This window comes from Papaver somniferum, chromosome 3 (assembly GCF_003573695.1).
Source record: "Papaver somniferum cultivar HN1 chromosome 3, ASM357369v1, whole genome shotgun sequence".
NCBI lineage: Eukaryota > Viridiplantae > Streptophyta > Magnoliopsida > Ranunculales > Papaveraceae > Papaver > Papaver somniferum.
The window spans coordinates 63,906,755-63,969,169 of NC_039360.1; the positions used below are offsets into that span (position 1 = coordinate 63,906,755).

General features: G+C 36.7%; 2 protein-coding genes and 1 long non-coding RNA gene across 3 annotated transcripts; 2 read left to right on the top strand and 1 right to left on the bottom strand.

Moving 5' to 3' along the window:
• The first annotated feature begins 40,496 nt into the window (after window positions 1-40,496).
• LOC113356336 (glutathione S-transferase F12-like) lies at window positions 40,497-41,618 on the top strand. Its single transcript, XM_026599444.1, has 3 exons — window positions 40,497-40,745; window positions 40,865-40,913; window positions 41,020-41,618. Exons 1-3 carry the CDS (start codon window positions 40,599-40,601, stop codon window positions 41,469-41,471), a joined length of 648 nt encoding a protein of 215 aa, XP_026455229.1. The 5' UTR covers window positions 40,497-40,598; the 3' UTR covers window positions 41,472-41,618.
• Window positions 41,619-41,743: 125 nt separating this feature from the next.
• On the bottom strand, window positions 41,744-56,151 carry LOC113359519 (cellulose synthase A catalytic subunit 8 [UDP-forming]-like). The gene is made up of 24 exons (XM_026603135.1): window positions 55,967-56,151; window positions 55,472-55,568; window positions 55,180-55,241; window positions 54,257-54,313; window positions 53,591-53,650; window positions 52,735-52,791; window positions 52,398-52,440; window positions 51,815-51,892; window positions 51,087-51,420; window positions 50,856-51,015; window positions 50,135-50,215; window positions 46,698-46,899; window positions 46,381-46,463; window positions 46,229-46,280; window positions 45,995-46,133; window positions 45,631-45,897; window positions 45,102-45,447; window positions 44,817-44,954; window positions 44,267-44,392; window positions 43,963-44,175; window positions 43,617-43,875; window positions 43,333-43,532; window positions 42,877-43,230; window positions 41,744-42,643 (listed from the first exon to the last, which is right to left on the bottom strand). The coding sequence occupies exons 1-24, from the start codon at window positions 56,105-56,107 to the stop codon at window positions 42,062-42,064; spliced, it is 4,131 nt and encodes a 1,376-aa protein (XP_026458920.1). The 5' UTR covers window positions 56,108-56,151; the 3' UTR covers window positions 41,744-42,061.
• Window positions 56,152-58,386: 2,235 nt separating this feature from the next.
• LOC113361310 lies at window positions 58,387-60,654 on the top strand. The gene is made up of 4 exons (XR_003365062.1): window positions 58,387-58,449; window positions 59,053-59,158; window positions 59,255-59,365; window positions 60,615-60,654. It is a non-coding gene; the product is annotated as an uncharacterized LOC113361310 (long non-coding RNA).
• The last annotated feature ends 1,761 nt before the right edge of the window (window positions 60,655-62,415 follow it).

Consider the following 62,415-nt stretch of genomic DNA (forward strand, 5'->3'; position numbering starts at 1 on the left):
TCTATACGCACCAAGAGCTAGCTACACTTTGTTAAGTTTCAAGGATATCCGTGCAAATGGTTATCACTTGGAAACTCATTGTGAAAATGGAATTAAGTACATACACGTGATCTCTAGTGACTGCGGAAGGAAGCACATCTTAGAGAAACTAATGAGTCACTCTAGTGGATTGTACACCACTACTATTAGGAATATCGAATCCTATGTTATTACCAATGATGAACTGTTGGCCAGTGACTTATACAAGCTTTGGCACGATCGACTAGGGCACCCAGGCCGTGATATGATGATTTGTGCTCTAACGTGAAAAAGCGGGGGTCTAACAACACCACCCAATAATTCGATTAGCAATCTGTATGGACAAACTCCGAAATACTTTGCTAGAGAATCAACTAGACAGTCAAACTCAATCTTGATTAAAGTATCTCAAGGAGTCAATATCTCTCACTTGTTTTGATTTACTCAAGCTAAAACAATAGCGAGTCTTTAATCAAACACAAGGAATAACTTGGACGGTACCAAAGACCAATATCCAAGGATCAATCAATATCAATCAACAACCAAAGGTTGGATTTCCAATTGATGATCTTAACGCACAACCTGTATTATTTCAATTATATAAAATATAATGCGGAAAAGAAATAACACAAACACCAGAAGTTTTGTTAAAGAGGAAACCGCAAATACAGAAAAACCCCGGGACCTAGTACAGATTGAATACACACTGTATTAAGCCGCTACAGACACTAACCTACTACAAGCTAACTTCGGACTGGATTATAGTTGAACCCCAATCAGTCTCCCACTAATTCAAGGTACAGTTGTACTCCTACGCCTCTGATCCCAGCAGGATACTTCGCACTTTATTCCCTTATCTGATCTCACCCACAACTAAGAGTTGTTGCAACCCAAAATTGCAGACTTGATAATAAACAAATCTGTCTCACATAGAAAAGTCTATCAAAGGATAAATCTGTCTCCCACAGAAAAACCCTAGGTTTTGTTCCGTCTTAAGATATAAAATCAAGGTGAACAGGAACCAATTGATAATCCGGTCTTATATTCTCGAAAAACAGCCTAGATCAATCAATCTCCTCTCAACAATCCTTCTTGACTACACAAGCGGTTTGTCGAGGAATCACAAACAGTGAGACGAAGATGTTTGTGATTTCTTTATCTTACCTATCGGAGAACTCTCACGATCTCAAGCCAATCAAAGATTGTACTCGTACGATAGAAGATGCAAGATCAGATCACACAACTACGAAAAAAGTAGAATCGGTCTGGCTTCACAATCTCAGTGAAGTCTTTAAGTCGTTAACCTGGTTTTAGAGAAGAAAACCAAAGGTTAAAGGAGAATCGACTCTAGCGAGCGCACTAGTATCACACAGACGTTTGGGGATTAGTTTTTCCCAATCCTAGATGTCTCTTTTATATAGCCTTCAAATCAGGGTTTTGCCTTAGTTACAAAGCAATCCATATTCACCGTTAGATGAAAACCTGATTTAGATTCAAGTTAATATTTCTCAACCGTTAGATCGAAAACTTAGCTTGTCACACACACTTGGGTAGACATTTACTGGGTTTGTGAATACCATGCCCAAACGTGTACGTGTATGTTGGTTCAACATAGCAACCCAAAAGGTTAACCATATGAGCGATTCATGTTAACCTAGTTCTTATTCACCATAACTAGTTCAATTGACTCAAATGAACTAGTTAGAGATTTGTTCAATTGCTATGAGATATTATGTAACTACACAAGACACAATTGAAACAAAGATGATTCGATTTGATGAATCGGCTCATGAACTTTATAGCCACGGTTTGCATAAAACATTCCTTAGTAATTTAAGTTTCATGTTCATAGCACATCTTTAGATCATAACCACTTAAGCTCACAAACAAGTTCGCGGACGTAAGGCAACCGGCAGAGTTTTCCAAACTCAGCAGAAAATCTCGGCAAAGAGACTTCCGCCAGTTCGCGGACTAAACACGTAAACGAGTTTTTGGAAAATCCCAGCAGAAATTTTCGGCAAGAGAACTTCCGTCAGTTTGCGGATTGAGTTCGCAAACTGAGTTCGCGGACTTGGCAAAGCCAATTCCTCCGGTTTCTCTCAATCAAAAAAGTTCGAAAACTTCGGATTAAGGAATACATGGTTATGTAATCTAAACTCTCATTCCAATCATTGAGAAATTCTCAGAGGACGTTATACAGCCGTTATTCACAGACTGTTTCATGTCAGAGCAATTCTCAAAGTAATTGAAACTTTTCATGACTTTCGTCACTAGGTGAAGATAAACTTGATCAAAGAGAAACGCTTTACCAATACACGATTTCGAGAAAAAAGAAAAGTAGTGAATACTCAGCTCGAAATGCCAAATGTGTATGATCAGTCTATATAGCATACGACTTTTTGTCTCATAAGAAGTAGGAGATAGAATAGATAGACTTATGAGTGATAGATAAGTTCAAGTCTCCACATACCTTTTTGTTGATGAAGTTCCACGGTTCCTTGAGTAGATCTTCGTCGTTGTATGATAAATCGCCATGAAGTCCTTGAGCTCAACTACACTTTTCTATCGTAGTCCCAGACTTAGCTATGTAGACTAGAAATCAAGACTCATAGTTTTGATCACTAACATTGACAAACATGCTTGATATAGCAACGCATGCGAGATCGAACGAGCTATGCTCTAACAATCTCCCCCTTTGTCAATTTTAGTGACAAAACTATTAATACATATGGAATACAAAAAAGATAAACTTTAGTGGCTCCTATTCTATAGTCTAATCTTCAACGTTCCTTGAAATATTCGTCATTCGAAGTACTCCAATGATCTCAAAGGTTGTAAGTTTAGCACCACCGTTGTTGAAGATCCGTATCTATAACAATGAGAGAAATCGAGATTCTCGGTCATTATTATACAGTGTCATAGTATCATTATGTAACATCAAAGTCCTATACTATGGTCATATGTATCACTCCCCCTTAGTCAATACTCCATTTCCATCATGGAAACCATTCCCCCTTACACAATGATCCGAAAACCATATGTATTTGTAGTGTGAACTACATTATTTCTCCCCCTTTTTGTCAATAAAATTAGCAAAGGTAAAAGAACGGGATCATAATAAAATTTCCACAAGAGACATTTCATAGACTAAAATAAAAAATACATACCAACTTAATTTAGATGCAATCATAAAGCCAAAGCTAAATGCATTCATCAAGGAGTTTTAAGATACAAGATAACCCCTATAAAATTGCACAGACGCACACCCCGCAAGATATTAGCATTAAGCACAAGTTCAAAAGAATTCTCCCCCATTTGATGCCATTCCCGAAAGAACAAAAAGAGCGACCTTAATTTCGAAAGAAAATAAGGATTTTTAATTGGACACCAAAAACCATGGAAATGATTTTCTATATCCAAAACTCAACCAAATTAATCACAAGTAAACCCATGATTAATTTAATCGGAATACGCAACTAAATCAAACCACAAAAGTGATCAATTTAATTGATTGTTCTCAACATAATAAAACTCACCGAGCTACGACTAAGATAACCACACGGAGATGACTACCTTAATCGTTCAAATACTCAACATAAGGAAAACCTTACGGAATATACGACTACATCAACCAATAGAACATGATTAGTGTAGCCGTTCATATACTCAACACAAGAACTTGTGGAATATATGAAAAACTCAACTAGATTAGTTACAAGAGAACCTATAATTAATCTAATTGGAATACACAACCAAACTAATCACCGAAGCAATCAATTTAATTGTCAAAAGATTTTGCTCGACAAAAGAAGACTTTCGGAGCAAATAACTAAATAACCAATCAAGATGATTAATTTAGTTCAAGAATGCTCAACATATAACATCTCATGGAACAACCAACAAGGCCAGTATTAATCGACATAGTTTTAAGGTGCTCAACATAAGATACACAATGGAGCCTTCACGGTAAAACATAACAAAATGGATCAATGAAGATCAATACCGTGGATAACATACAAGGATCTATCTATTTTCCATCACTATTTGCATAACGATATAATAGACTTTATCCTTGTCAACAAAAGATCTTATCCTATTTTCCATCAAATAAATGACTGCATAGACATAACATTTGTAGTTGTCAAAAGTCCATTCGTCCTTTCGTCAATACGAATATCAATTTATGAACGACTTTACTTTTGACACAATACAGGACCTTCAAGTTCATGGACGCAAACAATACATATCCTATAAAAATATTGCAATACTTCAAGACAGATTAATACTGCAATAATATCATCCTCCAAATATTTTTAGAATTTAAAAACCAATAAACCTAAAAATAACATAAGAAGATGAAAACAAAAATAGCTATGTGTAGTCACAATCTTCGCTATTCAAAGCACTAGTTATTCTTCCAACTAATCCAAAAAGAATACATACTAGGCAACAATTCCTTTGAGAAATTCTTTATCATTCCCGAACTCCTTGTTATCGACAACCATCGGGACATAAGTTTCACGGAGATAAGTGTCAATACCCACGAACTGTCTTGGCTGAAGAGGTCGAATTAGGGTCCTCTAAATTTCCAAAGATTTAGACACGAACGTCTTTATATCTTAAATCTCCCTTCTTATTTCCTTTAAATCATCAAGAACATCGGAAAACTTCTGAGAGTTAGAAGCAACAACCCTGGGTTTTCTTGTATTCCTTCTTTTTCTTTTCAGGGACTTAGAAACAGGAGATTTCTCTTTTTCCTTGATTTGAAGACTTAACAATCATGTTGACATCCTTTCCATATGACGACATAGTGCTTTGAGAACAATTATGAACAACTGGATTTGTGTGATGGAATCACTTAACTCAACAAGCAGTCTTATAAAGGATGTCAAAAGGAAACAGGAATGTAGGGTTATAAACCTATTGACAGGTTCATATACGCCCAACTACAAAACCCTATAAAGAGTAGAGTTGTCGGTAATAAACCTTTCTTTTATTTGATATACCAAAAAATAACAAATCTAAGAAAAGAAGGAAAAACTTTTCTGAAGCCTGGATCAGCACTCAATCTTGTCTCTTTTCGAACAGGCACATGAGACAAGATTTTCCCAACAACACAATCAAGTTGTGTTGCAATGAACAATGATTTTTCCATCTTTTTCCTCATGGGAGGAATCCTCTTATCTCTGTCTATCAAAACGATTTGACCATATTTTGTTTTGAAATGGTCTTATTCTATCCTTGGAAACCAACTTCTTAGACGAAGATAAGATCCTACATACCTCGGCGGTCTTCTGAGCAAGTTTCAACTTCCTTGCTAATCGATCTGCTCTTCGTTGAAGTTTGTTGGCGTTCCTTATTTGGTGCTTGTATTTGTAACACCTTGATAGTCCGTGTCCCTTCATCGAACAAAACGAGCACGTCAATCTTGGATAGTATTCAGGCATCTGAGATGTGCAAGCAGTTGGACATACAGTTGATCCTGAAACATCACTGATAGGGTTTCCAGTTATCGGATTCAGTGAATCTTCCATCTTGATTGGGTTTCCCTCTTCTCCGAACCCATTGAGGTTGATATATGTATTTCTACAAGTATCAAAATCGATATTTTCACAAAGAAGCCCTACACTTGATTTCCTATCTTCACCGGAATCATAGGTTTCAGACATTTCATCAAGCGTTACATCTAGACCTTTGTTCCTGGTGTATTTTCTACGATTTGGGCATTCGTTAGCAAAATGGCCAAAACCCTTACACTTAAAGCACTGAGGCATGTCCTCGTCATCAGCCTCGTCAGCATCCCTGTTTTTAGGAGGTACGCGACCGTGAGGTTTGTCTCTTGAAAACCGTTTACTTCTCTTCAACAGAAAATCTCTAAACTGTCTTGTGATCAAGGAGACTTATTTGTCAAGATCTTCATCCGAAAAATCAACCTCAGAGACATGAACATTCTTACCTTTGACAAGTAATTTAGTGTTCTTTTGTGCTTTAAAGGCAACATCCTTACTGACTTTAGATGTATGCTCATGGTCAAAGATCTTAAGCTTTCCAACCAAGGTATTTCTGAAAAGATTATCGAGGTTATTCCCCTCAACGATGGCATGCTTCTTAGACTCGTATCTAGATGGCAGCGATTTGAGAATTTTCATCACAATGTCCTTTTCAGGAATAGTCTTACCCAAAGCAAAAGATGCATTAACAATTTCAGACACTTTGTGATTAAAATCATCAAATGTTTCTTCATCTTCCATATTAAGGTTCTCCCAATCGGAATTAAGGTTTTGAAGCCTAGCATCCTTTTCACTGGAGTTGCCTTCAAATACGATTTCTAAGATATCCATAGCATCTTTAGATCTAGTGCAGTTTGTCACATGATGCTGAAGATTTGGGGTAATGGCATGTATGATAGCATTCAAACCGTCGGAATTTTGCTTTACAGCAGTTATCTCAACATCGGTGTATTCACCAATAGGTTTGGGAACGTTTACATCACCAACTGCCACAACGGGAGCATCATAGCCATTAACCACATATAGCCATGATTGAAAATCACACGATTGAAGAAAAGCTCTCATAACAATTTTCCACCATAAGTAATTGGAGCCATCGAAGACTGGTGGTACGTTAATAGAGATAACACCTCTGTCCATAGAGTCAGATCCATACAAACACGGACTTGTTAGGTCTTAAACGTGTTTTCCTGCTCTGATACCAATTGAAAAAGCGGGGGTCTAACAACACCACCCAATAATTCGATTAGCAATCTGTATGGACAAACTCCGAAATACTTTGCTAGAGAATCAACTAGACAGTCAAACTCAATCTAGATTAAAGTATCTCAAGGAGTCAATATCTCTCACTTGTTTTGATTTACTCAAGCTAAAACAATAGCGAGTCTTTAATCAAACACAAGGAATAACTTAGACGGTACCAAAGACGAATATCCAAGGATCAATCAATATCAATCAACAACCAAAGGTTGGGTTTCCAATTGATGATCTTAACTCACAACCTGTATTATTTCAATTATATAAAATATAATGCGGAAAAGAAATAACACAGACACCAGAAATTTTGTTAACGAGGAAACCGCAAATGCAGAAAAACCACAGGACCTAGTCCAGATTGAATACACACTGTATTAAGCCGCTACAGACACTAGCATACTACAAGCTAACTTCGGAATGGACTATAGTTGAACCCCAATCAGTCTCCCACTAATTCAAGGTACAGTTGTACTCCTACGCCTCTGATCCCAACATGATACTGCACACTTGATTCCCTTAGCTGATCTCACCCACAACTAAAATTTGCTGCAACCCAAAATCGCAGACTTGATAATAAACAAATTCGTCTCACACAGAAAAATCTATCAAAAATCTGTCTCCCACAGAAAAACCCTCGGTTTTGTTCCGTCTTAAGATATAAAATCAAGGTGAACAGGAACCAATTGATAATCCGGTCTTATATTCCCGAAGAACAGCCTAGATTAATCAATCACCTCTCAACAATCCTTCTTGACTACACAAGCGGTTTGTCGAGGAATCACAAACAGTGAGACGAAGATGTTTGTGATTTCTTTATCTTACCTATCGGAGAACTCTCACGATCTCAAGCCAATCAAAGATTGTACTCGTACGATAGAAGATGCAAGATCAGATCACACAACTACGAAAAAAGTAGAATCGGTCTGGCTTCACAATCTCAGTGAAGTCTTTAAGTCGTTAACCTGGTTTTAGAGAAGAAAACCAAAGGTTAAAGAAGAATCGACTCTAGCGAGCGCACTAATATCACACAGACGTGTGGGGATTAGTTTTTCCCAATGATAGATGTCTCCTATATATAGCCTTCAAATCAGGGTTTTGCCTTAGTTACAAAGCAATCCATACTCACCGTTTGATAAAAGCCTGATTTAGATTCAAGTTAATATTTCTCAACCGTTAGATCGAAAACTTAGCTTGTCACACACACTTGGGTAGACGTTTACTGGGTTTGTGAAAACCATGCCCAAACGTGTACGTGTATGTTGGTTCAACATAGTATCCCAAAAGGTTAACCATATGAGAAATTCATATTAACCTAGTTCTTCTTCACCATAACTAGTTCAACTTACTCAAATGAACTAGTTAGAGAGTTGTTCAATTGCTATGAGATCTTATGTAACTACACAAGACATAACTGAAACAAAGATGATTCGATTCGATGAATCGGCTCATGAACTTTATAGCCACGGTTTGCATAAAGCATTCCTTAGTAATTTAAGTTTCATGTTCATAGCACATCTTTAGATCATAACCACTTAAGATCACAAACAAGTTCGCGGACTTAAGGCAACCGGCAGAGTTTTCCAAACTCAGCAGAAAATCTCGGCAAAGAGACTTTCGCCAGTTCGCGGACTAGGTTCACGGGCTAAACACGCAAACAAGTTTTTCGAAAATCCCAGAAGAAATTCTCGGCAAGAGAACTTCCGTCAGTTCGCGGACTTGGCAAAGCCAATTCCTACGGTTTCTCTCAATCAACAAAGTTCAAAAACTTCGGATTAAGGAATATATGGTTATGTAATCTAAACTGTCATTCCAATCATTGAGACATTCTCAGAGGACGTTATATAGCCGTTATTCACAGACCGTTTCACGTCAGAGCAATTCTCAAAGTATTTGAAACTTTTCATGACTTTCGTCACTAGGTGAAGATAAACTTGATCAAAGCGAAACGCTTTACCAACACACGATTTCGAGAAAAAGATAAGTAGTGAGTACTCAACTCGAAATGTCAAATGTGTATGATCCAGTCAATATAGCATATGACTTTTTGTCTCATAAGAAGTAGGAGGTAGAATAGATAGACTTTTGAGTGATAGATAAGTTCAAGTCTCCACATACCTTTTTGTTGATGAAGTTCCATGGTTCCTTGAGTAGATCTTCGTCGTTGTATGATGAATCTCCATGAAGTCCTTGAGCTCAACTACACTTTTCTATCCTAGTCCGAGACTTAGCTATATAGACTAGAAATCAAGACTCATAGTTTTGATCACTAACATTGACAAACATGCTTGATATAGCAACGCATGCGAGGTCGGCCGAGCTATGCTCTAACATAAAGAACTAACATGGACATCCATTTTTTGGAAAGAAAAAGAAAATGCGACAACAAATTGTTATTACAAAGAGTAACAATGAGTTTTCTGAAGTAATTGATACACAGATATCTATGCCTTCTAAATCAAGAGAAGTGCAACCTTAGTCTTCCAAAGTAATTGAAACACACCCTTTATCCAATTCTTCTTCATTGTCTTTATCGAAGGAATGCCATTCATTTTGCAAGGCTTGTTCTTTAGCAAAAAAGGATCGACACCATCCTATGCTAAAGATACCAAACTAAATATTTAGTTTTTACAAAGAATACAAGGTGATATTTGTGGACCTATACATACAGAATGCGGCCATTCAGGGATTTTATGGCTGTGGTTGATGCTTTGACCCGTTGGTCACACGCTGCACTGGTGTCCACAAGAAATGTTGAATTTCCAATGCTCCGACACAAATTATACGATTAAGGGCTCACCACCCTGATTATCCAATCAAATCTATCAAACTTGATAATGTTGGAAAATTTACATCTAAAGGATTTGATGATTTATGTATGTCTAACAGAATTGATGTAGAGCATCTCGTACCCCATATACACACTCAAAATGGTCTCGCAGAAGCTACCATCAAAATATTACAGATGATATCTAGGGCATTGGTTAAACGTTCCAACCTTACTATTACTGCCTGGGGGTATGCCATATAGCATGCAACTTTATTTGTTCGCTTTAGACCCTCAGTTAGCCAACCATTTTCTGTGTACCGGTTGGTAACTAGATATGAGCCAGATATTTCACTTTTACGCATATTTGGTTGTGCCGTATATGTACCTATACGCCCCCACAACGTACTAAGATGAGTCTACAAAGACGAGTAGGTATTTATGTTGGATATGAGTCTCCAGTAATTATCCGCTACTTAGAACCTTTGGCAGACGATCTCTTTACCGCTAGATTTGTGGATTGCCACTTTGATGAGACAACCTTCCCATCATTAGGGGGAGATATGGAAAAGGATTTCCTAAGGGTATGGCGGGAATTATCATGATGTGTTCCCACGTTGTCTAATTTTGATCCTCGCACTCCATAACGTGAAAGTGGAGTGAAAAGAATTATCGATCTTCAGAACGTGGACGATTCAATATGCATGATGCATTTAACGATACTGCTAAAGTGACGAGAGCACACATACCAACTGCAAATGTGTCTGCAAGGTTGGAAATCCCTGATAAGAGAAAATGCACCTTAGATATAGGTGTCAAGGCTACACTTTGTGGAAGACTTAGCTGAGGTCGTGGCCCCCAAAAGTAAGAGGGGTAAACCACTTGGTTCGAGATACTCAGCCAAGGAAGAAAAGGGTGAGTAAGGCATAAACTGATCCATATATCACTAGTGCAGATAATCCATCTCATAATATTGTATTTGATTACAGTTATGTACATAAATCATTACTGGGGGATGCCCTGAAGTTTTAATTGATTTCAGAGAACAAAGAAATCCCCATGGATTGTGAAAGTGCATATGTGTTGATGGAAAGATCATCCACGCACATTGATGATATATTTGCATATATTTTTTCTTCGAGAAATTATAGAGCACGATGATATCGAACCACAATCTATTGAAGAATTCCAAAAGAGAGATGATTTGCCTTAATAGAGAGATGCAGTTCAGGCCGAACTAGATTCACTGGCAAAAAGACAAGTATTTGGTGTGATAGTGCTAACCCCACCAAGTGTAAAGCTTATATGATATAAATGGGTATTTGTCAGAAAACATAATGATAAGAACGAAGTCTTAAGGTACAAAGCTCTCCTTGTGGCGCAAGGTTTCTCACAACGTACTGGGATTGATTACGAATAAACATACTCTCCTGTAATGGACATCGTAACGTTCCACTACTCAGTTAGCTTAGTAGTTTCAGAAAGAATTGAAATGCAGCTTATGGATGTGGTTATCGCATATCTCTATGGGGATCTTGATACAAAGATATTCATGAAAGTGCCAGATGGCCTTACATTGCCAAAATAAAGTAACTCTAAATTATGGAGTGCGTTTGCAGTTCAGTTGAAATGTTCACTTTATGGATTAAAGCAATCCAGGGGGATGTGGTATACCCATCTAAGTGATTATTTGTGAAAACGCGGGGGAATAGCAACCACACCCAATAATTTGTTCGGCAATCTGTATGAACTAACTCCAATATAATTCCGAGAGGACAAGCTCAACCAAGAAAGATATCAAAGAGTTATATCTCAATTTCTCAATACAATCTGCAATCGAACATATAGAAACCCGTGAGCTCGATTGATATGAGAAATAACTTGGAAGGTACCAAAGACCAATGCCTAAGTGTCAATCAATTTATATCCAACAAACAAAGGTCGGACTTACCAATTGATTGAACTACGCACAACCTGTGATATTTCAATTATATAAAAAATATAATGCGGAAAACAAATAACGCGGGCAACAGAAGTTTTGTTAACGAGGAACCCACAAATACAGTAAACCCCGGACCTAGTCCAGATTTGAACACCATACTGTATTTAGCCGCTACAGACACTATCCTACTATAAGTTAACTTCGGACTGGAATGTAGTTGAGCCCTAATCAAGTCTCACACCGATTAAGGTACAGTCGCGTTCCTTACGCCTCTAGAACCACGCCGGATTCTCTCACTTGATTCCCTTAGCTGATCTCACTCATAACTAACAGTTTCTACGACCCAAAGTCGAAGACTTAAAAACAGATCTGTCTCCCATAGAAAAGTTTATTCTAATAGATAAATTTGTCTCCCACCGAAGTACCTATGAAGTTTTGTACCGTCTTTTGATAAACTAAGGTGAACACAAACCAATCGATAATCCAGTCTTATACTCCCGAAGAGCAACCTAGAAATATCAATCACCTCACAATAACTTAACTATATGGTAGTAGAAGAAGTTATTGTGGAATCACAAAGAATGAGCTTTCTGATTACTTTAGATATCTTACCTGAAAAAAGCTGGGGTCTAACAACACCACCCAATAATTCGATTAGCAATCTGTATGGAAAAACTCCGAAATACTTTGATAGAGAATAAACTAGACATTCAGACTCAATCTAGATTAAAGTATCTCAATGAGTCAATATCTCTCACTTGTTTTGATTTACTCAAGCTAAAACAATAGCGAGTCTTTAATCAAACACAAGGAATAACTTGGACGGTACCAAATACCAATATCCAAGGATCAATCAATATTAATCAACAACCAAAGGTTGGATTTCCAATTGATGATCTTAACGCACAACCTGTATTATTTCAATATATAAAATATAATGCGGAAAGAAATAACATAGACACCAGAATTTTTGTTAACGAGGAAACCGCAAATGCAGAAAAACCCCGGGACCTAGTCCAGATTTAATACACACTGTATTAAGCCGCTACAAACACTAGCCTACTCCAAGCTAACTTCGGACTGGACTATAGTTGAACCCCAATCAGTCTCCCGCCGATTCAAGGTACAGTTGTACTCCTACGCCTCCGATCCCAGCAGGATACTGCGCACTTGATTCCCTTAGATGATCTCACCCATAACTAAGAGTTGCTGCAACCCAAAATCGCAGACTTGATAATAAACAAATCTGTCTCACACAGAAAAGTCTATCAAAGGATAAATCTGTCTCCCACAGAAAACCCTAGGTTTTGTTCCGTCTTAAGATATAAAATCAAGGTGAACATGAACCAATTGATAATCCGGTCATATATTCCCGAAGAACAGCCTAGATTAATCAATCACCTCTCAACAATCCTTCTTGACTACACAAGAGGTTTGTCGAGGAATCACAAACAGTGAGACGAAGATGTTTGTGACTTCTTTATCTTGCCTATCGGAGAAATCTCACGATCTCAAGCCAATCAATAGATTGTACTCGTACGATAGAAGATGAAAGATCACATCACACAACTACGATAAAAGTAGTATCGGTCTGCCTTCACAATCCCAATGAAGTCTTTAAGTCGTGAACCTGGTTTTAGAGAAGAAAACCAAAGGTTAAAGGAGAATCGACTCTACCGAGCGCACTAGTATCACACAGACGTGTGGGGATTAGTTTTGCACAATGCTAGATGTCTCATTTATATAGCCTTCAAATCAGGATTTTTCCTTAGTTACAAAGCAATCCATATTCACCGTTAGATGAAAACCTGATTTAGATTCAAGTTAATATTTCTCAACCGTTAGATCGAAAACTTAGCTTGTCACACATACTTGGGTAGACATTTACTGGATTTGTGAAAACCATGCCCAAACGTGTACGTGTATGTTGGTTCATCATAGTAACCCAAAAGGTTAACCATATGAGCAATTCATATTAACCTAGTTCTTCTTCAACATAACTAGTTCAATTGACTCAAATGAACTAGTTAGAGAGTTGTTCAATTGCTATGAGATCTTATGTAACCACACAAGACACAATTGAAACAAAGATTATTCGATTCGATGAATCAGCTCATGAACTTTATATCCACGGTTTGCATAAAGCATTCCTTAGTAATTTAAGTTTCATGTTCGGAGAATATCTTTAGATCATAACCACTTAAGCTCACAAACAAGTTCGCGGACTTAAGACAACCGGCAGAGTTTTCCAAAGTCAGCAGAAAATCTCGGCAAAGAGACTTCCGCCAGTTCGCATACTTAGTTCGCGGACTAAACACGCAAACGAGTTTTTGGAAAACCCAACAGAAATTCTCGGCAAGAGAACTTCCGTCAGTTCGCGGACTTGGCAAAGCCAATTCCTCAGGTTTCTCTCAATAAACAAAGTTCGAAAACTTCGGATTAAGGAATACATGGTTATGTAATCTAAACTCTCATTCCAATCATTGAGACATTATCAGAGGACGTTATATAGCCTTTATTCACAGACCGTTTCACGTCAGAGCAATTCTCAAAGTAATTGAAACTTTTCATGACTTTCGTCACTAGGTGAAGATAAACTTGATCAAAGAGAAACGCTTTACCAACACACGATTTCGTGAAAAAGATAAGTAGTGAATACTCAGCTCGAAATGTCAAATGTGTATGATCCAGTCTATATAGCATACGACTTTTTGTCTCATATTCAATAGGAGATAGAATAGATAGACTTTTGTGTGATAGATAAGTTCAAGTATCCACATACATTTTTGTTGATGAAGTTCCACGGTTCCTCGAGTAGATATTTTTTATTGTACGATGAATCGCCATGAAGTCCTTGAGCTCAACTACACTTTTCTATCCTAGTCCGAGACTTAGCTATAATAGACTCAAAATCAAGACTCATAGTTTTGATCACTAACATTGACAAACATGCTTGATATAGCAACGCATGCGAGGTTGACCGAGCTATGCTCTAACATTACCTATCAGAGATAAATCTTGAGCAAATCTTAGAAAAGATAATACTCAATACGGTAGAACAAGTAAGATCATCTACAAAGGAAATAGTTGGATCTGGCTTCACGAATCCCAAATGAAGTCTTCAAGTCGTTAACCTATAATGGTTTTGGAAAAACCTAGGTTAAAGGAGAATCGAATCTAGTCACAACTAGGACATAGGAAAGTGACGAGATTAGGTTTTCCAGATGTTAGAGTTCTCCCTTATATAGTCTTTCAAATCAGGGTTTGATTTCAATCAAATCTAAGATAGTTTAGTAACAAAGCATTCAATATTCACCGTTAGATGAAATCCTGATTTAAGATTCAAGCTAAGTTTGCTTAAAACCAAACAAATATCTCTCCACCGTTAGATGGTCTTAGCTTGTTACACACAAATGAAATATACCTTTTTTTAGATATGGGAACCGTACCTGAACATGTATATTGGTTTGGCTCAGTAACTGTAAAGAACCCGTCCCTCCACCGATATTGTCCCCACTTACCCACTACGGTCATCCGACAGTGTGGGGTTTTTAATGGGCATCGCTGCGGTCATCTAGCAGCAACTTCCCGGGAGGTCACCCATCCCAGGATTGCTCCCGCCCGAGCACGCTTAACCGCAGAGTTTTCTGCTAACTTTGGAGTCAATTGTGGTGAAAATGCCCCGGTGTTAGGAAAGGACAAATTATTACTTATATTTCATTCGGCCAACCACTGCCGAATATCGGGGTATTACAATACCACCACCTTAAATTGGAACCGTCCTCGGCTCCAGAATATATTCGCAAGCCCAGATCTCCGATGTTCCCCGACCCTCATGAGAAGCACCTGTACCACCCCCGTCCAGCGTACCTTCCCACCCTCGGCAGGTGACCCATCGTCGGCTCTGATACCATTTGTAATGACATGTCCATTGTGACAACCCGGATTTTCAGATTTCCAGCGGACACGGATTTGACCTTGTGGGTCGGGTCCAATCCAGCTAGCAAGTCCAAATTTCCGGGCCGCCACTCGTATAGTACTAGATTTTTCGTTCCAAAAGATTTTAATAAAATACAAAAATCAACTCAAATGAAATTTATAAAATGAAATATAATATTACGTTTAAAATTACAAAGCTGTAAAATAATAATCACAAAATCAAAGTATATTAAAACAAACCAACACTCTGGTTTAATTCAAAATGCGCAAAGCCCAAATCCCCATGATAAACAGTAATTTCTTTTACGGCTAGTCTTTCTTCATTCTCTGTGGAAAGGGAGGAAAAAGTATGAGCAAACCACAGCCCAGTAGGAAGTATCAAAAAATAATAGGGTGCAAAAAAATCAAACAAATGCAGCAGTTACGATAATTAAAATCATGCATAAAAAATTGCAATAATACTTAAGCTATTCTCAGCCACAAATAATCAACACTTTCTTACTCAAAGTCTTCTATCTTAAATTCTAGATTCTTAATGTAATTGTCAGTGTTATTCCGGTAACAAACCATTATTGTTCCCCGAACAGACTATCTTTTTCTTTCTTCAAATGATTCTTAATCTAGTTGTCAGAGTTATTCCGGTAAACAAACCATATTGTTCCTCTCACAGTCTTCCCAGGATATCCACCAGTGGTGGGATGCCATAAAGGCCTGAAATTTCATCAGCAAAAAGATATATATGTTTATTCCATTTCTAATTGGTACAGTTTATCTGCATACAAACACCAAACTCATTTTCAGAATCAGAAATACTCAACCAAATGCATTTATATAGCGCAATATATTATTTTAGAGTAATAATTAAAATCCGTTCATTTTCAACACCATAAATCCTCAATGTCCAAAAAACATTTACCGCATCTCCAAACCCAAGGCTCAATAATAATGCATTAACAAAATTAATAATAACAATACCCTCCCTAAACGAAATCCCTTGAAATTATACGGTTTAAATAAGAACTCAAAAATGCTCTTTTATGCATCAAAATCCAAAACTAATTTATTCAGTTTATAAATCCAAATGGGTATCTATAAAACTTGGTCAGAAGTTTAAGATGTTTGGCCGAATGTAGTGTATGTTCAAACAATGGCTATCTAAAAATAATACATGGCAAAGAGTATATAAACTAATTAAAATCATTATGACTGCTGGACTTCTTTTATTTATTTTTATTATAAACTTGGCTAAATGTCACCGGACGGATAACTAAATCTACAATTAGTTAAGCGTAAAAATCAAAGGGATTGTAGACACAAAATTTCGTTTAGAAAACATGGAACCCAAAGGCCCAAAGATCAAACAATGTACTGCCCTTATTTAGTTTCTTTCTAAGTTAAACCTTGGGACAAATGTGCAACGAATTATTAAAACAGGACCCGTAATTCTTCTACAAATGCATCAGCACAATGGGTAGTTTTGATTTTAATTTCAAGGAAATGAAGGTCAGTCAAACCCCATTTGTCTCTTACCATAAATGATCAGAGAAATATTAAAATAAATATAAAAAGAAAAACATATGAATGATTGGAGAATTAATGTATAGGCAGGATAAGACGAAAAATGTAAGGAATTAGAGGTGAGAAAAGTCTTCATACAGTTTTTTGTTTTTTTTAGATGAATAGTAAAATTAGATAAGGTCAAAACAAGGTTCTTCAATTGTTATGGTTAAAGAATTCTTTTTTCACAGTTTGCACGAAAATCGAGACACAATATGAATAACTATTTTAAATGGACATGATAGGTGAGAAATTAAACAAATCCTATGAAACATATAGTAAGTTTGGAACAGTGAGAAAGAAGGACACCAATTTGTTAGTACATGTGAAACCCAGCCGCTAAATCACATTGTAAACACCGATCGGGTAAAAACTAAATAAAATAAGATCTTGATAAATATAAAACATTAACGGATTGAAAATCAAATACGGATATAATGATAAAATAGGTTTTAGTTTGTATAATGCGGAAACCCCCTACCTCAAAATAACAAATCCAAAACTTTGATGCAATCAACACGCCTCTCGATAAACCAATGGAGTAGTATTAATTTTTTGTTGTTGTTTTGTAGAAACTTGGAGAAAATCAAAGAGAAAGAGAGAGGTGGAGAAGAAAAGGACGGCTAGGTTTTTCATTTAGGGTTTTTAGAAAATATATTAAATATATAATTATCCTAGCAATAAATGCAAAGAAGAGAGAGGAAGAATTTTGACCAAAGACTTCTTGTTTTCTAATACGTATCATTTGAAAATTTAAGGCATTTTTTAATTACTAACTTAAATATTAATAAGGGACAATTTAAAAAGAAAATTTTTATTTCCAACCACCACAGAGATAAGAGCTAACATTTTTATCTATTGACTTAAGATTTAGTTATGGACGCCCAATCAAAAATAGTTATCCAATATTACATGCGTTGGGTTATACCGGTTTAGGTCGAGAACCACGATCCGAAAACACGAGATCTCACACTATTAATTTCTTTTAAAAGAAATTTGTCCCAAATTCCAAAAATCAGTTGGGTTTTACCAATTTTAGGTTTGAAAACCACGATCCGAAAACACGAGGACTTACACTATTAACTCCTTAAAACGGAATTTGTCCCAAATTCCAAAAATCGATACAGTCAAAATAGTTTAAAATAGAAATCTCATTAGCACAAAAAATTACCCCATTTCCGAAAATAAATAAGACAAAATTAAACATTCGTAAACACGAAAACTAAAACTCTAAAAATTATTTTGGTTTCTTAAAACTTCAAAAATGAAATCATGCTATACCATAATAAATAAAAATAAAAACATAATAATTTTATTTCTTTGGAAATAAAATTTTCGAAAACTGGTAAGTCCATACGCACAGCCCGAGTAAATCGGAACCATGCTCTGATACCAACTGTGACAACCCGGATTTTCGGATTTCCAGCAGACACGGATTTAACCTTGTGGGTCGGGTCCGATCCAGCTAGCAAGTCCAAATTTCCGGACCGCCACTCGTATAGTACTAGATTTTTCGTTCCAAAAGATTTTAATAAAATACAAAACTCAACTCAAATGAAATTTATAAAATGAAATATAATATTACTTTTAAAATTACAAAACTGTAAAATAATAATCACAAAATCAAAGTATATTAAAACAAACCAACACTCTGGTTTAATTCAAAATGCGCAAAGTCCAAATCCCCATGATAAACAGTAATTTCTTTTACGGCTAGTCTTTCTTCATTCTCTGTGGAAAGGAGGAAAAGGGGTGAGCAAACCATGGCCCAGTAGGAAGTTTCAAAAAATAATAGAGTGCAACAAAATCAAACAAATGCAGCAGTAACGATAAAATAAATTCATGCATAAAAATTCGCAATAATACCTACGGTATTCTCAGCCATAAATAATCAACACTTTCTTACTCAAAGTCTTCAATCTAAAATTCTAGATTCTTAATGTAATTGTTAGAGTTATTCCGGTAACAAACCATTATTGTTCCCCGAACAGTCTATCTTTTTCTTTCTTCAAATGATTCTTAATCTAGTTGTCAGAGTTATTCCGGTAAACAAACCATATTGTTCCCCGAACAGTCTTCTCAGGGTAACCACCAGTAGTGGGATTCCATAAAGGCCTGAAATTTCAGCAGCAGAAAGATATATATGTTTATTCCATTTCTAATAAGTACAGTTTATCCGCGTACAAACACCACACTCATTTTCAGAATCAGAGATACTCAACCAAATGCATTTATATAGCGCAATATATTATTTTAGAGTAATAATTAAAGTACGTTCATTTTCAACACCATAAATCATCAATGTCCAAAAAACATTTACTGCATCTCCAAACCCAAGTCTCAATAATAATGCATTAACAAAATTAATAGTAACAGTACCCTCCCTAAACGAAATCCCTTTAAATTATACGGTTCAAATAACAACTCAAAAATGCTCTTTTATGCATCAAAATCCAAAACTAATTTATTCAGTTTATAAATCCAAATGGGTATCTATAAAACTTGGTCAGAAGTTTAAGATGTTTGGCCGAGTGTAGTGTATGTTCAGACAATGGCTACCTAAAAATAATACATGGCAAAGAGTACATAAACTAGTTAAAATCGTTATGACTGGTGGACTTCTTTTATTTTATTTTATTTTTATTATAAACTTGGCTAAATGTCACCGGACGGATGACTAAAGCTACAATTAGTTAAGCGTAAAAATCAAAAGGATTGTAGACACAAAATTTCGTTTAGAAAACATGGAAGCCAAAGGCCCAAAAATCAAACAATGTACTGCCCTTATTTAGTTTCTATCTAAGTTAAACCTTGGGACAAATGTGCAATGAATTATTAAAACAAGACCCATGATTCTTCTACAAATGCATCAGCACAATGGGTAGTTTTGTTTTTAATTTCAAGAAAATGAAGGTCAGTCAAACCGCATTTGTCTCGTACCATAAAAGATCAGGGAAATATTAAAATAAATATAAAAAGAAAAACATATGAATGATTGGAGAATTAATGTATAGGAAGGATATGACGAAAAATGTAAGGAATTAATGGTGAGAAAAGTCTGCATACAGGTCTTTTTTAGATGAATAGTAAAATTAGATAAGGTCAAAACAAGGTTCCTCAAATGTTATGGTTAAAGAAATCTTTTTTTACAGTTTGCACGAAAATCGAGACACAATATGAATAACCATGTTAATGGACATGATAGGTGAGAAATTAAACAAATCCTATGAAACAGATAGAGTATGTTTGGAACAGGGAGAAAGAAGGACACCAATTTGTTAGTACATGTGAAACCCAGCCGCTAAATCACATTGTAAACACCGATCGGGTAAAAACTAAATAAAATAAGATCTTGATAAATATAAAACATTAACGGATTGAAAATCAAATACGGATATAATGATAAAATAGGTTTTAGTTTGTATAATGCGGAAACCCCCTACCTCAAAATAACAAATCCAAAACTTTGATGCAATCAACACGCCTCTCGATAAACCAATGGAGTAGTATTAATTTTTTGTTGTTGTTTTGTAGAAACTTGGAGAAAATCAAAGAGAAAGAGAGAGGTGGAGAAGAAAAGGACGGCTAGGTTTTTCTTTTAGGATTTTTAGAAAATATATTAAATATATAATTATCCTAGCAATAAATGCAAAGAAGAGAGGAAGAATTTTGACCAAACACTTCTTGTTTTCTAATACGTATCATTTGAAAATTTAATGCATTTTTTAATTACTAACTCAAATATTGATAAGGGAAATTTATAAAGAGAATCTTTATTTCCAACCACCACAGAGATAAGAGCTAACCTTTTTATCTATTGACTTAAGATTTAGTTATGGACGCCCAATAAAATATAGTTACCCAACACTACATGGGTTGGGTTTTACCGGTTTGGGTCGAGAACCACGATCCAAAAACACGAGGTCTCACAGTAACAGTTAACTGAAGTTATCCATATGAACAATTTTGTCTTAACCACATTCATCTAAAACTTCTAGATCAAATATGACGATCAATTAATCATGAAAAATAATCAAATGAATCTAATTGTGTTTCACATAGAGTTGTTTAATTGTTCACTATCTCATATATATGAACAAATTGAAACAAAATCGGATTGATTCATAATTGTACAGAGTACTTATATAAGAATCAATTCATGAACATTAAGCCACGGTTTGCAAAGATTGCATTCCTTAATTCATAAATGTATTTGTTCATGAGTATGAAAAATACTTAACCGATTTTAGAAATTTAACCACTAAGTTTGCAAACAGGTATGCAAACTATAGGTTCCAGACTTTGGTCTTGTCCATCCGTTTGCAAACGGGTATGCAAACAGTCGTCTCGGACCTAACTCAGGTAGAATCGTTCGCATACTGGTATGCAAATATGGTTCCCGGAGTTTAACAGTTAAAACTGTTCGCATACTAGGTATGCGAACAAGGTTCCCGGACCTGAATCATACCAAAACAGTTTGCATAGTAGGTACGCATACTGTGTTGTATACAGACAAAGATTTTTATTCTAAACTCCCATTTCAATCATTGAAACATCCTTAGAACACGACAATAGATGTTTCACACAAACTATTAGCTTCAAGTAAATTTCAAGTGACCGAATGATCAATACGAAACGTTACAAGTCGATATCAAATGATTGTCTCACACAAATCATGTAAGATGTTTCAAGCCAATTTCCACATGATCATCTTTTGACTTAATATTTAGTTTCCAACAAATAAATTGTTTCCAATTAAACTTGTCAAGAATAATGATGAACGTAGCTAAAGCAAAAAGCTTCCAACACGTATTTCGATAAATAGATAAGCGAGATAATCTCGGCTCGAAATATCAAATGTGTATAATATAAAAGTATATATAGCTATACGACTTAGTCTCATTAGGAGATAGAATAGAATATACTTCTGAGTGATAGATAAGTTTTAGTCTCCACATACCTTTTGTTGATGTAGTTCCTCCAAGCTCTTCTCAGTAGATCTTCGTCTTCAATCGATGAACGCCATGAAGTCTAAAGCTCAACTACACATTATATCCTAATCCAAGACATATCTATAAGTAGACTAGAAATCAAGACTTATAGTTTTGATCAACTAAACTTGACAAACAAGCTTGAGATAGCAACGCTTGCGAGTTCGACCGAGCAGTGCTCTGGAAATTTGATTGAGAAGGGATATACAAATAATGAATTGTGCTTGCGTATTTATAAAATAAATAAATATAAAACAAGTACTGGATTTGCAATTACAAATGTATATGTTGATGATATGAACATAATAAGAACTCTTGATGAAATAAGATAAACTCCAAGCTATTTGAAATCCAAATTTGAGATGAAAGATCTTAGGAAAACTCGATTTTGTCTAGGACTTGAACTAGAACACCGAGCTTGTGGTATATTAATCCACCAATCTATATGTCCAAAAGATACTCAGGCAATTTAATTTGGGCAAAATGCACCCTGCTAGCACTCCCATGATTGGTCGAAGTTTGAATGTACATAAAGATCCATTTCGTCCAAAGGAAGATGACGAAGAAGTATTGGGAGCTGAAATTCCCTATCTAAGTGCAATAGGCGCATTATTGCACTTAACACAATGTACTCAACCAAATATTTCATTCTCAGTGAAGCTATATATAGCTCAGCGCCAACGTGGCGCCATTGGAATGATATCAAGAATATATTTAGATACCTAAAAGGAACCATTAACATGGGTTTATTTTATCCCTAAGAGGACGTAAGACTGCAAATACAAATGCAACCCTCTACACCAAAACTCCAAATAATGTTTTAGTTGGTTTTGCTAACACTGGGTACCTCTCTGACCTATACAAAGGTCGGTCCCAAACTAGTTGCGTGTTCACTATAGGAAACACGCGATATCTTGGAGATCGACCAAACAAACTCTTGTGGTAACTTCCAAGAATCATTATGAGATTATTCCCCTACATAAGGAAGTCTGTGAGGATACATGGTTAAGATATATATCATTACACATATTTGAGGGACATGTGGTTTGAATTCAACCACTGAAGAGCCGACTTACATTTATGAGGACAATACGGATTACATCGAACAGTTGAAACAATGGTGTATTAAGGGTAATAATATGAAATATATATCACCGAAGTTCTCTCACAATCAGCAACAACAATGTCTTATGAACATTCAAGTCAGCAAAGTAAAGTCTGGTGAAAATGTGACAGACTTATTTACTAAGTCACTGCCCAAATCCACGTTTGAAAAACGCGTGAAAAACATAGGACTAAGGAAATTATCTGAACTCCCATGAACGTAATCAGGTGGGTAGTGACATTATGGGGAGTACCTGATGTCGACATCAAAGGTTTTTCCTATCCTAAAAGTTGTGAAATAACAAGAAAATTGGTCACCTTCAATGAGGTAACTTTACTTGCATTTATCGGGTTATACTCTTTTTTCCTTCATCAAGGTTTTGTCCCACTGGGTTTTTCCTTGTAAAGTTTTTAACGAGGCAACATATGTGATTCCAACTACGTTCTACGTTTTCTTGTACTCTTTTCCCTTAGTTCAGGTTTTGCCCCTCTAGGTTTTCCTGACGAGGTTTTAATGAGACAATTGACTTAGCCATATTGTTCTTTTTAGGATATTACTACATGTGATGAACTACATATGAAACATTAAAATACAAGCACGACATGTGAAGCATTGAATGTGAAGTTTTCGTCAAGATTATTTCCCACTGGGTTTTTCTTTAATCGACTTAGAAGTATCAAAAGAAGCATAACATGTGGAACGAAGTGTTGTAAATAAATATAGTAGTGTGGTGTTATCCAAGTGGGAATATTGAAGTAATAATACTGATGGATTTCCACCTCACTTATATCACTATCATTACAACCATTACTTCATGTAACTATACACTAAAGGATGCATGATGCATGGTACTAATACATGCATGTACTAGTTCCTTTCTAATGCTACATTAAACACCTACTCTATTGTATTCAATAACACATATATCGATAAGTAAGAACTTCTTTTATTTCTCTCTCAATTATTTTTGTATACAACACTTCCCTTTTTTTTCTCCTTACAATCTTTGGAAGTATCCTTAACCTAACTATGTCTATTAAAACGCACAGGGTCATGTGTTCGTCGATGGCAACATTTCCATCACTTATTAACCAATGATGTTTTGCAAACCTAATGCCTCATTTTCTCCAAAGTCCAAAGAGTTGAGTGTGTAGATTACAGTTCAAGAAAAAAAGGTTGTCGACAGAAAATCTATCAACTGGTATTGAGAAAAATAAAGAGCATATTTTTGAAGCTCATCAGACAAATTAGTACCACCAATACATGAAGAAAAACATGGCATAAAATAAGTACTAACCTTTATTCGGGATATACCGAATAAACGATAACTTCCACAAGAACATACTGTTTAGGCAAAACCGTTTTGGTATGTTTTAGTTAGTTTACACCAAGCGTAAAAAGTAGAAAAGGGGTATTCGGGCATGTTCACATCGTATCCAGAGCGATATATGATTTTGACTTCTCGAATTTAAAAAGTTCTTTTACAGTACATTGTTTTTCTCTAAAAATAATTAGCGATCACAACGGGAAATCAACCACTCGGTTACAAAATCATTTTTCTCAAAAATGGTTGAGATTAGGTTGGGTATAGAAAATTTCAATTCTATTTTTGTCAATACCAAAGATACTACTCTCGTATTCCATATATCACTTCTGTTACTCCTAGTATTATCCCAACCACATCCCACTCTCTCTCCAGTCAAATTCTTCAAGAAAAAAGGAATATTCCAAACCCATAAAGTATTACGAATTTGATGGAAGCCTCTTAGAAAGAGGTCCACACCTTTCTCGAGGCTCTCATAGAAATACCGACTCCAGAGAAAATCCCTCTCAAGATGTAGCCAACTGACGATCCTAAGGCTACCGACGTTGGTACATCCAGAATTAACATTCGAGGTGATAACAAGTTCATTATTCAAAGAGAGCAACCAAGGAGACAACAATCTAACTTCGACACTCATGAAGATCTAGAAAGATTGTTACAATTTCGAGCCACAGAGGGTTCAGTCTCACTTCATAGGCATCAACCATATCCTCTCGACATCCAAAAGATCTCTTCCCAAAGAGGATATATCTCTTCCTTATTCTCAGTCGATGATTGGACGGGAAATGCTCATTGGCATGTCTTATGCTTCCTAAAGTTGTTAGGGGAGCATGAGTATAATCAAAGATTTCTACAAAAAGTATTTATTTGTCTCTAAGAAAACCACCTTATCATATTTGGGAAGATCATTCCAGAAATACGATGAACATCCTGATGACTACATACACTGATTCAGGATCCAGGTTCCTTATCGTAATGATCCAAACGTGGACCAATTACAACTGGTGGAACTCTGCATCAACGAAACAAAACCAGTCTATCGTGCTTTGTTGAGGAATTTGCGTTTTCAGGTTTTTTTCCGAACTCCATAAAATTGTCAAACGATCAGCCAAAACTGCTCCTCCTCTCTTGGAAACCAGACCACCAATAGGTTTGTAAGACCCGTAATATCATACTTCTGAATAAGAAGTATAATCATCCATCATCCTTGGCGTTGTCATGTAAGTGAAAAAGGCAAAAGAAAATCCCCATCTCCAACCATGGATTCACGTCAACAACAACCAAGGATACTCCTGGTTTTCCAGACTTCTCTTGAACAATAAAAGAGGTGATCAAGTTATTGAAGACACTAATCCAGGATGACATCATTAACATGTCTCTTATCTAGTGTACACATATTGCCTAGGAATTAGCATATCTCAAGTATTGTTGCTTCCACATGGAATCCTCAATCCTAGAAGAGACATTAAGCAGAAGAGTCACAACCCTGACCAGATCGTATTCTTCTCAAAGGAACATCGCAAGGATATTTTTATTGATAGGCAACTACAACTCGCGGATGAAGTAAGATGCATCCCAAGTCTACTCCGAAGATATCCTTTCAAAAACCACACGTATGCTCAAGTTTTACAAATAAACATAACTAATTTTTAAATTTTTATTCTTGGAAAGCCATAAACTAGTCTATTTGACTGGTAGTGATTTGGTCTATGAAAGTCGGATGGCTCATCTCATATGTGGTAAAAGAATAGTCACACGAAGCAAGCTATAGTTTCTAACCTTAATCAGTAATTGCCGAGTGATTTATCCTATTAACATATGACTAAAATTTTCATACCAAAGATATTCTTTCTCTGTTCATACGGCATATTAGTGGTAGATTTGACTGCCGGCTATGAACTTTGTAGTGATATTTTCTGTTCACACAACATCAAATAAAATCAGTGTTTGTATACGATCATGCACGTAGGATGTGAAGCATGGTTTGTTTGTTTTTTTTGGTAATCAAGGACGTCATTAATGGTAATTCGAGGTTACAATGAGTAAGATCGAAAAAAGAGAATACAAAGAAACAAGATCATACCGTAAAATTACACTGCAGAGAAATCTTGCAAGAGAAGGAGAATGATTAAAAAAGTAATACAAATACAAGTATAAATGAGATCTTATTAAATCGGAGAAAGTATGGTTTTTATTTGGAATCATATTCCATCCATTTAGTTTGTTTTCTTCCTTCGAAAGATGTGCTTCAAAATATGAGTGATTCTCTCAAATCTCTTGTAACTAAGGATGAAGAGTCCGTCGTAAGAAGAACCACCGATGAAGATTCCGTTGAATATTTTATCGTCAGAGACAACGAAGATGAAGGTTTCGTCATTGTAGAGTATCCATATTGATCTTAAAACCCAAACTAATAACCAAGAACCGTCGTTAAGACGTAGATAAACCTTCAAAGAGGGGATAAAACACCATAATGGTGTACATAAGTAAAAAATATGATACCAACTACACTAAAGTAAATACATGAACTCGAAAGTAAAAGAAAATGAAGAAACCTTCTCAGATCTAGTCTAACATGGACTAGATATGAGCAGTGGGAGAGTTGTTGTTGGTGTTTTTGTTGGAGAATAAGAAGGAGTAAAGGAGAGGAGAAAGAAGGTGATAAACCCTAGTTGATATGCATGATTAACTGGAAAATGTCATATCTTATATGTGTTGGATACTTGGATAAATTGGAAAAAACACTGAAAATCATACGTCCAGTTTATCCGATGTGTCAAATTTATCTCATATGAGATTTGGTACACTCTCAATAAACTGATACTCCTATTAACAATTTTGAAATATTAGTTGTTTTCAATAAACCGATACACACAATATATATTTGTAAAGGATGAAAGAAAAAACAGGAAATCATTTTAAAGAAAAGAAAAAATGGGAAAAGAAAGTTATATTTATGCCATAATCTCGTATAGTAGTTTATCTTAGTTGGTTAAATGAATATTACTATGTTTTTAAAAAATAATAACTAATGACTCTATTTTAACCCGGCTAAATTGGGGTCTATTGTGATTAATTTGGGCCTATGACTACAAGATAAAAAAGAATAATTTGAAGTAAAATGGATAACCCCTTATCCGATAATTTTACTAAATGGAAAAACTACATTGATTAGTGTTAATTTGGGAGATTAAATGATGTTTAATCAAGTTAACCCTGAAATCAACTACCATTAATTCATCATCAAAACTTGAAAAAATTTAAAAAAAAATAAATTCAAAACTTGATCCAGAATCGGTTGATGTTAGTGGAGTTGTAAAACGATTCTGGGTTGAGTTTTTTCAAAGGATGAAGTAAACCCAGAATCGGGTTTTTCCAAATAAACCGATTGTTGGAATCGGTGTTTATATATGCCCACATAATCCGATTATACCTTACTTTCCGAAACAAAATATTCATTACATAGTTTAGGAAATTAGCGCATTACATATATAGGATTCAGTATGGGTATTCTAGAATTTGACACATCAAATGTTCGCCAATGAACCTCCGAGCATGTCCGTACAATGTCGTATATTCTTTGTGGTGAAATGAACTTAGTTTCCCCATTACGAATTCTCCATAGCCCATTGAAACGTTCCAGCTGAAATTCAGTGAATTCTTAAATGTTAGTATGCGAACTTTTAACGATGACATAAGTATAAATATTATCGGATTACTCACTTTTTCTTTAAGAGGAGCTTGTGGATGACGTTGGTACACCATATTTCTAACTTTAACATACTCTCGCATTGCACTTTTTATGTAGTTGAATCGAAATGCCAAGTCTCTCCATTTGCGGTTATTGGGATTCCCGGTACGCCCGTAAAAGAACTCTTTAACTCTCTTCCAAAACATTGAATAGATTTCATTCGGACGTTCACGGAACGTATTAGCAAACGATTTAACGAGACACAAATATTTATACGGTTCCCATTTCACGTCTACTTCCGGATCCCACTCCATTTTCTAGGCTAAGTGTGTGATGTGGGAGTGGCTCAAAGAGGTTGTCTTTATATAGATAAAGACTCAACGGCTATTTTTTTCAAATTCAATTCAAACAATCGGAGTTTAGGTATGTCCACATAGTCCGATTATGTCCTTGCAAAATCATAAAAATGTGCCTCTCAATAATCAGATTTTAATATTGCACATGTAATCCGATTCTTGGTAAAAAAAAATTACAAAAGAACTGCCACTTTTCCTTGCAAGAATCGGATTACATGTGATGCCAATACAGACGGATTATAAAGGTTGTCAAAATCTTCCCCTCAATAATCGGTTTTTAATACGTCACTTGTAATCCTATTCTTGGCAAAAAAAGATACAGGAACATTGTCAGTTTTCCTCACTAGAATCAGATTACATGGGATGCCCACACAAACCGATTCTCAAACTCTGGATTTTTTTTGTTTTGTCAGAATCGGACTTTAAAAGCATCCTTATAAACCGATTCTGAAAACTTAAAAACCAGGTGAATTGTTTTTCCAGAATCGGTCTATGTGGTGCACCTTCAAAACCCGATTATGAAATTGTACCCCTAGAGAATTGTCAGAATCGTATTTTATACAGGTAAATGTAAACCGATTGTGACAGAAAAAAAACTTCTAGAATCAAACATTTTTTGCACACACATTGTAGTTGGTTCTTTTGTCGCGTCTTAGACAAACACAAACAATTTTCAAAAGAAACCAGATTCAGTCATTCATAAACTAGGAATATAACCAACATAATTCGACAATAAGCTTTGACACCATAATTATCCATAGTTAAAGACATAATTTTGAAACCATTCATTCATCAACATCCCCACCACGTCCACGACCACGACTACCTCGTTCTCGTTTAGCAGTTGGGGCGCTGCTCGATGCACCTTCAGAATACTTTTTTGAGGTGGCTCTCTTCCTCTTTTTCTTTGGCTCTTCCTCCTCCACAAGTTCCACAAGCTTTTCACCCGCTTATACATCTTCGAGACTGTTCAATTCATCAATCAGCTTTTCATTTGCCTTAACATTTTTCCCTCCCCTGATAGCTAGTTGTGCTTGGGTTATCAAGTGTCCGACTCGTCTTCTCTGTTTCCATTTTAAACAACAAACATTAAACAAATAATGCTAAAACAATTAATAAAACCGTAATTGAGAAATAATACACACCAGCAATTCGAGAGTTTTATTTTTGTCCTCTATCCGGGGCCTCTCATCTACTCGTATCACTCGAGTATGCGAAATATTTAGGTACCACGACATGTAACCCGGAATTGCCTCATCATCTGTTTTCAATCGACCATCCATACCATATCTTTTGAACATTCTGTTATCCCAATATTTACATGATGGTAAAGGGTCGTGAACAATCTCAATATCATTATCAAATGATTCAGTTTTCTTCTCATCGATTTGAAACTTCTTGTGCTCCTCTGGGATTTTTTGTATGTATCTGCATTGTCTTGCGACTCTCGTCGGGTTGTACATTACATATCCTCTTGGTTGAAACAACGGCCCAAATAATGAGCCTGCTCTTCGCACCCAACCATCTTTCCTTTTTCTTTGGCCAAACCCCCCTTGTAAGGGTCAAAGACAACATCTTTCGTCGTCAAGTTGTCCAACTGGTGTCGCAACTTTAGATAAACCGCATCTTGGTCCTTTTCTTTACTCTTGTAGATATACATGTCTCCATAAAAGTTACCGTCCCATTCCTTGTTCTCAAAATCCCTTGCAACAAATATTAGGAAGTGCAAATATATCCACGCCTGCAGAAAAGCCATATTTCCTCCGATTTGGTTCTTGTCAGACCTGGAAGCCTTTCTCAACTCGTTCAACGAGTATGCAAGGATGGCAGTTCCCCAAGAGTATTTGTGGATCTCGTCAAATGGTTGCAACAGTTGAATAAAGTTGGCTTTCACACGGGCACCAGAAACGTCGGGAAAGATAACATATCCCAGGACTTAGAGGACATACGCATTGGCCGTGGAGAAGATACGTTCCTTGGTCACCTCTTTTCCCTCAGCACGAAGTTTCTTTGTCCCACTGAAGAGTGCCCTCAACCACGAGAGATGGAATATCCTCTGCTTTGCTTTGCCTACTAGCATTTGTGACCTCGGTCATCTCCTCATCCCATTGGAACACTTCCTTGGTGAACGCGTAAATCTTGTCCCACTCAAGCTCTTTCACACACTCTTTGTGTTTCACGGCTTTACCATCTATGCTTAGCCCGGTAATGAACTTCGCGTCACTTGGAGTTATCATCATTTCGCCAAACGGAAGATGCAAAGTATCCGTTTCCTCGTAATATCTCTCGGAAAAGGCGGAACAAAGAGGTTTGTCGTATCCAAGATCCAAATTCTCGACCGCAGGCAACAACCCCGTAGATTTCACTAGATCGATTACTTCATCAACTTCTCCAATGGTTGATTCTATTCCTTGCAGTGGCCAATTCCTCATCATACTCACTGACGTTCCTGGCTTCATATGACGGATGGCATCCTTGTGATCCTATAAAACAAAACAAATACGATGGACAATAATCAAAACACTACACGGATAATAAGTTTTATATTACATAGCATAAGGTTTAGGTAGTTACTATGGTATGGCAGACGACCGTGACCCAACTCTCTTTCTACCCCCATACCACCCGTCCTCCATCACCGGGTAACCCTTTTACAGGATCATTAGGTACGCGAGGAAACATCTTCTCTAGGTCGGGCATGTGGTCCCCTTTCTTCTTATTTGGACTATCTTTCTTACCATATGTCTTACCGTGTTCTTGAGCGTCTCCTCGTTGGACTTGTTCTTGCACTTGTTCTTGAACGTCTCTTCCTTGGACTTGTTGTTGAACTTCTACTCCTTGGACTTGGACTTGTTCTTGAACTTCTCTTATCTCTCCATCACCTTCATCCTCACTTTCTTCTCCATCACCTTAATCCTCACTTTCTTCTCCATCATCCTCATCCTCATCCTCACTTTCTTCTTCATCACCTTCCTCACTTTCTTCTTCATCACCTTCCTTGCCACCAGTTCTTCTTCATCACCTTCCTTGCCACCAGCTTCTTCTTCATTTATCTCCTTCTCGCCACTTTCTTCTTCTGCAACTTCTCTATTACCACCTCCTTCTTCAGTATGTGTATCGGAATCAGATTCTTCTTGTGCTGGTTGCTCCGCTTGAGGTGGTGGGTCATTGATGTGGATCGCTTTGGCTTTACTCCACGATCCCCTTCGGTGGGAAGCATTTAAATTTTGACCACCCTCTCGACGAGGTCTCAAAGTCTGAGGAGAATCCAAATCATTTTTCCTCTTATATTTCTTTTCAGCTTGACGTTGTTGCTTGCCCTTGTTTGGCCTGTAAAATACAGAGATAAGCGACAAACAACAATGGGATTCAATGCATATTTTTTTAATTCAAGGTATACAATCAGTATGCCTGATATACATATAAAGACTGATTCCTAACATAACACATCTGCAATCGGTTTATATAAGTGTTAATGTAATCTGATTCTAACAAGAAAAAGTTACAGAAACATTGGGCATTCTTTCTTACAACAATCGGTTTACTCGATACTGTTATAAAACCCGATTCTAACATTACACATCAACAATCGGATTTTATATATGCAAATGAAATATGATTATGGCTAAGCAGTGGCTACATAATCGGGTTATATGGACACATATGTAATTCGATTCTAATGATAAAAAAGTTACATGAAAACAGTTATCCCTACAGTTGTAGAATCGGGCTATGTGATTGACCAATTATGGTTCAAATTTCTCGAACCAGAAAACACATGCAGGAAAATCGGTCTTTGTGGGCATGAACAACAACCGATTCCTAATACAATCGGTTCACAAGTACATTAACATCGTCCGATTCTGGTAAACCCAGAAATTTTTGATTTCAAAATTTCTACTTTTTGAGCGATTGCGTGTTACTAAAACCTAGTTTAGAGGATTGGGTTGATAGAAAAGTACCTGATTCGACCCGTTTCCTCCTCTTGTGTGATCAAAGATGGTTCAACTTCCTCAACTGTTTTCTTCGTTTTGTTTCGAATCGCTTCAACAATTCTGGGATTATTCTCACTAGGAATTTTCCTGTTAGTAGGATGCTTCTCTCTTGTATGTTTCGTCATTTTATAGAAGAAGAAAACAATTAAGCGTTTTTGGATCGATGATGTTTTGGTTTCAAAAAAATGAAAAAAGAGGGAGAAGAAGAAGAGAAGATTCGTTTTATGAAGGGATGGAAATGAAAATCTGATTTTGTTTTTAAATTTTATTATTAAGAGTTAATGGGGTAAATTGGTAGTATTAATATTTTTTAGAGGGTAAATTGGTAGTTTCAGCAAATTTAAACACCTCTTATCATTTCCTATTAGGTAGATGAAGTAATTTATAGGCCCAAATTAATCACAGTAGGCCCCAATTTAGCCGGGTATTTTAACTAGCGTGGAACCTAACCAGACCCTAGTTAGCAATTCGGGATACGGGTAGTAGTTCGGGACGGCATACGTACGGGAATTATATGGATTCAGATAGGTTGGATTCGGTCAAAAATCCGGTCAATGGTTCGTTGTTCGGACAGTAGTTCGGAACGGCATATGTACGTGCATATTCGTTTTATAAATATGAGTTCGGCACTTAAAATTCGGCTTACATATATGATAAATTGATAAGTATTATGACCTTATTACGAGACTAATTTTATTTGTATATGATTTATAAGATGGAAAACAACATTTTAGCGTGATTATTTAACAAGAAGTAAACAATTTAAACGCATAAATGTGTTATAGACTTTTAAACAAAAATCAACACATAAAACACTGGTTAAACAACTACCAATAGAAAATTTTAACTGAATAATTGTATTTAAATATAAAGCATATACAAAATCAAACAAGAACCAATCAACAGAACTCTGGTCTGAGAATTACCTATGGGAGTTTTAGTTCGGGAATATCATTCGGATTCGGTCGGTTCGGATACGTTCGCGAATCATTCGTGAGGTCCATATAATCCAGAAATTAGGTTCGGAATTCAAATAGTTCGGAAGTATCATTCGTATTCGATCAGTTCGGATACCTTCGCGAATCATTCGAGAATGACTCAGAGAATTACTAACTAGGAACCAGACCATAATAAAGGAAGAAACATGTTTTGACGAGAAAGAGACAACACACTTGAAATATTCAATATAGTAATTCATGCGACGGTTCAAACTTCAAAGGTCAAAGTTCAAACTTTGACCCTACACAGTCCACGGCACGCACATCAATATCATTAGAATATGCATAAAAGTGCCCATTGTTCCAAAAACGAGTTGCCCAGATTGAGAATGGAGTGGGACTGTACCGTATTAACTTTTTAAGACCCTTCATACTTCACATATTGTGTGGGTACTTATATTAGTCACTCTTGATCTTAATGAATCACAAACAAAGAAGAGTTTAAGAAAGTTCAAGAACATACCCGAGAAGTACTTCTAATTTCTTCCTGTTAGGATCTTCACGGACCACTGGATCCTATTTCTAGGCCCGACCACATAGCACCGATACTATCCCCACTTGACCACCTGTTGCAGCAGATGTGGGGTTTTAATCTAAAAGGCCTCGGTGTTATGTAAGGAGATGCCCAAGCTTATTAAGCGCCACATGTACTCCTCTTATTCCATGTGGGACTATCCTAGCTATACATATGTGGTGTTTATCGAGCCACATACTCCAACAATCTCTACCTTGGCGAGATTAAACCACCTCACCAATCCAATCATATTCCACCATATGATCATTCTCCGTATAGCTACCCATCGAACATGATTATTGTCAATACACGCCCTGGAACCCTACTCCACCTTGAGTTAATGGGAAGGCTAGCACTAACTCCACCTTGAGCACAACCTTGTCCACCATAGAATCCTGCTCCACCTGAGTTAATGGGGTGTGGCACTAACTCCACCTTGATCTCCAACTCTACTTTGGGCCTTGCCTACTCCACCTTGAGTTTGACTCCACTTGCGCCCTAAACCGGGTGACATACACAACCACTTCTCCGTTCAGACAGTATCCCCAACCATACGCTCTGATACCAGTTGTCAGGATTTTCTTAGGGAATAATCATTGACAACCACGGAATAACGAATCTTGAGATATTATGATGAATAATAAGTAAACCAAGTACAAGCAACTATGAAAATACGAGAAAGATAAATCAACTCACAAGACACAAGATTTATAGTGGTTCGACCAATACATACAACTTGTATATATTGTCTACGTCCACTTTGAGCCGCACCAACTCAAATCCACTATGAAGAAAAACGATTACAACGTCGTGTGAATCCCAGCAAACCCTTGGTTACACCGCAACAATTACCCGAGACGATAACCTTGTCTCTTGTTCCTCACCAATATGCTCTCACAACGAAACCCTAGCTTTAGCCCTAAAAGCTATACAAGAAATCTCTCACCGATCTCTTAATCGTTTTCTACACAATGCACAAATTCTACAAGGCCTAACTACCTATTTATATAGGTTACAAACTTGGCCACCAAGAATTCTAACCGGTTTAGGAAACCCCTTCCCTAAATAACCACGGCGAACTTTAGGAAATAATAATTAGTCTTCAATAACTAACAATCTCCTCATTTGAAGACTCATTGATTGTCTTCCATTCTTCAACTTTGGATTGACGGTGCTAAAACATCTTCCTTATTAGTGCGGCTCCCCTCCCAGATCCTCATTCTGAGAGACCAACTAAATCCTTGCAGAGCTTTAGCTTGTCTGATGTAACTCCCTTGGTAAACATATCCGCCGGATTCTTTGAACCAAGAATCTTCTCGAGATTCAACTCTCCTTCTTCTAAGATATCCCGAATGAAATGATAACGGATATCTATATACTTTGTCCTAGCATGATAGGCTGAGTTCTTGGCTAAATGTATAGCACTTTGACTGTCGGTAAACAGAACATTATCTCCTTATTCCTTGCCCAACTCAGCTAATAATCCTTGTAACCAAATCATCTCCTTGCTCGCTTCCGTCACCGCTACGTACTCCGCTTCCGTAGTAGAAAATGTCACCAACTTCTGTAACCTTGAGTTCCAACTCACTGCAGCGGACCCCATAGTATAAACATAACCGGTCGTACTTCGCCTTTTATCTACATCACCTGCGAAGTCTGCATCCACATACCCCCTCAAAATAGAACCACCTTTTCCATAGCACAATGGTATGTTTGTGTTACCTCTCAAATACCTGAGAATCCACTTCACAGCTTCCCAATGTTGTTTTCCTGGGTTGCTTGCATATCTACTCACTACTCTCACTGCATGTGCAATATCCGGTCTCGTGCACACCATAGCATACATTAGACTCTCAATAGCCGAAGAATATGGTACGTAAGACATGTACTCCTTTTCTTCATCTGTCTTCGCACACTGCATAATTAAAAGACGAATTTGACTTCCAAGTGGAGAACTAACTGGTTTTGCATTCTCCATATTGAATCTTTTCAACACTCGTTCAATATATTCATCCTGAGTAAGCATAAGTACACCCTTAGCTCTGTCTCTTATGATCCTCATACCAAGAATCTTCTTTGCTTCACCAAGATCTTTCATAGAAAACTCACTTGCTAATTGTTTCTTCAAATTCTCAACTTCTTGTGGAGATGTTCTGGCAACCAACATATCATCCACATACAGTAGTAATATGATGTAGTCAGAACCATTTCTTTTGAAGTAACAACAATGATCTGCATTACACCGTGAGTAACCACTTCTATGCATGAAGTTATCAAACTTCTTGTACCACTGTCTCGGGGCTTGTTTTAAACCATACAAACTCTTCTTTAGTTTGCACACCATCTCTTCCTTGCCTTTTACTATGAATCCTTCTGGTTGCTTCATGTAAATTTCTTCATATAGGTCACCATGAAGAAAAGTTGTCTTTACATCCAACTGTTCAAGGTAGAGATCTTCAGAATCCACTAGACTTAACACTAGTCGAATAGTAGTCATCTTCACAACTGGAGAAAATATCTCGTTGTAATCAACACCGGGTTTTTGCTGGAAACCTTTCACAACCAACCTCTCCTTGTAGCGAATTTCTCCATTTGCTTCAGATTTCATCCGATAAACCCACTTGTTATGCAACGCCTTCTTACCTCTTGGTAATTTTACTAACACCCAAGTGCCATTCTCATCAAGTGAATTTATCTCATCCTCCATAGCAAGTTTCCACTTGCCTGAATCATCAGCCGCTAGTGCTTCCTTAATATCTTCAGGTTCTCCTCCATCCGTAAGTAATAGATAATTCAAAGCATACCTTGGGTTTGGTTTAGGAGTTCTTGACGATCTTCGTACTTCTTGTGAAACTGCAAGAATAACTCCCACTGTAGTATAAGTCTCTTCAACTTATACTTCTCTGCCATCAGCAACATCATGATCTTCTTGTTCCACACTTCTTCCAGAAACATCATCAATATTGATATACAACTCCTTATAGACGTTGCTTGACCTGACATCTTCAACTTGTGTTGTATTCCTGTCCTTGTACAGCTCATTCTCATTAAAAGTGACATCTCTACTTCTAATAACTTTGTGACCCTCATAGTCCCAAATTTATACCCAAAAGCGTCAATTCCATAACCAAGGAATATACACTTCTTTGCTTGAGCACCTATCTTAGACCTCTCACCGGGACTAAGATGAACAACACCAACACAACCAAAAACTTTTAAATAGGAAAGATTTACCTTTTTGCCAGTCCAAACCTCCTCTGGTATCTTCATATCTAATGGACTATTAGGTGTCATGTTAATTAGATAAGCAGTCGTCTCTGTTGCATGTGCCCAGAAGGTCTCGGGCAAACCAGACTGCAACCTCATGCACCTTGCACGTGCATTCAACGTCCAATTCATACGTTCTGCTACTCCATTCTCCTGTGGCGTCCTTGGAACTGTCCTTTCCAAACGAATTCCATTTGTAGCACATAATTGTAAGAATTCTGTTTTGTCATACTCACCACCGTTGTCTGACCTTAGATACTTCAACTTCGGACCAGTTTCTGTTTCAACCAAAGCTTTCCACTTCTTAAACACTTCATACACCTCGAACTTATTCTTCATGAAGTAAAGCCACACCTTCCTTGAGTGATCATCAATAAAGGTGACATAATACTGAAACCCGCTGTGAGATGCAACATCAATTGGTCCCCATACATCCGTGTGAACCAAATCAAGTTTTGCACTTATCAAGTCTCTTCCTCCTCTGCTGAAACTAACCCGTTTTTGTTTTCCAAGAACACAGTCTTCACAAAAACTCATATCAACAGACTACACCTTAGGTAGATATCCTCCCCAACATAGAATCTTCATGTTCTTCTCACTCATGTGCCCTAATCTTTTATGCCATAAGTTAGTGTCTTCACCACTACTAGCCACTGCTAAAGTAGTTCCATCTGAAGTCCGGTATAGAGTATTGACTCTAACTCCACGAGCTAATACCATAGCCCATTTCTTTACTTTCCAATTGTGTTTCGTTAACAAAACTTCACAGTCATCATCACAAACTTGGCCCACAGACACCAAGTTCTTCTTCAAATTTGGAACGTGTCGTACATCCTTCAATTTCCATGTCGAACCATTGACTTTCAAGATCACATCACCCAAACCGATGATGTCGCATGCTTCATCGTCACCCAATAATACTTGACCATAGTATCCTTCTTTATAAGAGATCATAATACTCTTATCACCCGTTGCATGGAAAGAAGCTCCCGAGTCTATGATCCAAGACTCATCTTGCTTGTCCTCAGAGAGTAGTAGAAAACCTTCCGTAATCACCTTCTTGTTATCAACAAGGACCTTCACCGGTTCCGCAGCTGCAACTACGTTGACCTCTTCTTGATTACCTTTGTTTCCACCATTATTAGCACATTTGTTTTCCGGAAAATCGCGCTTGAAGTGTCCTACTTTCTTACACGCCCAACACTCAACAATACCTCTAGGTCGATATTGAGATCTCCCCCTAGACTTCCATCTGGATTTGTTGTTGTTGTTCCTATTTGAACTCCTGCCTCTATCTTCATCATGCATATTTAAGGCCGAGCTTGAAGAACTAGAAACATAACCTTGTTTTATTCTTCTCTCCTCTTCAGCGATCAACCTTTGTTGCACATCATCAAGCTTCAACTTCTCGCTCCCTGCAGAATTGCTTATGGTTATCCTTGCAGTCTCCCAACTCTTTGGTAATGACGACAACAACCGTAAAGCTTGAACTTCATCATCAAAAGTAATACTAACTTTTGAAAGCTGAGAAATAATTGATTTAAACTTCCCAAGATGTGCTGAAATCGCTTCGCCTTCTTGCATCTTCAGATTAAATAATTGTTCACACAACATAATCTTCCCCGAGGCTGATGACTTTTGATACAACTTTTCAAGTTTATCCATAAGATTCTTCGTACTAGTTTCATCTTGTACGTTACTGTATACTTCCTCCGTTAGGCATCTACGGATCACGGCTACACACTTGCGATCAAGAGTATTCCATTCATCGTCTTTGCGTGCTCCCTTTTCGCAATTCCACCCAATGGATCAGCAAGGTCTTTCTCATATAGGTAGTCTTCCACCTGAGACTTCCAAAACACAAAGTTCTTCCCATTAAAAACTTTAACCCTAGCTACCGTACTTTCATTATTATCACCCATAACTCCCACTCCAATCGTACTACGAACCCTGAAGCTCTAACCTGGCTCTGATACCAGTTGTTAGGATCTTCACGGACCGCCGGACCCTACTTCTGGGCCCGACCACATAGCACTGATAATGTCCCCACTTGACCACCTGTTGCAGCAGGTGTGGGGTTTTAATCTAAAAGGCCTCGGCCACATACTCCAACACAAACGACCCATGGCTTCTACTCAGATAAGGGCCTTCTCTACAGCAAGTGCATTAGGTAGTAAACCTAACACACTCAGGCGAACCAATCAAAGCAGAACCATTAGGTGAGTTTTGTTTCACTTATTCGTTATTTTTTTTATTCGATTGATTTGAGCTTAATTGATTCTGCCATGAACCTACATGCATATGCTAATTAAGCTTTATGAAACTTCTGTCATTTCTTATTCAGAGCTGCAGCAAAAAAAAGTAGTGAAAAAACCTCCCACTCCGCCTACTGGAAAGGGAAAGAAGCCACCGCAAACAAACTCGGTCTCGCTTATGAGTGAGTCTTCCTCGACTTGGAAAGCTGAAACTGATTCGAGCAATAAAGCGCAACAAAAGGATATTAACACTGGGTTATTTGCAACTGAGCAATAATAATTTATGTCGAGCATGTCATTATGTTAGTAACTGTATGAATATAGGCCAAACGACAAGGTGTGTGTTCAAAAGAACAAAATGGTGTAATTTGATGTAGAAATAGTTAAACTGATCTGGCGGATAACCCATGGTAATGATATTCCTGGCCGCCTTAATTTACCAGGAGTCGTCATAGCTACCAAATACTCCTACTTATGAAACATTGACAGAGTAGTTAAGCTCCGGTGGTAGCTCCGGTTCTCCTGTTACTGTGTAGTGTGTGTGAATTTATGCTGCTGTTGAAAGAAAAATTAAATGAAATGAGTAAAAATAATTTTTGATCTTATCTAGTCCCAATTGGGTATTTTCCCAACGGTAAAAGGAATTTTCATCTCGGGTGTCTAGTTCACTGTTTGAACTTCAACCATTCACTACGTTGCTTTGTAGTAATGATGAATACCAGGAAATGTAAGAGATGGCTTTATATCATTCAAGTAAATTTGGCAAACCGTACATACGGCCATAACAATAGTTCTCAAATCTCAACCACCAAAACGTGGTAACCACAGAGATACAATCAAGAATACTGGGGGTTAGAAATGTACCCACTTTCAGTCATGTGACAACCCCCAGCATATGTTACCCAGCATACCACTATTACCCACCACATTCGCTCACTATCTAAGAGTTTAGCTCATTATAAATAGCATGGTCTAGCCAAGTTGTATTCATATTGATTTTAAAGGTAGACGAATTTAAGATACAACTTTGATTTTTTTTTAAATTTTCTTTACATATCTATTCTTATCTCTGTTTGATTGTGAGAAACTGAGAGTAAACAAAATTTGGAATAAAGATGGTGGTGAAAATTTATGGTCCGGTAACAGGAGCTTGTCCACAAAGAGTCATGGCTTGTCTTTTCGAAAAAGAAATTGACTTTGAGGTCGAAACCATCCGCCTTGAACTCGGAGAACACAAAAGGCCAGAGTTCCTTGTGAAACAGGTAAACTAAACGCTCATTTACTACTAGTAACTACTAGCATTTACTAAATACTAGTACTATAGCTCACTTTGTGTTCAAATGCTCTAGTTTCCTAATGGATTGTAACTCTCATTTTTCAGCCATTTGGTCAAGTGCCTGTAGTAGAGGATGGGGACTTCAGACTTTTTGGTAAGAATCTAATATCATTTTTCATTAGCTGCCAAATTTAACAAAAAGACTCCTCTTGTTAATGTACAATTTCTTAAGTGATTGGCCTGTTCTTGATAATGCGCAGAATCAAGGGCGATCATAAGGTATTACGCAGCTAAATATGCTGATCAAGGAACAAACTTGTTGGGCAAAACACTAGAGGAACGAGCTTTGGTAGATCAATGGCTTGAAGTTGAAGCACACAATTTCAATGAACTGATATATACTATTGTATTTCAAGTGGTGATACTTCCTCGAATGGGTCAAACTACTGACTCAGAGTTGGTAGGTGTTAGTCAAGAGAAACTCGGAAAAGTTCTTGATATATACGAAGAACAATTGTCCAAGAACAGTTATCTAGCTGGAGATTCGTTCAGTCTCGCCGATCTGGGCCACCTCCCAGGGATTCGGTATTTGATGAATGAGGCAGGGAAAGGTTATCTTGTCAAGGACAGGAAGAATGTGAATGCCTGGTGGGGAAATATTTCAAACAGGCCTGCTTGGAAGAAAGTTCTGAAACTCATGGAGAAAAATTAGTTGAAGCAAGGTTTATGTACTATGAAAGGTTTTCCGTATAATATGGAAAACTGATTGATATTGTTGTGATGATTTCTGTCTAGAAAGTCTTTTTTGCTGCTGCAATATTCTACAATAAAAACTTGGCTTTTTATGGTGTGCCATATTCATCTGCCTGCTTTACAATGACTTCAGTGCAAGCCTGCTGGTTTTCCTCAAATTTTATGAGACAAGATCTTGTAACCAACTACTCAGCAGTTATACTGAATTCAAAAGCTGCACTAGTAAATGGATTTTTCATGAAAAATAAAAGGAACCGAATCTTCTCAAAAATAAAACAAAATTAACAATATAAACTTTCCTGAATTATCCTGTTTGTGTCAGAACACTCAGCGTGCAGTCATTGAATCTACAAGATCTTGCAAACATTGATACTAATTTACTAAAAGAATTCTGAAACTCCAAACAAAGCCAGGTAGGAACTGGTTTTTGCTAGATGTTGAACTTAGTAATACCCTGCAAGCCCCAAAAATCAGCATCGAAGTCCCAACTAGTTTTGCAATTCAAATTTGATAGAGAAAAACACAGCAACTTATATGGATGAGTTTTCTTTAGCAATCGATAGAAATGCAATTGTTGGTGATTGTTGTGGCTTTGCTTAAGAAGGGATCAATCTTCACCCAAACAAGCGAAAAGACAGAGGCCAAAAGGACCGACCAAAGAACTACAATTGTTGGAGTTCGGTTTTGACGCCCCATAAGACCCTTGAGGAATGGGTAAAGATGAAGAATCACCCAAAAGGCAAAGAAGACTTTGCCAAAAAGTGGACCCCATGCTTCGTAACCGCTATTGAGTGCATTGGAGAACCCGGCAACTACACCCACTAAGTTTACAACGAGAAGGGTTGTAGGAGGGATTAGAAGAGTTGTCCATTTGAACATGTATAGTTCACCAAAATCTGCATCATCACCAGCTTTTGCCGTCACAGTGAAGTTGGTGTCCACACCAGCCAACATCTTTAAGAACCCTTGGAATACGGCAAATAGATGAGCTGAAACGCCTCCAATAACCCAAAACTGCTCATTACGCCACAAGTCTTCAATGCTCACACCGCTCCACCTCAGCTCGAGCACACTTGTTAAGATGATGGAGGTGAAGAGACCAAGAAACCAAATGCTTGCGATGTTTGAGAGCTGTCACAAAATGCAGTCTTAATAAGTAACAAATCAGGTATGAATTAGTATGGAGGCATTATGAGCAGCATATGTAAGTTTGGCATATGTTAGCCAATGTGGTATAAAGAGACTTCATGCACGTGTCATATCAGCTACCATACCATGTGAACAGCAAATGTAATCAGTAAAAGTGACAACAACATTTAACAGCTAAAGGTTTTGGAATTGAAGAACCAAAAGAAAGAAATTACCGTTGGTATGATAAATTTTCCAGTGAGAAGGCAGATAGCAGGCAGTGAGCAGTAAGCAATCAGAGGAAGGGAAGTAAATGGGTACAGAATTGTGTTTATATATGCTAGTCTTTGCAGTAATTTTAGGCGGCCACCTCCCCATCCGTACCAGAGGGGACAATGTCTGCTGAGGAAAATTTCCACGGATCCAAGTGCCCATCTAAGGACTTGGTGCAACCGGTCAGACAAATTGATGGGAGCTGAACCTTTGAAAGCAGGTCTCACGGGCATGCAGTAAATTGATCTCCACCCTCGACAATGCATTTTGAAACCCGTCAAGATATCTTCCGTCACAGACCCATATATCCAACCAATCTAATAAAGCATAGATGGCACAAAATCCCAGTTCGAAGTATTAATACAAGAACAAACTAGTTAATGTCACTTTAAGATATGAAATGTATATGGAAACCTCACCTCCTTCCCCCATTCAGTTTTCTCTTCATATCCACAGCTAATGACATGAATTGCCTCCTTGATCAGAGTTGATGGGTTGGCAGAATCTGCTACTCCTCCATACTCCATCATAGTAGATTCAATGAATACTGTAGATAAGCCAAAAGTCTTCTCGAAGCTCATCTGAGAAATCAGTAGAGACCTATCATGCTCATCATAGTCTGCAGAAATGGATTTTATCATCAGTAATTTAGAAGCACCACTAAGCATCTCAAAACATTGATGGCTTTGGGAAGCCCGCTTACTTTCTATTTCTCTGAGATTAAAAATGGCAGCATCAAGATCTTCCCGTTTAGAATCACGATACATCTCTGAGGCATCCTTAGAAGGTTTTTTGGAACGGCAGCAACAAGAGAAGCAACAACACCATGAGCAAGATGAAGAAGACTTGGGAAGGCTAGGTAAAGATGGAGGGCCATATCCATAAAGTGCTTGCCTATTGAACATAGTACCAGTTCCAACATAAACTGGTCCTTGAATACCATCTAATCCTCTCATGTTAACCTGAAACAGTAATCACAATGACTTCTAAAAATCTGATATGAACAACTCTAATCGTGCTAAAAAGGAAGATTATTGATTAAAACTTACATCAAAGAAAACGACATTTCTGTTGGCGTATCTATCACTTCGATCAATACCATCAAATCTCTGAGGAAACTGAATATAGCAGACGTTTTTACCAACTTGTGGATCCATCATGAAACACATGCCCTCACGAACTGCCTCGCTATTGTTGACATAATGATCACAATCAAGGTTAAGAATGTAGGGAGCATTGGTGAGGACTGCAGACACTCTAACCTGCAATAAACCAACATTTCAGCATACATTACATCATACGATAGAAACTTTTTCTTTGTAATATTTGCCGTGAATTGTTTAGACTTCTTACCAGTGCATTCATGGCACCGGCCTTCTTGTGGTGTGTGTAGCCAGGCCTTTTCTCTCTGGAAACATATACGAGCCGTGGAAGTTCATTTCCATCTATGTCATGTGCACCACTATGTCCAAGAAAAACCTTCAAAGGAGGACAAAACGCAGGTGAGGAGACAAAAATAAATAAAATGAGCCATGCTCGTGAAAGTGGAAAATATGAATTTCTATTAGATGACCGTTTAACAGGTTACTGGCAAGAGATGGTGAACTTGAAACGGAATTAAACAAAAATTCTGGACAAATTAATCAAGCCTGTTAAAAGGAGTTTGACCTGGACCAACTCTCGTACTTCAACATTAAATCAACTACTTACAAACTTAGCTGAACATAGTTTGGGCAATAATCTTTTGAAGCTTCTAGGAAGATATAGTGGAACACAAATGATACTTATAATCCTGACCCACACCATAAACCTCAACAAGTTAATGAACCATGCTCGTAATTAAGACCATGGAAAATAAGTCGAGAGGGCTGTAAATGAGGAAGAAAAATTATAATAGCAGTACCTGAATCATGCCAGGGTGGTCACGAGGATTGTTTCCTGGCCAAGATGTACCATCTTGCATTGTCCAACCCTCATCTGGTGTTTTCTGAGCTTTTGCTACTAAAGCATTAACTCTTACTTTGTATTCTTCATAATCTCTCTGTACGCAGACGGAAAAAAAAACATGAGATGGATGTGCATGCAAGATGACTATGTAAATTAGGTAATCGACAGCGGAAACTTAAACATAGAGATATCTGAGCTACACGGAAATTCCATGTGATGCTAGAAAATTTGAGATGCTTACTTTCATTGCTCTACGTTCCTTCACAAAAGATGGTTGTACTTTATCCTTCAAGTAGTCGATCTTTTGAGAGAAATAGAATTCAGGAGCACGTGGCTCAATTGCATATTTTTTACAGAATGGAACCCACTTCCTAGCAAATTCTGCCGTCTCAACAAGAGATTCAAAGGTAAGCATAGCAGACCCATCATCAGACACATAACAGGAGACTTTCTCAACAGGATAGTCCACAGCAAGGATTGAGAGCACTGTATTTGCAGTAATCAACGGCGGTTCCTTTAGTGGATCAACTGTACTGACGAAAAAGTCTACAGGAGCCAACTGACAAGGCTCGCCCTCCTTTTCAAACCTAGATATTAGATGAAGTTACACTTTTCATATCTGTAAGAAAGATAAATATCAAACTTATACATATAGACGCTTAGAACATAGAGTTTTCGATGACATTAATTATCTTTTATAAGTCTGAAAGAACAAAAACTGCACCCATATTGTTAAGAGAAAATATACAATTCTTCAGATTCTTCTATACCTTGCAGACAGTCTGTCGGTATATGTCACTCTGTTGACAGGAGACCACTTAGGGAATTGATCCAGCACCCATGAAACAGCAAACCAGATCTCACAAATGATAGAAGTAAGCCAGAGACCAAATGCACTATCAACGGGGTTTGTCACTCTATAATGGAAGAAAAGCCCCAAAATTATCAATCTCGCTATAATCACAATCCTGTATGGAGTGATCTTGTTGGAAGGAATAGGAATTGTTTTGGAAAGTATTTGTACATTTTCCATTGGCCTGAACAAACATACCATATCTCAGTTAAATCATTGCTTGGTTACGATGAGCGGAATTCAATTAATGCAACTATCTAAATGATTTACAATGAACTTACTGTTTTTCTTCCATTTGCTGTTCTACTGGAATTTGAGGTTCTTGTTCGCGCTTAGAGATAACCTTCTTCTTATTCTTTTTCTCCTTCCAACTTTCCACCCTGTTCTTCCATATTGGGTTCCCGGATTCGGCATTTGACTCTAAAAACACCATAAATAATGATAGACACCCTTTTAGATCGAGAAAATATAAAGTAACAACGTTACATATCATACAGGAAGAGGAAAACACTCACCACTTTCAAGTGCAGAGAAATTACTTATACTTCTAGCATGAACTCCAACATCCTGCACATAGAGAAAACACTGTCATTTTCTAAATCTACAAAGATATCTAGTGAGTTAGATGCTGAATCAGGATATCCAAGAAATTCAAAAGGATCTGAACCTGATAGCTTTCAATATGATGTGCCATTGTTGTATGATTAACAGATACATCATCCTTTTCAACATTATCTGCTGTTGGGTTCACTGCGCAACCATTACCATGTTCTCAGTCAAGCATAGTACAAAACATTGCAAAATAAAAGGAAAAATTACCCAAAAAAAGTAGAAAAGATTCACAACTTAAAAGCATTGTTGCACAATTTTCATACACATTTGTCGTCAGTTTCGAATCGTTATTAACAAAACTCAACTCCAAATCACAAAAATGATGATATCTTATGTAACAAATCAAACTATAGAGGAAAACTAATGAATTACCCAAGCTAGAAGCAGCAGCATAAGGAATCCCACATCGTAGACAAACTTTTCGCCCTTCCTTAATCTCATAATGAACACAATTCTCACACATAGGATAATTGCATTCATGACAAGCAATAAAAGCTTCATCATTAGGACCTAATCCAACTGATTCACCACAGGAATTACAAAGAGGAATCCCTGATTGCATCATTCTTAATTCCTATACAATTATCCACCACCCTATCTAGGGTTTCTTCTCCAACTGAATCTCTTGTTTTTGATTTGCAAATCTCTTTAACCCTGACTGTTAGGGTTTGTTGTTTGTGTCTAAAAGAAGTTCCTCTTCTTGCCATCTTTGTAATGGTGTAAGGTTGGTGAGAGTGACTGGTTGGAAGTTAGAGTGTCGTTGTTACTACTGAGAGAGAAAAGAAGGAAAGATGAGAAGCAACGTCTTTTTTTTCTTTCTTTTCTTCAGATTCTGAAATGAAGCGGGCTTTTGAAGGAATTGGGGTTTCGGTTGGGAAGGAAACGTTGCAGCTAATTAACTAAACTAACTAGGGTAATGCTATCCCGCACGGCTGTGCAGGAGAGAGTTATAAGCTAGCATACAGCAGCCGTTGGATACTTACTTTTCTTTATTTTCAGTCGTTGATGTCGATTAGACAACTGTCAATTAAATGTTTTCAGACAAACCCTTTTCTCAATTTAATAAAATCAAAACAATCCTTGTAACTTTTAATATTTTGTTCACAAAACCTTTCATTAAGAAAAAATAAAACTCCCTAGGGCATCTGTTGTAAGCTTTGTAAAGAAATAAATTCCTGTCAGAAATCTAATAAATGAGTTCGAATCTTGTGAACCTGTTACTGATAACGATTGGGAGGGAACACAGTACAATAATGGTACATATATTCATATCGATCACTATGTGTTTTTTCATTATATCTTTCTAATTATTTTAACTTCGTATATAAACGGTTCGTTTTTCTTGTACTTCAAATTTTTCCATTCGAACAATTAACAATTGAAACTACTCAAACTTATTATGCACATTAAGGTTGGTCTCTCTCTTATTATTATGATAAGTAATTTGGTTTGTATTACTAAATCTCATTTCATTCATTAAATTTGCACACTGGTTCATAATGTATTGGGATTACGATAGAGTGTCGTAGTGCTTTTCTTAAAGAGAACGAGCAGATATAGACTAAGATGTTTGCTGAAACTGTGTGATCAGACCACCTGTACAATTGGTCTCTTATTTGAAACTGAAAACACATTGAGCTTGGCATATGCTTGAACGATCAGTATATGCTTGAACGGCCTAGAGCCTGTATTATCGACGATCATACTACCAATTTCTTGAACGATGAGACGTTCATGCCTGTATCGTCATGTACTGATGGTAATCGATATTAATGTGCGATCAACTTTAACTTCCGTTAGCTGATACTATCAGGTCAATTTGTCATGCAACTAGGCGTTCATATATAAAAATGGATTCAATAATGAAGGGATAACTTCGTTTGGATATAAGTTGTTGGATTAGAGTAGGGGGGACATGTTTGGTGTAGAAATGAATTAGGAAGAAGATGCTATGGGAAAATGATAAGCCGTGTTAGCTTTTCATGTTGAGAAAACTCTAAGATAAAAAAAGAACGGAAGATAGAGTAATTAATAAATATAATTTTATTGGAGGATTTAACAGAAATTAAATACTTTTTATGAAAGCTGTCACCAGCTGTAACCTTATAGGAAACAACAAAATATAAAGATCTCCAATATCCAACGGCATTGAGCCTGCTAGCTTATAAAACACTAGTGCGCGGCTGTGCGGGATCGCGCGACCCAGCTAATAATCTCATCAGCTAACTTTACTCCTTCCCGCTTAAGGAAAACAAACTCATTCTGCTGTTGAGTGACTCGGTCGTTCCACCAGCACATATTGTGTTTTAGAATCGTTACCTTCCGAGTTGACTCTTTCATCTCTGTAGGGGACCATATATGTATCAAATGACTCAAATTTAAGCCTAGACTGACTGGGACTATCACCTGTGTAGGGGACTATCACCTGTGTAGGGGACTATCATGACTCTTTCATCTCTGATGAGATGACTAGTGAATGTAAAAGATGAAGATCCAGTGAATTCAACATTTCTTGGTTTAACTCCGATTCAAACTTGTGAATTTTAGGAAGTGGGATAGAGGGAAGATATGGCTCCATGGGGTCCAAGATTACCTTACTCATTAGACTCATTATTATTTGTGAAACCATGTGATTCATGTGGGACAGACATTAATGGACAAGTTGGTGAGTCGGACTCGGGCACATATAATTCGGAGAACCTATTCTTTGCCTATGGTGTAGATGTCATCACAAGACACAAGATACTAGCTTATGCAACCTTGGTATAGTGTCAAAGTTTACTTCAACCGATATGCATCAACTAAAGGCATGGTTTCAGTAACATGGTAGTCCTGGGTAGAAAATTGAAAACCTTCTGGAAAGGCAATTATGCTCTTGCCCTGAACTAGAGGAGTGATACTTTGATCACAACCTTCCAATCCAGGGAAAATGAGATCCTCACCAATGGGTTAATTTAGGGTATAATATTGTAGAGGTGTCGACCAGCGTATTGAATTCATATAATGGATGACGAACACTGAGTAGTTGGAACAAAGAATCAGATATGGGGATCTGAATTCAACACAGATTAAGCAGTTGAAGAAAATAGCAGAACTTTTTGCAGGAGCACATAATGTGTAGTTCTTCCATTATTCACGTTTATCTACCGCATAAATGTTCAGTATATCTCACACCAGGGAGTTTGTTATGTCAGGCATCAATTGTCTACTTGTTAATGTATTACTGAAACATGGCAGAAGACATCATTGACAAGACGATTGATCTTCATTCAACCAGGTTAAAAACCAGATGCTTGATTAAATATCATTGTAGTTGCATCTAAAAAAAAAACTACTGATCTAAGATTAGAAAATCTACCTGAGCTACACACTTGTCAAATTTCTAGAGAACTCAAATCTTAACTAGAATAACACTGAAGGAAGAGAATCAAAATCATATCAGTATATCACTGTAAGAAACACAGGAACTTTTACAAAATGCACACCCTTTGTTGCCCGATTATAACAAACATGTGCAGAAGCCACGGAGCCGAAATTAAAACTAACTAAAGAACCTAACTTCTGAAGTTGTATGTGTGCACGCCAAATCTGTAAGTACGAAAAAGTTCAACTTATGATTCAGGAGAAAATTGGAGCTCGTACCCATGGTTATGAGTTATGACTAAGTGTGAAAATAAGTCATTACCTGGTCATATAATTTGAAGACTGCGAGGAGATATCTGAATACCATAAACTTGCAGCTCCTTTTACATATTCAAGTCGCCTCTAGCATAATAGGTTTGAATATATACAGGTTCAGTCTAGGTAACAGAATAAACCTTTACCACCTTGGATGTGTCGCACACGATAATGTTTTCTGAATCAGTTGGAGTGGTACACAGCCAATTTACCTATACAAGAGTGAAATTCAAATATGGTTAATGATTTCCTAATATACTTTTAAATCAACTTAGGTTTCTCAGAACTAACAGTACATCATACGAAAAAATTGGATATCATATGAAATTAAGGAGAGCATAGTACATACGGAAGAAGGATATACGGACCTCTAACCTAAACTTTGCAATCTTCCACATCACCATATAAAAACTACAAGAAGTGCAATGAAGGAGATTGTGATCTTCTGGATATGTTTCACTCAGGATGCAGATTACAAGGCCTCCTTTCTATGGTGGCTGATTCTTTGCTTATGTAGTATGTGGGCATGAGCGTGTGTGTATGCGCATGCAGTGGTGTGTTTGTGTGTGTATGATCATATATAGATGGCCTTGTTCCAAATAAAGCTCCGCATAGAGAATTTTAATACTGCTTCACATAAGAACCCTCTTTAGCAGATAAATCTTATTTCGTAAAGGAGCACTGTTCGAAATCTAAGTGGGACAACTAAATTAAACAGTAAGGAACTTAAATCAAATTATACGTCATTCATGCAATATCACGGAACTTTTTCTTTTCATTCTTGTTCTCTAGTCTTTTAGGTTCATAGAAGACGCAAATGTGGATTTTTGAGCGATAGAAGAGTCATCTCACCTTTTTGCTCAAGGGAATGTTTAGACGCAAGATATCATTGCTGGTGCTACTGCTGCTCTCCCCAGCATCAAGATGTTTAGACCAATCCCAAACCTTCACAGATGAATCATTCCCACCTGATATTATGAACTTCCCTCTCTCCCCAAACAGTGAAAATGACCTGAAAAAGTTTATTTAGCCTTCGTTCAAATTAAACACGGGCATGCAACCATATAATCAGATTATACTTACACACAGGAAACAGCTGCAGTGTGCCCTCCCAAAGTATAGTCTAACGAGAACCTCTCTCCTATGTGTTGATCTAAGGCCTCAGCAGTTGTAGTAGGCTGCTTACTGCCTCCACATCTTGATTGTGATCCCTTGCTGGACTTTGTGGAACTTTTGGAGTTAGCAGCAGCTAGCTCTGATTCAATATCAATCACATCAACAACACCATCACCCCTAGCCACAACACAGATTTTCCCTGAATTGTCCAACATATCAACCTCGGGAATCACCAATGCATGAACAAAAGCAGGATTCAAACATTGTCCTGCATTACTTTGACTGCCAGCGTCAGGGCGAGCTGCAGTACATTTAAAGAAGGTAATCAACAAATACTTCCTGGCACAACACCTAAAAGAAACCATCAACCAAACATAATATTTTGAAAAATACAGCTCCCCCATCTCCATGGATTGAGATAAAACTTCCACAACTGGTAGCCTAGATTCCTTCAGTTGGAAAAGGGGCTGGATGGCCCATTTTCCTCAATAAATTTCAGAGGAAGAAACACTTCTTGACTAGCATTCGTCCACCCCGAAAACATTGAGTACATTTAGACCCCCCCTTATGCACACCTCTAAGATCTCAAAATAGTGAAAAACTATGGTTTGGTGACACATTTAAAAATCTACATGGACACGAGAAAATCTGGTAAGTCAAAGCACAAAATACACAGTTGCCAGGCATGTAAATACCAAAATCCACAATTTTGCACTGCCTCCCTTTAGAGAAGTCCCACATCATGAGCTTAGCATCAAGACCACCAGTTATAACTGTCAGGAGTACCAATAATATGTTACGTTAGAACACCATCAAGTTATTAGCATTTATTAATGCAAGAGAATATTGGTGCCTCACAAGTCACATCCATGACAGTCACATCCAATAATTTCTCATATATTGCATGAGAAGGGAAGTTTTAACCCATTTACAGATTCACCAAATTAAGAAACCCAAGTTATATGATAAGATCCACCTATGAAATCACAAATTTTGCACAACCAACTCGCACCTACCAGCTCTTAAATGTATAAAGCAAGAACCTTAGGTTTTGAATTCCTCCAAAACAATCTCTCTCCATCTTACAGAAACTATTTGGAACGGATATAAAAAAAAAACATAATAGTGCGTTGCTAAGAAAATTAACATTATGTATACCTTCCCAAGGTCTCCAAGGAAGAAACTGCACACTGCTACAAATCTACGTATAGAGTTAAGAAAAAGATAGTATCCAACATGTTGATAGTGCATTGCTAAGAAAATTAACATTATGTATACCTTCCCAAGGTCTCCAAGGAAGAAACTGCACACTGCTACAAATCTACGTATAGAGTTAAGAAAAAGATAGTATCCAACATGTTGACACTCCTTTTGAACAGGACGTGTCACATGCAGAAACATCTTAAAACAGAAAAATAAAAATCTTGTCTCGTGATAAATGACTGGGACTCGTATTCGGATGTGGTCCGCCTATGCACCATACCAGGATCAAGCATATAAAAATAAATTCGGTAAGCATAAACTTGAATGAGGAGAGCAGTATCAGCCATCAGAACACTAAAGATCTTATGACATATTAACCTTGGAGCTGTATGATTCATATAAAAAAGGATACACTTGTATGACCAGCTCGTAAAGTTTTATACAGGCACTGCTGCCTTACATCAATTATCTGCCAGTGAACCAAAGTCAGCATTCACATCATGAAAAACAGTAGTATTTCAACATGGAAACATAAGCTAATGGGAATAGTATTTCAACACGGAAACGTAAGCAAATGGGAGAAACTAACTTACCAACAGGAGTATATAAGTATCATGCTTATATGGGGAGGGATGGAGGGAGGCAAAGGCTTGTGATCCTAAGTTCCTGTCACTTGGCTACAGCCTTGTTATTTGTTTGCAATAATGCCTCCATCTTAGAGGTTCACAATTCTACCATTTTATAATACGGGGTTGTTAATATGGTCTACACAGCCTCTGGAGCTCATGGTTAAATACAGGATGTAGCAATGAAGGGGTGGGTCGTGTATTTACATCTGGAACTTTAAGATCAGTATGCTTGTTACAGGTCCATTGTTTGCCAACAAATCAATTAGTAACAATCTAAAACAACTGCGCTTATTTGTCACCATGACCAAGCTGCCACCTGAAAAATCTATAGAGAGCAGAAACTACTTCACTCTCTTGAGTCGAAGTATTTTGGTAACTTGACATAGTATGTTCTAAGTTCGCTCTAGGAATAACTGGTTAGATAGCATCATACCAATCCAGCATCATGCTAATGCCTATTCTCGAAATGAGATTTAAAATCTGGAGATTTTTCATAAATCAGCATTGACTGCACATAATACTTGACCTAGGGATTTGATGACAACAACGGGTAGGTTAAAATTCATAACCAGCTTTAGACAGAATCAGCACAATTAACAATTGCTAAAGAATAATTTGTTTATGTGGTTCCTTTCATACCTTTATGTCACCACTATCATCTGCAGCGGCAATAAAAGATGATTTCGAGCTGCAAGTAATCTGAAAAGAAGAATATCACGTTCAAAAGCTTCACGATATCAAAAAAAATTATTTGAGTATCAACCAAGCAAAGAAAGTTAGTATGCTGCCTCTATATCATTTTTTAATTATAAGCTCAAGTGCTAAGCATGCTAATTTATGGTTTTTACTTCTCATTATAAAGTTACTTCGTATTTGGTCCCAGTACCATGCTAGACTAGGAAGATAATCCCACATCAATACTGTAATCTGCAGAACCTCTAGAAAGCTTAATATTATTCCATGAACTAGTTGTGTTTCATAAGTTCAGTGATTTAATGTAGCTCTACAGAGAAGTAGGTGGATCTCAGACAGAAGCCTAATACTACTTTAAAATCTTCATTAGCATTGATTCTCGAGGAATTAGTTGTCTCTGGAGGACAGTACAGATTTAACAAACATGATAAGAATAAAAAAAAACATTATTCCTTACGATTTGATATTGATCACAAGAACTCTCTTTAGTATCTCTTCAAATCGTAATCAAGAAATATAAAAAAAAAATTAAGCATATTTAAATGGAACCATATATATTGGAGGGAAAAGGGGAAACCTCTAATGCCATTCAAAAAGTCACAAAATGTGCACCTGGTTTATCTCCTCTTTGTTATAGCTGTAGCTTCCCAATTGCTTCCAGGAAGATGCCTACAAGATAAACAGAAAGAATGAGTACGAAACAATAATAATTAGCCTACGGAATAAAACAAAATATAGAGAATGTAAGGATGCTCCAAATACAGTATAGAAAAAACTTTTTCTACGAGCAATTAAATTTTATATGGGTAAGATAATAACAACGCTAAAGAATTAACTGGTAGGAGATACCATTTGTTAACAGTTGTAGGAATCTAAAGCAATAGTTTCGATGCAATATAAGAATTTTACTGAGAAAAACAGTTTGTAGTTATGGATACTCCCTTAAAGATCTTGTTCAGAGTTTATTTATACTTATACTTTCATGCAAACTAACTTGCATATACATTTGGGAAGTTCGTACTTGCGGAAAAAAACTAACTCAGAGGGGAGAACAAAGAGTCGGAGCACATGGGTTAAGTGATTAATTGCGCTATAGACACATGAGATTTTGGACAACTTCGCAATGACAAGCTAATGAAAAGCTTTAACACAACGTTGCAAGTCTTGAGCGATCACATTGATCTTCTCTCGTTTGCCTATCCTGGGTCTTCTTCCTCTATTTTATCTTATTGTTGTGGGATATGGTTTATCAGATGCAGCCTATTTCCTTGGAAAAAGGATGAAATTTGTACAACTTTGATCATATGAATGGAAAAACTGCTCGCTAATAGCTACGTAAGCTTGCCAATCATTCTAGCAGAGGATTCCTACAGGGCAGGAAATTAAGATCGGCTACATTCATTGTGTTTAACTCATTAACTACAATCAGTTGAGGTTTTCATGTCCTCTTAGAACAACTTCTGTGGAAAAGATTTACATGGAGTACTTCCTTTACCAACAGCAAAAAAAATCAAAAAGGTGATAATAAAAAGTACCATATGCACGTCAAAGAACATTACTTCTGCTCCTGAGGAAGCGTAGACAACATCTTCATTTCCTGGAACAAGGTAAAATTATTTATAAGGTTGAAACCAATTAACTGCTCCGTTTCCAGTTAAGAAGGTGGAGGCTTCATAATACTACCAACTGTATTTTTCTTTTCTCTTTTCCTTGTTTTGTAGAGTAATTCAACAAGGATGATCAGACATACATTTACTAAGCCTAGTTTACAACATGAAAGTATAATCTTTAAAACAAAGGAGGCAACTGGAGATGAACAAAACTCACCAGGCTTAAAACATATAGATGAGATGGGTTTGTTGTCGAGATCCATGGTAAGTACAACATCTTTACAACGCATGTCAAACCAGCAAATGCGACCATCCTGTTCAACAGAATCATTGGTCAATTAAACATATCAATGAACCATTTGGCATCCAACATCGTATGTTATAGTATATCAAGTAATTATACATCAAAAGTTAATTGCTCAAACACTAGGTTAATTGCAACCCCCTTCTCTTATATGCTTACAAGAGATAAACTATAAAGCAAACACCCACTTATTTCATTTTCACCTCCTAAATCAATATAAAGAACGAGTTCATGGAGAATATTTTGGGGAAAAAATCTTGCTTAAGCAGACTTAGTTCGTCAATGTAACTGCTGATGATATTAGGGTTACGGATTAGTTTGATTAAATTGACAATAAGAATGCATTCAAATCAAAATAACTGATGTCGAAAATCTAAGAGAAATTGAATACATGGGGAGTACAAGTACCTCTCCTGAAGTAGCTATGATTCCAGGTCTATCGCGAGAAGCGATACAGCAGGTAACAGTGCCTTTGTGACCTTTCAATCTTCTCGGCTTCTGCATTTTTGTAGTTGCTTCTCGTTCTTCTCCTTCGACTGCTTTTTCCATTTAAACCAGAGCGTAAATGGCTTTGGCAGACCCTTATGTGGAAAACGAGACTGGAGAGAGTCTGAACACAGTACATATAGGGCAGGGAAATCATAAGTGAAAAATACTAGAACCCCCTATTATATGGGTTCAATATATAGAAGCCCCACTAAATGGATCATATATTGTCAACTCCATACTTTCAGAAAATGATATTACTAGGCCCAAAACATCAAATTTTCTTCAGATCTGGCCCATAATTAATTATTATGAATTTTAATAATGGCAACACTACCCTTTAGTATATATACAAGAGGAATATATCAGAAGATATTTCATTTCTTCATTCTCTTTCTCTTTCTTCTCCATCTCTTTCTCTCTCGGCTCCAGCGTTTCAGATCTGTGAAGAAGAAGAAGACGAATCGATCCAGTAGTTTTTGCAGCTGATCATCAGTTAATCTTCAAATATGAATCAATCATTCAATCGATTTCATTTGAATCTAGGTTTTAGTTAGTTTTTAAGCTGCATCAGGTTAGGTTTTCGTTGGATCGACTGTTTTTTTTGAAGATTTTGAATCGAATCTAAGTTTCAATCGATTCGAAGCAGCAGAAATCATTTCCGATTAGGTTCATCATTCTTACTTTTCTTAGTTCGATTAATTCGATTAGGTTTTTGATTTTTATTTTGATTGACTCTGTTCATATATGAGAAGAAGAAGAACCTGATTTTTTTTTTGAATCAATCGAAGATCTTTAATGTAGTTTTAACCCTAATTACTTACTTTTTATGCAGATTCAACAATGGAACTAAGAAGATCTTCAACAGCAGCAGAAATGAATTCGTCGTACGAGAAAATATCTGAAAATCAATAAGATTTCTCTCGTTTTTAATTGAATCAACAAGTTTAAATCTAGGTATGCGTTTAGGATATTGTTGTTTCTGTTGTTTTTGTTGTTGTTGTTGACTTGTTTTTGTTTTTATTTTGCTTATCTCGCCTACACATCGTTTGATTGATGAATCTGTGGCAGTGTTGGTGGTGGATATGCAGGTTCTGGTGGAAGATGAGGAGGTTGTAGTGGTTGATTTGGTGGTATTGGAGAAGTTTTGGAGGAGGATCTGAAGTCAGTGGTAAGTAAGTTGATTCTTTCTTTGTTATTTGACATAACTTGCTTTATTTTCAACATTTTTTATGAATAGATGTATTTTGTGTACAAATTTATAGCAATATGACATGTTTTGTGTTGTTCATTAATTTTGTATTCTGTGTAAAAATTTATAGCAATACGACATGTTCTGTGTTGTTTCATTAATGTGTATGGATAGTTTGATACTTAGAAATTACTGTGCAAGTGTATGAGTCTTAGAATTCTGATGCACAACATGTGTAACTTGCGTCTACACATCCAAATTTCATGTGTAACTTGCGTATACACATGTATAATTTGCGTATACACATGTGTAATTAGGAGTTACACATGCTAATTGAATGTGTAGCTTATAGTTACATATGTGTTTTCATTGAACTGCTGGATACACATGTCATATATGGATGTGTAATTCTCAGTTACACTAGTCAGGTGCATGTATAACTCCTAATTACATATGCTAAGCAAACAAAAGCACCCAATTGTTGAGACAAAAGCAATTGCATGAACTTTCCTCCCCCCATTATTGAGACATTACTTCCAAAACACCCAAGGTCTTATCTTCGTGTAATTGCTAGTTAGTGGTGGTGTTTTGGTATGAAGCTAAGAGGTTTAGTATGGATAATTTGTATTTGGAGTTAGTGGTGGTTTTTTGGTATGAAGATTAGAGGTTTGGTATGGATGTTGGAGCTGTGTTAGACACTGTAAGTTGGATCTACTTTACATTCTGTTTGTCTTAGTGGTGGTGTTTTGGTATGAAATATATTTTTATGCACATCATGTTTTAAATATGTTAGCCATCTATAATCTCATCTTTTATCGACTCTGAGAAGGATATCATGTGATTTCTATAACCATATCCTTGTTTATCAGTTTGCAGCTATGTGTACTCTACGTGACAGTCTGAGTGTTTAACTAGCATTGGTAGACTATGGATGTGTAACTAGTAGTTACACATGCTAATTAAATGTGTAACTTATAGGTACACAAGCTAAATGGATGTGTATCTACTAGTTACACATGTTAATTAGATGTGTAACTATAAGTTACACATGCTAATTTGATGAGATATGCATATACAGTTCTTAGAAACTATTGAATGGTGCTGACAATAATTTTGATTATTTTATTTGTTCCTGAATTTTTCTTTTGTAGTGGATTGACTACGTTAAACTACATAGAGCTTGCTTAATTGTATCAGAAGTGCAAGGATGAAGGTTTGTGTTTCGATTTTTAAATGCCAGTACCTTTTGTTATTTGTCTGAAACTTTTACAAGTAATTCACTGGACTTGACTGATAGACTAGCTTTGGCACTTGATATCATCACATATATTGACATATTTAAACTGAACCAAGAATGATGTTCATGTGAAACCAATCCTTTTTTAGTTGTTTGCTCTTGGCCTGTAGTTGTATGTTTTATTTGATGTTTGTGAGTCTTCGTTTATATCTGAATAGGTACTTCCTTGGCCTTCTAAAACTGAAGTATCTAGTATTCATGTATTGGAGGTGATTTGTATATGAGCATCTAGGAAGATGCTGGAGTGACTACCAGAGCCACCACACCTTATATGACATGTGTAACTGTTGATTACACATTTCATATGCATGTGTAACTCCAAATACACATTTTATATGCATGTGTAACTCCAAAGTACACATGCATTTTATGTGTACTAGATGATTATACATGCTTGTTTATGAGTGTTTAGTTAGCTGATTATACATATGCTATGATTTGATGAAATTTGTAGTGGAAGGTATGCTGATCTTTTGTAATGAAATGGTACTGAACAGGTTATTGATGTGTTGATTTCAGAGTATGAAAGTTCATAGAGAGCTGTAGGAGTGTGCAAGTTGTACAGATGCAGATTTGGCATTGGTTTGTAATGAACGAGTACTGTTATTGCTATCATATAGCTCAGGTATGCACTGGTTGAAGAATCAGAATGGTTTGAGTTAATGATGCTCAGGTAGATTTATGTTAGGAGTTAACATTACATGTACTGGTGCAACTACAGTTAAGACAGTGGTATGGAATAGAGGAAATGAAGCTGGCTGGTGCTGAGATTTGTACTCAGTTGGTGTTGGTTGCAGTTGCAGGACATGGGTTCCGATGGAATTGATATGTGGTAAGTTATGGCCTGAGTCTGAGAACTCAATATTGCATGCTAGATGCATGTTAGGATAAACAGGTGCAGACTATGGATGTGTAACTAGTAGTTACACATGCTAATTAAATATGTAACTTCTAGGTACACAAGCCAAATAAATGTGTATCTACTAGTTACACATGCAAATTAGATGTGTAACTTATAGTTACACATGCTAATTTGATGGGATATGCATATGTAACTTATAGTTACACATGCTAATTTGATGGGATATGTTATAGTGGTTATATTTATGAAATTGAGAAAAGAACATCAAGTCCTAGTAGTAGGGAGTAGTAGTGGATGCAGATTAGACTAATTAGATGCAGGTTATACTTATAGTTACACATAATAATTAGATGTGTAATTTCTAGTTACACATGATGATTGTATGTGTAACTTATGCTAATATGCATGTGTAACTATTGTTTACATGTGTAACTACTGATTACACATGCATTTTGTTTTCCTTGGTTCATATCTATACCCTGCTGAATCAGTTGTGTGATCATTTTTTGCGATATTAATGTGCTAGCACAAGGTTCCCAGGTGTTTGTATTATTCTGCCAGTATAATTACTGTCTGAAGCTTTACTTTCTGTTGCTTAAAATGTCCGTCGTCATCGATAATATGAAAATGGCTTAGGTACATCTAGACTAGCGTTGTAAAACGTCTTTCTGTTAATACAGTGCTAACAACGTCTTTCTGCTGAAGCAGTGATATCTTAATTAAGAGCTTCTCATTCACTTGCAAGGTTAACTGTATTATTTTATGACTGGTAATTGCTTGATAGTCACCTCTCGTTTTTGCTAGTGTTATTCATTTAGAGATGGATTTGCTGATTTTATGTTGACATATCTAAGTCAGATGCATGTGTAACTCCTAGTTACATAATTCAGATGCATGTGTATCTGCAAGTTACACATGTTAATTAGATGTGTAACTTTTAGTTACACATACTGATTTTGGGTACACATATCAATATGTATGTGTAACTCTTAGTTACACTAGTCATATGCATGTGTAACTGCTAGCTACACTAGCCAGATGAATGTGTATCTCCTAGTTACACATGTTATATGCATGTGTAACTCTCAGTTACACAATTCAGATGCATGTGTAACCACTAGCTACACTAGTCAGATGCTTGTGAAACTGAAATATACATTGTTTTATGTACTGTTCATTTTAATCGTATAAATACTAATTGCTTGTTGTTATATTTCAGGTTTTAGATAACTTCATAAAAGCTAATTGCTTAAACGTGGTAATGGTCTCGCTGGAACTGGAGTTGACGCTGAATACACAAGTCAGATGCATGTGTAACTCTCAGTTACACTAGATAGACACATATGTAACTCTCAATTACACTAAACAGATGCGTGTGTAACTTCTAGTTACACATGCTAAGAAATTATTGTAAATGAATATTAAAGTAATAACTGTCTTTTTTGTGTTTTTTTTTTGATGTCTATTTATTTGCATATATATACAAGTGTAACTTTGCATTACACATATCATAAGGATGTGTAACTTCTGGTTACACATGCCATATGCATGTGTAACTTCTGTTTACACCTTCGCACTGTATTTTAATAATTTCGGGCCTAGATTTAATAATTTTGGGCCTAGATTTAAATTTTATTTAATTATGGGATTGACAATATGCATAAGGGTATCAAGGTCTTTTAAAAACTCGGGGCCTAGATTTAAACTTTTTTTAATTAAGGGCCTCATATTATGGGTTATCCATGGGTTGGGCCTGAGCCTAATTTCCCCAAGTGAAAAATACTAGAACCCCCTACTATATGGGTTCAAACATATAGAAGCCCCACAAAATGGATCCTCCACCCTCAACTCCACACTTTCATAAAATGATATTACTAGGCCCGAAAAATCAAATTATCTTTAGATCAGGCCCATAATTAATTATTCCGAACTTTAATAATGGCAACATTGCCCTTTAGTATTTATACAAGGGAATCCCAGAAGCTTCTTTTCATTTCTCTATTCTCTTTCTCTTTCATCTTTATCTCTCTCTGTTGTAGAACAATGGTTTCTAGGGTTCCTGAGATTCATTTTCGACTGCATCAAATCTTCTTCGTCTTCATCAAATCTTCGACTGCAACAGCAACGATTGATTGCATCTTCTCCTTTTATGCCTCTGTAGTTTCATTTATGTCAAAGATCGATTGAATCTGATCAAAAGATAGATCTTACGGAAGATGCAGATGATTTGTTTAGTCTGATAATTAACCAAAGAAATCGAAGAGAAACATCAGGAAAAACGAATTGAAAGGTAAGTTAATCTTCCTTTAAAGCTTTCATTAATCGATTTCGAGTTGAAATCAAATTTCTCGTGGTTTGATTTTAATGATTTTGAAAAAAAAATGAAAATTAATCTCGATTTCATTATCTGATCCGTAATTAGAGTTTAGATCCTTAATCATGGGAAAGATGAGCATGATTTTGCGTATAAGTATCATCTTCTCTTAAGGATTTTAGGGTTTTCAGAACCTATATCTTCATTTTTTTTTAATTAACCTATCCTATTTGAAATCGAAGCATAGATCTACAATTTTCTACTCACTCTGGTTGTTTTGATTTAGATTTTTTGAAAAAACTTGAACAAAAAATCCATATCTATTCGTCGTAAATCTTAATTTGTAGCTACGATCTAAAATAATGTTTTGAGATTCAGTATCAAAGAATCATTGTCTCTGTTACCCATAGATTTGATTTGATTTTTCATCCACTCATATGAACTGGTCTGGTGATGTTGGTGGTGCAGGTAGGGGTTCTTTAGGAGGATGAGGAGGCACTGGTGATATCAGAATTGATAAATTGAATGAGAACTGCTTCATTGGTTAGTTTGTTTATCCAAGTGGCTATAGATGAAACAACAGAAAACACTCTTGAATCACAAAAGAGTTTGATTGCTCAATTGTTGTACTTTTCTGAGAAATTAGAAAGCTCTGATTCATCCTTATCACCAGGCTCATATGTGTTGACATATATGAAAGAAAGCA

Excerpts from the sequence above, each read along its gene's own strand:
- LOC113359519 (XM_026603135.1), bottom strand. The coding sequence starts at position 56,107 with ATGGAAAAAGCAGTCGAAGGAGAAGAACGAGAAGCAACTACAAAAATG. Across the intron at positions 46,134-46,228 it reads TTTCTCTGCACTTGAAAGTG|AGTCAAATGCCGAATCCGGG; the intron begins GTGAGTGTTTTC and ends TGGTGTTTTTAG. Across the intron at positions 43,231-43,332 it reads AAACTGAATGGGGGAAGGAG|ATTGGTTGGATATATGGGTC; the intron begins GTGAGGTTTCCA and ends ATGCTTTATTAG.
- LOC113356336 (XM_026599444.1), top strand. The coding sequence starts at position 40,599 with ATGGTGGTGAAAATTTATGGTCCGGTAACAGGAGCTTGTCCACAAAGA. Across the intron at positions 40,746-40,864 it reads CAGAGTTCCTTGTGAAACAG|CCATTTGGTCAAGTGCCTGT; the intron begins GTAAACTAAACG and ends CTCATTTTTCAG. Across the intron at positions 40,914-41,019 it reads TGGGGACTTCAGACTTTTTG|AATCAAGGGCGATCATAAGG; the intron begins GTAAGAATCTAA and ends GATAATGCGCAG.